The 72,089-nt window shown below is 27.7% G+C and overlaps 2 protein-coding genes and 1 long non-coding RNA gene across 9 annotated transcripts in view; 2 read left to right on the plus strand and 1 right to left on the minus strand.

The window, feature by feature from the left end:
* Positions 1–2,735, plus strand: part of LOC111310422 (ubiquitin C-terminal hydrolase 13-like) — a 26,153-nt gene extending 23,418 nt beyond the window's left edge. For 3 of the 5 annotated variants that reach the window (XR_016330402.1, XM_089748584.1, XM_089748586.1), the window contains 5 exons: positions 736–822; positions 991–1,104; positions 1,338–1,412; positions 1,486–1,572; positions 2,293–2,735. Coding sequence is in view for 4 of the 5 variants with exons in the window: in XM_089748584.1 (XP_089604710.1) it covers positions 736–822; positions 991–1,104; positions 1,338–1,412; positions 1,486–1,572; positions 2,293–2,334 (405 nt within the window). In the remaining variant the exon portion in view is untranslated. Of the gene's footprint in view, positions 1–735; positions 823–987; positions 1,105–1,337; positions 1,413–1,485; positions 1,573–2,292 lie in introns of all 5 variants that reach the window. The other 2 variants (XM_022909868.2, XM_089748585.1) reach the window with 1 other exon arrangement.
* Positions 2,736–29,735: 27,000 nt separating this feature from the next.
* LOC149513459 (uncharacterized) lies at positions 29,736–31,401 on the minus strand. Its single transcript, XR_016330400.1, has 2 exons — positions 30,783–31,401; positions 29,736–30,026 (listed from the first exon to the last, which is right to left on the minus strand). It is a non-coding gene; the product is annotated as an uncharacterized LOC149513459 (long non-coding RNA).
* Positions 31,402–33,209: 1,808 nt separating this feature from the next.
* Positions 33,210–57,527, plus strand: LOC111309589 (putative disease resistance RPP13-like protein 1). 3 transcript variants are annotated; one of them, XM_089748587.1, is made up of 5 exons: positions 33,210–33,412; positions 33,762–33,816; positions 37,765–37,809; positions 37,902–37,944; positions 53,005–57,527. In XM_089748587.1, exon 5 carries the CDS (start codon positions 53,022–53,024, stop codon positions 57,396–57,398), a length of 4,377 nt encoding a protein of 1,458 aa, XP_089604713.1. In that variant the 5' UTR covers positions 33,210–33,412; positions 33,762–33,816; positions 37,765–37,809; positions 37,902–37,944; positions 53,005–53,021; the 3' UTR covers positions 57,399–57,527. The 3 variants fall into 3 exon arrangements, with proteins under 3 accessions (XP_089604713.1, XP_022764340.2, XP_089604714.1); XM_022908605.2 differs by lacking the exon at positions 37,765–37,809; XM_089748588.1 differs by lacking the exon at positions 33,210–33,412 and having other exon boundaries at positions 33,428–33,816.
* The last annotated feature ends 14,562 nt before the right edge of the window (positions 57,528–72,089 follow it).

Consider the following 72,089-nt stretch of genomic DNA (forward strand, 5'->3'; position numbering starts at 1 on the left):
GTCTTAAATTTTGTAAACCATACCTTTTGAAATCCTGACCTGATAGATTGTTCCATTAATTTCTACTTGACGTTAACTTGATATTAAAGTAGAACTATCTTAAACCTTGTTAACTTCACATGTTTTGCATGCATGGTAGCCTTGATAATGCTTTGAATTTATTTTCATGTATAATTGTGCTGAAGGTAATGCCCACCTAATATGCCATTTAAAAATTTTGTGGCCATTTACGGCTTACTCTGTCACAAGCAGCAAAATGGTAGATTGTCTATTTTGGCTGATTTTTGTCCAACAAATTATTTGAAAAATATTTAGTTTTTTTTTAGGAGCCGCTGATTAAGTATAATGGATACAGAAACAGAAAGAATGTGATCCACTTGAGTCCAAATTTGATTTTGAGCACTTCCAAGTTTTAATAGGAGAATGGTGCAAAATTCTCTCTTTGCTTCACTTTGTGAAATATTTTTATTTGTCTTCCTATGTTTTGTGAATTTTTTTTATTTGTCTTCTGTTGTTTCTGATTTTATTTTCATTTTTCATTTTTTATAGTGACCAAAATAATCCAACAGTTTTTACTAATCCTGATCATACAATGAAATAACTGGTGGGATGTACCACAAGTTCCTTTCCATTTTGTCAAACTATAGTGCTTCTTGTTTTCCCTTTTCTTACACTTTGTTTTTCCTTTTCCCATCTTCCTTCTTGTGGTCTGATCTTGATTTCTTATTGCCTTAGATACCAGAAGAGGAGAAAAACATTGGTCCTCATGATCGCTTGATTCATGTTTATCATTTTATGAAAGACTCAGCACAAAACCAAGTGGTAAGTGCATGAATGCCATACTGCCCTCCCTTGGGTGAACCAATATTTTTTCAAAATATTATTCATTTTATACTGATGAATTGTTTAAAAAAATTTAGTGGCATAAAGGTCACTTGTTGCTTTGCTTATCTGTTCATTTCTTGGTTAACCGTTAACCTTTAACAGCAGGTGCAGAATTTTGGGGAGCCATTTTTCCTTGTTATTCATGAGGGTGAGACATTAGCTGAAGTTAAAGTGCGAATTCAGAAAAGATTGCAGGTTCCAGAAGTGGAATTTGTAAATGTACGGTCTTTATCTGAGACCAAAGCCAATCTTATTATTTTATGCTTATCACGATTGCATTGCTGATCTTTTCAGTTTTCTATATTGTTTTCCCTTCTTTCATTTCCCTTTTGTTTATTTGTTTGTGTTTTATTTATTTATTTGTTTATTTTATGGATATAAGCAAACTGAACAGTTGTACAATTTCTTCCCATTTTTTCAAATATTTATTTTTTTTGGTTATTCCTGCCCAGTGGAAGTTTGCATTTTTGTCACTGGGTCGTCCTGAGTATCTTGAGGACTCAGATGTTGTGTCTACTCGTTTTCAGGTTCTCTCTAATCTACAAGTTTTTCTTGAGATATTGTTGCTATTTATCAGACTGATCTTTTACATTGTTGTAGAGAAGGGATGTATATGGTGCTTGGGAACAGTATCTAGGACTGGAACACTCTGACAATGCCCCTAAGAGGTCATATGCAGCAAATCAGGTATGAATATTTCTGAATAGCTTTTATTCTAGTTAGGGGATTTTGGATGATGCCATCATGTTCTGCCACTACTGTTATTTTTTGAAATGATGGTGGTGATCCAGAGGCAGATATACCTTTAAAACTAGCCCGAAAATTAAAAAAAAAAAAATTTGAAGGACAATTTTTTTCAGGACACCCCTAAAGTTTTGCCATAAATACCCTTTACGTGGACAATTAGTAAATTCATTGGCAATTTTTTATATATTAGAAGTAGGCAATTCCGAAAAGAAAATTCTAGATCCACCATTGTGGTGATTGCTGAATTGTAGTGGTCGGAACAATAGTTTTGTGGAAAAATGTTTCCAGTTAAAAGATTCTGAATTTAGGTATTTGAAAGTACATTTGGACTAAGTTTTACTTCCCATGTTAAAAAGATCTTGGAACTTTAGTATGACATGAAACATTTTTGGCCCCAAGAACAATCTCCCCTCCCCCCCCCCCCCCCCCCCCCCACACACACACACACACACACGCACCTTGGAACAAAAGGAGAAGGAAAAATACCTTCTCATTCAAGTCAGTTACTGCACATAATAGCTGATTGAACTTGTTAGTAGAGGGAACTTGGGTTTATCGACTCCAGATACCCTGTTCGCACCAAATAAGTCGGCTGATAAGAAAGGAAATATTCTGTTTGTGGTTAAGATACTTTATTATCATCTTGATTGAATTTTGCAGAATCGTCATACATTTGAGAAGCCAGTAAAAATCTACAATTAGATAAAAATCAGAAGAGTGGAAACTATTGTATCTGGTGAAATCTGTTCTCGATGGTATGTGCAGCTGTGTAATAAGCAAGAAGCCGGAAGGGGTCTCTTTTTTGAGTACTGCAAGAGCTGTTTCCATGTATATCAGGTGTGTGTGATTCTTTCAAGATAATGAGAGAATGTCAACCTACTACTCTGCATATTTTCTCCATAATTTGAAACTGTCTAGCGTGTCACTGGGGTGATTTAGGTAGCATTTCATGTTAAATTCCGTTGTAATTTACTACACAAGATTTTGGTTTTGCTTTTGTTGTCAAATGTTCTTTTTGGAGGGCTGGTGGGGTGGTTGGGGATTGTATAGAAAGTATAGCCTGCCAAGAGAATTATATCTTTTAATCTTCTTTTTTTTGGGTCTCCTTGTCTCAAAATTCTTAATTACCGGTTCACTGGTTTTCATAGATGCCCAAGAGCATTGAGACGTCCGTATATGTTGTCACTGCTTCTGGGGCTTCCAGCTCTTTAGTAATACAATCATCAAATCATCTGCTCAACATTTAGTCTTGGCTGCAACTTAAATAAATAAATAAAATGAAATTAAAGAAACGAACGTGAGGTACACATCAAAGGTCAAACCACTCAAAAAGGTCCGTTATTCTTATGAAATTCGTATCTCAGTCATTGTATTGTTATAGCTTTAAACTAAGCCGTTGCACTTTTGAAAATTAGGCAACATGAGCCCTTATTATTAACCAACGAGGTTTTGATTTAATGATAAGGAGGTAGTTTTGAAATTTAAAGTGTTAGATTTAAATTTTATTATGTAAATTCAGTTTAATTTTATGCTGAATTTATTTAATTATATTTGATTGTTGATTTGTTCATTGTAATTTTTCTTCTTGTATCGGTAAGTTAAAAAGAGAAACTGCCGGCATTACATTGGTAGATTATAAATCTAATGTTAAACAAGATATAAGATTTAGTAAGCTTTATATTTTCATCTCAACCTTTCTTGAAAAAAAAGTTAAAACTTCAACAATATTTTTTTTTTTTTTTTAGAGATAATATAGAAAGAGAAAAGCACAGAGAAAATAGTAGCAACAGATTGAATCTCTTATTTTTTTTTAAGCTCCTTTATTGGCGTTACAAAAAGAATCACTTTGTTGTTTTACCCGCTATTTTAATGGTGTTTCAAAACACACTGTTGTTTTAGCTTTAATCATTATTGGTGCTCTGGAAAGTTTGGGAGCTGTGAAAGAAAGTAAAGCAGCTGAATTCATGGGAGAATCTTTAAGGAGAGGTGATTAGAGAATGGGTTTGAGGTAAAACTTTATTCTTTTTCTTTATGAAATTACAAAATATTAGAAAAATTACAATCATGATCAATTATTATATATATATATATATTTTTATATATAATATTATTCAATAATCAATTAATAAATTAAAATATAATTAAATAATTAAATTCACATATAATGAAATTTATACATAAAGCCTAAAGATTTTAGAGACTTCTTACTACTATTCCAAGATTTCATTATTGGCGAACACTGCATTCTTTTTCAATTGGTGGCAATTTTATGACATGGGTACGAGAAAACCCAGTTTTTGGTAATTTGACTTATAGATTTTTTTATTATTATTATCTTATGATTTGGTTAATCGAGTCTCTTATTTTTCTTTCTTTCTTTCTTTATTTTTTATTGAGTTTTTTAGCCTAATAAATTTGTGGGATTATGGTGAGTGCAATTGATTTCCCTATTTCCAAATACTCTTCACTATATTCTTTTCTTCGTTCATGATTTTTTTTAAAAAGTTTTTAATTTACCGTTAAATATCTTTACCTTATTGCATATCTAGTTGAAGAGAATATTACACGTTTAAACTCTCTCAAACCCACAACATTCAAAATATGCCAACTGATTCAAAAGATAGTTGGCATGTATGATTCTTTTCTTTTAGATTCTATTTTGTGGTTTCTAGAATAGAGTTGGTGATTATAGACACCAAATTTTGTCAAGATTTTCAGAGTTAAGCCTTGATTTTACTGAATAGCTTTAAGTTTATCGAGTTTTGTCACATTTGAGATTACGCGGGTTGAAGCCCAATTTCGGGTTAAATAGACGCTAGTATTCAAGGGCTCAAATTTTGTTGGGTCGAGGTCCAATTTCATTTTTTAGCTTTAGCCTACTATTTTTATTTTTATTTTTACTTTTATTTTATTATTTATATAGTTTATAATAAAATATTAAGTAAAAACTAATTAATCAACAATAAAAAAAAAAAAAAGAAAAAAAAATGACAAGGTTAGGCATGATGTCGTGCACGACACTAACCAAATGCCTTATAAATAAAGCTTCAAGGAAGATAAAAAAAAAAAAGTCACTGCCCAAATGCCTAGCCAAAAAATATCAAAAACAAAAAAAAAAAGGAAAATTTTGACACAAAAATCACCAGAAACCCAAAAAAAAGGGAAGGAGAAATCCAATAAAAAAAAAAGTAACCAAAAACTACCAAAAAAAAAAAGAGCTTTTGTAAAATACCCAAAACTCATAAAAAAAGATCAAAAGAAAGAAAAAAAATCGGACGCAACCTTTAGAATAGAGACTCAGTGCCAACAAAAAAAGGAATAAAAATAAAAAAGGAAAAAAATTTTGAGTTTTTTTTTTTTTTTGGTGGAGCCAAAAGGTTTAGGTTTGGATCTAGGGTTTAAGATGCAATTTTAGATGAAAATGAGGTTAGATCTAGATAGAGGAAGGTGAGAGGGTCATTATGGTGTTTTCTGTTATTTTTTGATAGCCGATAGTGGTGGAGCATGGTGATCAACGGAGAGGAGATCCACAATTGAATTTGAGGTTACGAGGGAAAGGCTGAAAGAGAATTTTTGAATTTTTTTAATAAAAAAAAGAAATGAGCTAAAAATGAGGGCTTTTATATAAGAGAATGGGTCCAAAATTGCGCCATTTAAAGCACCTAGGATCCCTATGCAACCCGTGACCCAACCCGGGGTTTACGCATCTGACCCTTCAACCTGTTTAGCCCCAAGCCTCAGATTGATCCAGTTGGATTGATATCGAATCGCCCCTGAACTAGTCCAACCCCTACCAACCAGCGCCTAAATCATTAAACCAACCAATTCTTTTTTTTTTTTTTAATTTTATCTTTATCATTTTAAGTTTTTATTGTTATTATTTCTGCATGTTTAGAATTTTAAATTTTCTAGCATAAATATTTATTACTTTTTTAAAATAATAATAATAATAATAAGTAATGAAAAATAAAGTTTAAAATTTTGATAATTTTATTTAAAAAATTAAAATAAATCTTATAAAATAATATAATAAAAAATAACTAAAGATATTAATAATAACGATAATAATAAAAAAAGACAATGGTTTCTAAACTTTTGATATTTTAAATTTGGAAAAAAATAAATAATAATAATAATAATAATAATATAAAAAAATGAAAGAAAAAAAATTGTATCCGATGAGGAGATTCTAAGGTACTTCAAGTAGTGATGCTTATGAAATCTCTAAGTAAAAAGATTTTTTAAAATATTACAAATGTATTAGAGTATTTATAAAAAGTTTTAATACAATAAAAATATTCTTTTTTAAAAAAAATAACCAAAAAATTATTAAATAAAAATAAAAATTAACTAAAATAAAAATAAAAATAATAAAAATTGATGAAAAAGAAATTTCTCTCTGACGATAAGATTTTAAGGTATTTCAAATAGTGATACTTTAAAAAATCTCTAAAAATTTTTTTTTTTAAATACTACCAGTATAATGAAATATTTATGAAAATTTTCAATATAATAAAAATTTCTCTTTTCGCCAAATAATAATAATGAAAAAATAATAATAAATTTTTTTAAAGGAAAAATGAAATGTATGCATCAACATATTATCATTCGCATTGCATGCATGATCTTATTTTTATGAAAAATAAATACAAGCCTTCGAGGATGAGATTCTAAGGTATTTCGAGAAACGATGTCTAAGAAATCTTTAGGTGAGAATTTTTTTTTAATGTTACCAACGTATTGAAATATTTTAAGAATTATTTTAATAAAAGGGTTCTAATTTATTTTTCTCGAATAAAAATGAATAACAATAAATAATAATAAAAAGAATAAAAAACTTAAATTTCAATAAATAAAAGAAATTAAGGAAATTATTATTTTAAACATCGAAACTAAGACCATTTTTTCAAGATTAAAATCATATAATTAATTGTTACTGTTTTAAATGAGCACTGTTAGAGTGCTAATTTTTTCCTACACGTAACTGACTTTCGGATTCAAACTGTTTCACAGACCCTAAATTTATCTTTTTAATAAATTTTAATTAATCTTAAGATTTTATTAAAAGGATATATTTTAATAGGTAGTTAATTGTACCTAGCCGAAAAAAATCGGTGGTGACTATTTTTTTCTTGTTGTTTTCAAATTCGTTAGGCGATTCCAAATCATTACGATAGTTTGGCAATTTCATTGGGAACATCATTTTTGTTAGAGAGTCAAGCTAGAAAATTAATTCGGTGTTATCCTTAATTTGAATTTAATGATCTTAATTGGTATTTAACTTTAATTTTTTTGATTTTGATTTTGTTTTTTAAATAACAATAGTAATAAAAATTTACATGCATTTCATTTTAATTATGTAATTTATTCATTTATTATTTTATGTTTTTATATATTATTCTCAATAAATTGTAAGGCATTTAAGATTAGGTTTTCAATGTTATATTACCTCATTAACACACGACACATTTATATCATACATATTTATATCATGCATGAGCTTCATACTCAGGCTCCATCTCTTTTAGGAGGGAATAAAATACCTATACTCTCATGAGGTGATAACTTCTGTAATAGCAAGCGAAATACTTTCACTCAAATTTAATCCTTTTCGTTCGTAGCCTATAATGAGTGAGGATTAGAGTACCTTTCTAGTCCTATATGGATGTTAGTGAGGAACAATTTAAGAATCTTTAGATGTATAAATCTTCACTCAACATGTAATAAACCTAAGAGGACCAGCCTTAGGTGAAGCAATGCTGACTTTTTTTTAGAAATAACCTAGATTAGGACACTTTAATACAGTATGCATTTAGGGATAATAATGGCAGGTAAAATTAAAATTTTGAAAAAAAAAAATAGATAATAAAAGAAAAGCATTTTCTTAAAAAAGAAAAAGGAAAAGAAAGTTTTCTTTTGACATGTAGTTCATTCATTTGGTGGTTATTCAAAATTTACTTTTTTAGTAAATATTTTAAAATAAAATGAAGAATTTTTTTTAGCATTATCCAACAAACATAAATAAAAGCAAACATAATTTTTCAAAAATAAAGGTTTTTATTGAAATTTATGTTTATTAGCCAAACAAAAATTAATGAAAAAAGAGAAAAACCTTCAAATCCTAGTTATTTTGTGTGGAAAAAAAGTGTGTTCTTGAATTTTTCCTTTTTCTAAAAACAAAAAAAAAAAAGAATTTTAAGTTTGAATGTTGTTTCATCTTTGATCTTTTACATTCATTTTTATCATGTTTAACAAAAAAAAATAATCAGATAGTATATACATTATCATCCTATGCATTATAATAGATAATACATATATCACATTTTAAACATTTTAGTAGATAATACATGTTCCCCATCTCATGCACATGATAAGTTAATGCATTTCATACAAGTAGGTAGCATTAGTCATTTGTATATATCTCATCATTCATGTAGTATGTTGTTGCACTTCATGCATATGGATTCATGAATGGTAGGATTCTATAGAACATGCATGGCATCCCTGGCATACACATTCATGGATGATAAAATTTTTATCATTTTGGGCCTGTACATGTAAAAATTCATTATCTTAGGCATATTTGCATTCCATGATGTTTGTTACATCCTCGTATTATTCATATTCCTAAACATGCTTTATAAGTCATAAAAGTTAGAAATTGTTTTTGTGCCATTCTTTCAATAAAGGTAATAATATAGAATTTTTTGTCTAAATCTTAGAAGAAAATGTTTGTCCTGGTGGGAATGGAAATGGTGAAAATATAAGACTAATTGGAAGCAAAAATTAGCGCACTGAAGATGAATTAAAAGGAATTTTGTCACGAGCTTCGAGAGATGAAACAATAGATTGCTCAATTGATAGAAATGATTAAAAGTAATGGTATGGTTGCTCCTCAAGGGTCGTCATCACTTCCAATTCCATTAAATGAAGATTAACTTGGTCTTATTGGTACAATACTTTCCCTAAGCATGTTAAGGCATTGGGTGTTCGAGTAGTGACCAAAGTTTGGGCGAGCTTAATAGAGGAATAGGTGAATTAGCCATATAAATGATTGAACTCAAAGGTCTGATTTTTAAGTTAGAGTCATCTGGCTTCAAACAACCCTTACCAACTATTTTAAGTCCAAACCTATACCTAAATCTTTTTCATGACTACTTTTGACCTTTTTTGCAAGCACCTAGGATTAGGCTCTCAAATTTCATGCAACATCCGAGAATTTCACACTTAAATTCATGTCCACCACCTCACATTTTACAATCACTTGTTTAGCATGCTAGCCTATTACCACTTTCTCAACGTAATTTCTGACCCAGAGTTTCCCAATTCACTTCAACACCAACTGTACCACAAAATTTCCAAACTAACAACTCAATTATAGAACAAAAAAACTCTTGCACCACCAACACCCAAGAGAGAACCCCTATTGACCTAATATCTATGTCCTACACAAATTTATACTCACTGCTCTTGGAAAATTACCTCATTGACCCTATCTCTATTGAACCCCTCAAAGCACCTTATCCCAAATAGTACAACCCCAATGCCTGATGTGAGTACCAATTTGGTGTTATGGGTCATTCTCTGAAAGATTGCACGTTTTTTAAATACAAAGGTATGGGGATTGATAAAAGCCAGATATGTGAATTTTGATGTTGAAATGAAGCCAATTGTTTACAGAAATCCATCATCGATTCGTGGTAAGATAGCAGGTAGTGCTATAGGCAATAGTAAAGTTGGCTAGGATAATGAATAAAAAGTTAAAGCCTTAAAGCAAAGGGTTATTCCCACCAGCAATCATAGTCAGCTTCTTTTGGATTTCTTAGACTAGGCAAGGAGGGAGTATGAACGAGTCCAGCACTTTATGGCCCTAGTCCTAGGATGGTTCATGATGTATGAACTTGAAACTTTTAGGAATGAAAGAAAAATTCTCTTAACCTGAGTTTCCTATAGATAAGCGTCTCTATTTATATTTCAGTTTTTTTAATAATGGTATGCCTAAAGGAGCCTGTTAAAAAAAATGATGGCTGTAAATATACTTTCCCCAAACTTTTGAGGCGAATGAAATATCTTTAAATAACTTGACCTGAATACAGGATGAAATTTAAGCTCTTTCTTAATTATAATAAAATTTAACTTGCATATCATGTATCATTTATTTGAATTCATTTTTTTTCATGTCAGCTAAGGACAAAAGGAACGGTGCTTATGAATATACTTTTGTCAAACCTTCGAAGCAAAAAGATATTTTTGAAAGTTTTAATAATAGAATTTATGTTATACATTTTTTACTTTTGGGTAATTAATAAAAGGTTTAGGGATAGCACACCATAGAAAACAAAATCAATTAAATTTGCACACTTACAACAGTCAAACCTATACCAGAATCATGAAAAATAAAAAAGAGAATATAATAGTTTAATAAGAGACCAAAATGTCAAAAAGGTTTAAAGAGTTGAAAGAAAAATGATTTACAAAAAGTGGATGGGTTGTTGAAAAAATGAATGAAAAAAAGATAAGATACAATACAAAATAAGATTTAAGCCTAGATTAGTTAGCACAATTGAGATTTTAAGCCTAGTTTAGTTAGCACTTTATGACAAGTTTAGTTGGCACCCAGATTATATTAAGCCTAGATTAGCTAGCACAGTTGAGATTTTAAGCCCAGTTTAGTTGGCATTTTAAGCTCAATTTAGCTAGCATTTAGATTAAATTAAGCCTAGATTAACTGGCACAGTTGAGATTTGGAGCCCATATTAGCTGGCACTTAAAGCCTAAATTAGTTGGCACCCAAGCTCAGTTTAACTAGCACCCAAATATATTTAAGCCTAGTTTTGTTGGCATAGTTAAGATTTTAAGCCCAGTTTAGTTGACACTTTAAGCTTAGTTTATTTGGTACTTTAAGCCTAGTTTAGCTAGCATCCAAATCAAACTAAGCCCAAATTAATTGGCACTTTAAGCCTAGATTAATTGACATTTTAAGCTCAAATTAGTTAACACTTTAAGCCCAAATTAACTGGTATTTTAAGCCCAGATTAATTGACACCTGAATTTTAAGCCTAATAAAAATGGCACTAGTTAAGAAAAATGTTGTGATCAAGTTTTTTACAAAATTACTTGGTGGTGATATCTGAAGTTTAAGAAATTTTAAAATTTGAATGTTTCATTTTTTTTATAAGCAAATTTTCAGAAAATGATTTGTAAGACCTCTGGGCAAAATCTTAGATTTCTTAATGATTTCCAAAGACCTTCAGGCAAAATTTTAAATTTTCTAAATGATATCCAAAATTTTTGGGCAAAACATTTTAAATTTTTAAAGTTTCAATGCCTCTAATTGAAAGAGCATTCAAAGATGTCAAGATTTGTAAGACTTTCGGATGTAATCTTTAAGTCCTTTGGATAGGATTCATAAATCTTCCAAGTTGAATCTGTTTTAGTTTCAAGATTTGTAATACTTTTGGACATGATCTCTTGTTTTATATTTTCAAGTCATTGAGCCTCTACTTAGATGAGCCATTTCAAATTTTCAGAAGTTGTTGAAACTCTGTTTAGATGAGCTGTTAAAGTTTTCAAAAGTTGTTAAGTCTTTGTTTAGATGGGCCATTTTAAATTTTTAAAAGTTGTAGAGCTTCTACTTAGATAAGCTTTTTAAATTTAAAAAATTTTTGAGCCTCTGGTAAGAAGAGCATTTTGATTTGATCTTTAAAGTTGTTTCATCTCTGATAAGAGGAACTCCTTAATGTGCAAAAAAAATAAACTTATGACTTTGGATAAAATTATTATTTTTGTCTTTACCCTATTCCTGATTCTCAGTAATGTGCAAAGAAGGATAGCTGTAGACACTCAATTTTGTCCAGATTTTTAGAGTTGGGCCTTAATTTTTCTTAGTAGCCTTGAGTTTATTAGGTTTTTTCGAGTTCAAGATTACACAGGCGAAAGCCCAATTTTTGGTTAAATTGACACTAGTAATCAAGGGCCTAAATTTTGTTGGGCTAAAGCCCAATTTCTTTTTTGGCCTAAGCCATTGTTTTTATTTTCATTTTCATTTTTATTTTTACTTTTATTTTAATATTTATATAGTTATAATTAAATATTAAATAAAAAGTAATTAATCAATAATAAAAAAAAAAGAAAAAAACAGGGTTAGGCATAGTGCCATGCACGACACTAACCTTTCCACTCACCTACTCTACTCTAACAACCACCTGCTTCTTGAGACCCATACCCTACCAACCACCAGCGACACCTGCCACCATCACTTGGCAGAGGCGATTGTATTTGAAAACTCAGGTTTATCCTCGTTCGAGCCTTATAAATGGAGCTTTAAGGAGGACCAAAAAAAAAAAGAGTCCTTACATAAACAGCTAACTGAAAAATACCAAAAAAAAAAAACAAAAAAAGAGAAAAACTTTACCAGAAAAGCACTAAAAAAAACCACTAGAAACCCAAAAAAAAGGGAAGGGGAAATCCTACCAAAAAAAGAAAGGCAGCCAAAAACTACAAAAAAAAAGAGCTTCTGTCAAAAAACCCAAACTAAAAAAAAAAAGAGAAAAATGGGTCTTTGTCAAACCCAAAAAAAAAAAATCCACTTGTCTACTATAAATCTCAAACAAAAAAAAAGAAGAAGGAATATAGCCCTTAGAATAGGACCTAGCACCAATAAAAAAAAGAAATAGAAATAAAAAAGAAAAAAAAAATTTTAGGGTTTTTTTTTTTGGTAGAGCCGAAAGGCTTAATCTTAGATCTAGGGTTTAAGGTGTAATCTTAGGTGAAAAAGAGGCTGGATCTAGAAAGAGGAAGGCGAAAAGGTTATTTTGGTGTTTTTTATTATTTTTTCAATAGTCGACAGCGGTGGAGCATGGCGACCAATTGAGAGGAGATCAGTGATCATTAAGACAGATGGTGGTAGGTTTGGGTTTGCTGGGGGCGAGTTAAGAGAGAATTTTTATAATCTTTTTCAATAGAGAGAACAAATAAGCTGAAAATATGTTTTCATATAGGAGAAACGATGCCATTTGGAGCACCCAAGATCTGCATACAACCCACAACCTGACCTGAGGTTCGTGCACCTGGCTCTTCAACACGCTCAACCCTAAGCCTTAGACCGGTCCAATTAGATTGGTAGCGAGCCACCCTTAATTTGATCCAACCCCTGCAAATTGATTTGAATCACTGAACTAGTCAGTTCAGTTGTTTTTTTTTTCTATTTTTGTCTTTATCATTATAAGTATTTATTATTACTATTATTTATGCATGTTTAGAATTTTAAATTTTCTAGAATAAATATTTTTTGCTTTTTTTTATATAATAATAATAATAATAATAATAATAATAATAATAATGAGAATAAAGAATAAATAACAATAAGTAATGAAAAATAATGTTTAAATTTTTTATAGTTTTATTTTAAAAATTAAAATAAATATCATAAAATAATATAATAAAAAATAACTAAACATAATAATAATAATGATAATAAAAAAAGAAAATCGTTTCGAAACTTTTGAGATTTTAAATTTGAAAAAAAAAAATTATAATAATAACCAAATAAAAATATTAAAAAATGAGGAAAGGAAATTTTTATCCGATGATAAGATTTTAAGATACTCCAAGAAGCGATGCCTACAAAATTTGTAGGTGAAAATTTTTTTAAAAATATTACCAATATATTGGAGTATTTATAAAAGTTTTCAATACAATAAAAATTAACTAAAAATTTATTAAATAAAAAAAATTAACTAAAATAAGAATAAAAATAATAAAAATTTGATGAAAAAGAAATTTCTACTTGATGATAGGATTTTAAAGTATTCCAAGTAGTAACGTCTAAGAAGATTATTTTAAATACTATCAGTGTATTGGAATATTTATAAAAATTTTTAATATAATAAAAATTTCTTTTTTCTCCAAATAATAATAAAAAAACTAATAAATATTTTCAAAGGAAAAATAAAATGTGTGCATCAACATATTATCATTTGTAATGCATGCTTTATTTTACTTTTATGAAAATAAATATGAGCTTTTGAAGATAGTATTTTAAGGTATTTCGAGAAGCAATACCTGAGAAATATTTAGGTGATGAGAAGTTCTTTTAATGTTATCAATATATTGGACCATTTTAAGAATTATTTCAATAAAAGTGTTCTAATTTATTTTTCTCAAATAAGAAGGAATAAGAATAAATAATAATAAAAAGAATAAAAAACTAAAATTTCTACAAATAAAAGAAATCAAAGAAAGTATTTTTTTTAAAAATCTGAACTAAGACCTTTTATTTTTTAAGATTAAAAATAACATGTAATTAATTGGTATCATTTTAAATAGATGCTGTGAGGGTGTTAATAATTCTCACGCGTAACGGACTCCCAAACCCAAACTGTTTCGCAAATTTTAAAATTATCTTTTAAATAAATTTTAATTAATTTTAATATTTTATTAAAATGATATGTTTTAATAAGTGGTCAATCACACCTAACTAAAAAAATATTGTTGGCGACTTTGTTTTTTCTTGTTCTCAAATTCATCAGGCGACTCTAAAATCGTTACGATAGTGATAATAATATTTTGTTTTGGTTTTAGTTTTTGTTTTAATCATCTTTATAGAATACAATTAATAAAATATAATTTTGAGCCCTATTTTCCTATTTTAGCTGCAAAATAATATATTCACTCTATTCAACTCACTATTGCTATGAAATTTTTTATGTTAATCTTGAAAACGTTTAATTACTAATTAAAATAAATTAAGGATAATAGTTTAATAGAAAAAATACCTCAACATTATATCATAAATTAAATATTTAGCCTAGAAAATTACTAATATTGTAAACGCTAATAACACCAAGATAATAATATTGAATTGTTGAGATATTTTTGACCGATTGATACTCAAGCAACATGTGGTTGTAGGTGTAGTTAAAATATTATTTTAAAAGAATTTATTTAAAACTTTTTAGTAAATTCAAAAAATATATATTATTTACAATATTTTCATTTGAACTAGAATTAGTTCGGTAGATAATTATTTTAATATAAAAAATTTAAAATTTAAAATTTAAAAAATAGTATTTCATATATTATGATTATATTTTTTTGGTTATTTTTTCATGTTATATTATGAGTATTGTATTTTTATTAATTATTTTATTAAAATGTATGATTTTTTAATTTTTTTGTAGATTATAAATTTTTTTTTATAAAAATATTTAAAACAAAAGAAATGAAAAAGGAAAGTACTTTTTGTTTTTTTATTTTTATATCTTTTAATATTTATAATAATAATAATTATATTTTTTATTATATTTTATTTTATTTTAGATGATAAATGATAATAATTCAAAGCCTATAAAAAAAACACATCTAATACAATGTAACATCAATCAAACTCTCATATTCCTTTTTACAAATGCAATTAAAACCCAACTCATCATGTCTCAATCTAATTAAAACTCAAGACACAATTACCTACAAAAACCCAGTAACTTACTAAATTTTTTTATCAACCAATAACTATTTGACAAATAAAAAGTAATTTGGCAGCTCAATTGTAAGCTACCTTTAATTAAGAGTTGTCTCCTCTTAAGACAATTTTTATTATATGTTATTGATTAATCTATGCATAGAGAAGGTATTAGTACCCTTATGTCATATGTCCAAAAATAATACCAGTTAATATTATATTATCCTAAAAAGATTTATTTAAATTGTTTTTATTCTTAATTAAATTTCATTATTTGAAATATTGCTAAGTTTTTAGATTTTTTCCAATATTTTGATAAAATTACTAAAAAAATTTCTCAGCTTAAGATTATTAAAAAAAAACCCTATATTCTTTAAAAGCAACTTTGTCGTTGGGTTAATTTAAAATTTTAAGAAAATATTTATTTTATTTTTATTTTGATTTTACTAACCTTTATTTTTTACTAAATATTATATTAAAAAGTAAATAAAATATTTTTTATTGGAAATCTTCCAAAGTCATTCCAAAAATTTTTGTAAGATTATTAAAAAATTCCTCACCTAAGAATTTTAAGCACCATTTGTAATAATTTTTTAAAATTTTATAATTGGAAGAATGTTCATTTATTTTTATTTTTAAAATTTATATGGCGTAAATAACTAAATAAAATTATAAAAATTTATGAATTTATTTATTTAACACATTTTAGTTTTTTATATTTGTCAAATGACCAACACATGTTCCTATGTATGTAAATAAATGAATAAACAAATTAATAAACGAAAAATAAAAGCCATGCGTTCAAAACAAAGAAAAAAATCAAAAGTTTTTTCTTCAAATCATCCTAACTAATTTATTTTATGCCTTAATTAATCTGTCGTAACGGTTTTGGAGATCACTAGATGAATTTGAAAAACAAAAGATGGAGTCGTCACTAATCTTTTGTGGCTAGATATGATTGATCATTTATTAAAACTTATCTTTCTAATAAAATTTTAAAATTAATTAAAATTTATTAAAAAATAATTTTTGGGTTTGCAAAAATAATTTGAGTTCGGGATTCGGTTATGTGTAAGGAAGAATTAGTACTCCCATGACGTCTGTTTAAAGTGCTATCAATTAATTATGTGTTATATTTAATATTAACAAAAATGGTCTTAATTTTGGTATTTAAAAATTAATTTTCTTAGTTTTCTTTAAAAACATATTTTTAATTTTTATTAAGTAATAAGAACCTTATATTGAAAAATTCCTAAAAATATTCTAATACTTTGACAATATTAAAAGGAACTATCTCACCTAAGGAATTTTTAAGAATCGCTACTCGAAATTCTAAAAAATCCTACATGTAGTAGTTCATATTTATGTCCATAAAATATGATAAAAACAAATAGTGTTTTCTAAAACTCATTTCTATGCTATTTATAAAAGCATGAGCAATCTTTATCTAAAATTAATGTAAATGCACCAATACATTGGCAATATTTTAGATAGATTTTTTTACCTAAAGATTCCTAAAGAATCATTATTCGAATTTCTTTAGGATCTTATTCTCGGAGATTTTCATTAATTTTTTATAAAAATTATTAAAAGTCATAATAATATATTATCCACAAATATATTTATTTCTTAAAAACACTCTTATTTATTAAGAAATATTGTTGAAATTATAGAAAATAATCATAAAATGAAAATTTTCATGTTGAAAAGAAGTTTTTAAGTATTCCAACACTTTGGTAATTTTTAGAAAACTTTTCTCACCTAGATAATTCTTTGGATTCACTACTTGGATTTCTCGGAATCCCATCATTGGGGATTTTTATTATAATTTTATTATTAAAATAATTCTTACTTTTATAAATATGTATATTTTTTTGTCTTTTTACAAGAATTGCTCGAATTAATTAAAAACATTTTGTATTGAAAAGGGTTTCTAAATATTCCAATACTTTGATAATTTTTAGAAATCTTTTCTCACCTAGGAAATTTTTGAGAATCACTACTCAGACTTCCTAAGGTCCCATAATCGAAAATTTCATTTGCATTTAAAACTATGTACTGCAAACAATATGCATACAAAAAGCATATATTGATTATGTTTTAATCTTCTTTAATTATTTCACAATTATCAATAAAAATGTTAGAAAGGAACAAAGTAAATAAAATCTTTTATTAAAAAATTTTTTAGATACACCAATACTTTAGTGGTATTTTAAAAACATTTTCTCACCTAAGAATTTCTTAGGAATCTTTACTTGGACTTCTTTAAAATCCTATCCTTGGAAATTTTCATTTATTACTGTTAACACTTGTGTTATGTAAATAAAATGACAAACATAAATTAAAGTAGGAAGGATTAAATTAAAACAAACATAGGAATCCAATTAAAAATGAATAAAATTAAACTTGCAACTAAATTTAAACAACATAAAAATATACATATAGGCACGATTAAGCTTAAATATACATGAAAATAGTCCATTATTAGGAACCAATTTTATGTCTTATACTAAAAATTTATTTAGAGAATTTCAACTAAATTAATCTAACCTATTAAAAGTCAACAAAAGATATCATCTTCCTTCCTCGTGTCTTGCAATCTTAACAAAATACTATTAAACCCCCACTTACTCCATCAAGCAAATGGAAAACAATGTCATGGTCCTTACACCATTCTATGGAAAGTTTTATCTTTTTTTTTACATGGATTTCATTCTTTAATACCTCTTTCATTCTTCAATATCAAAAAAGCCAAGAAAACTGTGTAGTCTCCACACATTTTAAACAAAGTTCTAGTTTTGTTCTATCCATTGCTTCTTTATTTTAATAATTTTTTTCTATTCTTCCATCCTAAAAACAATGCCACCCGTAGCATTTAAACTTTTACAAATAAATCCTATCCAACAATTCACATAAAGAAAAACAAGCCCTTAAAGAATTGAGACCCCTAATTTCCATAGACCAATTATAAAGCATGCATTACAAATACCATGCGCAAAAGTGAAGAAAAGAAAGAACAAGATGCGTGAATAATAATGAGAAGCCAACAAACATAACAAAAATGAGGTTTTAAGCTTTCTTGCATCATTTCACGCAAAGATTAAAAACAATAGCACCTATATAAGATGAACTTTTAAGCTTATATAATAACATACATATGGAAACAAGTAGAAGAAAACAAATATAGTAACCTTTAAACCCTCAACAAACAACCTAGAAATAAGGACATACTAGAATTGACAAAAGTTTAAAGCTTTAAGCTTCCTAAACTAACAAGTTTTTAACTTTCATACAAACCCTATACCGAAACAAACATTAAAAAAAAAAAGGGACCATTTCTCTTAATCTTACATGAAAGAACATGAATAGCCAAAAAGTTTAGGAAGACTACTTTTCCTTCCTTTTTTTTTTTTTTGCTAGTAGCTTTCTACTCCTTTTCTGTAGAATCTTCTCATTTTCTTTTTTTCTTTTTCCTTTCTCCTTCACCTTTTTTATTCAGCTAGCTTTTTTTTTTCAATCTTTTTTCTTTTACCATTGGGTCCTTTCTTCCCCTTCTTTTTCCAGCCTCTTCTATTATAGCCTCTTTGGTAGATCCCCTTTTCTTTTCTTTGAAGAGTTAGCCCCTCCAAAAGAGATCTTCTTCATGGTAAATATAGACCCTTCGATGAAAGCTCATCCAAAGGTCAAAGTTTCTTTTTTTTTTCCTTTTCAAGGAACCACTTTTGGCCATTGGATCAAAATTAATAAAAGATCCAATTGTTTACATTATTCACTGTAAATGTTATATTTTTATTATATCCTCCAAACCCATAAAAGACCATTTTACCCATAGCGTAAGCTTTTCGATATTTAGGCCATTTTTCTAGAAATCAATGTTTCTATGCTCAATTTTGAGATTTTAAAACACTAAAAATCATGAAATATTATGAAATTGAGATTTAAAAAGTTTCATAGAAATCTAAGCTTGGTAAAGTAAAATTACGAAATACTCTTATAGGAGTATTTTGATAATTTTACACTTTTTTGAGGTACTACTGTGATTTTAAATACACTAAAAATCATGAAATATTACAAAATTAAGATCTAAAAAGTTTCATGAAAATTCAAGATAAAAAAAATCAAATTACGAAAATATCCCTTATAGGGGTATTTTGGTAATTTTGTACTTCCTCGAATGCAATAAAATTTTTAGTGTTTTAAAAATCACCAAATTTAATTTTAAACCTCATTGATTTCAAGTAGACTATGAATTATGAGGATTGACTGCGGTTCTATTCATTTTGGCAAAGTTTTATGTAATTTTGACCAAAGTTAACTTTGAGATTTACCCATTTTATTTTTTCTTTACTTCTTATGCATTCATGTGAAAGGGTATCATCCATGTAAATCTCATGCAAAAATATTTGATACTAATTATATGGGTTTCCTTTTTCTAAGTTTATTAGGCCTAAATATCGATGCATTTTATGGGCTCTTTAAGGAGCCTTTTTAAGGGCTTTAAATGGGCTTTGTTCAATCATGTTAAAATGTTTCGGATAAAATTTAGTGTCTACAGCTACCTCTCTTTGCATATTTCTGAGAATAAAAAGTAATGCAAAGACATAGACAACAATTTTGTCTGGATGATCTTTTGAGATTTTATTTATTTATTTTATTTTATTTATTTTTTTAATCTTGTTTGAAATTGTTCCCTCTAAACAGAGGCTTTGAAACTTTGAAGATGGCTCCCCCTAAATAGAGGCTTTAAAACTTTGAAAATTTAAAATGTTTTGCCCAAAGGTTTTGGAGATTATGCGTGGAGGTCTTATAAATCTAGACATCTTTGAATGCTCCTCTCAATCAGAGACATTGAAACTTTAAAAATTTAAAATGTTTTACCTAGAAGTCTTAAAGATTATGCCCAAAGGTCTTACAAATATCAACATCTTTGAATGCTCTTCCTAAACAGAGACGTTAAAACTTTAAAAATTTAAAATGGTTTGCCTAGAGGTCTTGGAGATTATGTCTGAAGGTCTTACAAATCTCGAAATGTTTAAATGCTCATTCCAATCAGAGGTATTGAAACTTTAAAAATTTAAAATGTTTTTGCCCAAAGGTCTGGGAAATATATATGGGTGCCAACTTAATTAGACTTAAGTCTTATCTTATATCATATTTCTTTTTTTTTTCATTTTTTTTAATAATCCCTCTACTTTTTGTAGATCATTTTCTTTCAACTTTTCAAACCTTTTTTATATTTTGATATCTTATCAAACTATTTTCTTCTTTTTCTCATATTTTCATAATAGACTTTTTTTTTCTCTTTTTTTTTTACCTTTTTTTTATCTAATATTTACAAAGTTGATAATGTAATCGTGATATAAATGTTTATTCTCATCAAATGATACTAATGGAAATGTCGATATGAATGCAAATGTTAATATGAATGCTTGATGCAAATATAGATGACTTTTTCACGATGCAAATGACAATGTTCTTTTCATGTAAATACCCTTACAAATACCTTTTCTTAGGATACAAATGCCATGATGTAAATGCAAATTTCTTTTTTATGGTGTGAATGCAAATGTCTTATATAAGTGCTAATGCAAGTGATGCAAATGCAATGTCTTTCTTGTCATGTAGATGTAAGCGATACAAACGCAAATAACTTTTTTATGATGTAAATGTGAATGTAAATATCTTTCTCATTATGTGCATGCGAGTATGAATGCAAGTGACGTAAATGCTAATATCCTTTTTTTTCTGATGCAAATGCAAGTGATGCAATTGTGAATGCAAATATCTTTCTCATGATGCACATACGAGTATGAATTTGAATGTTTATCTTTTTTATGGTGCAGATGCAAGCGATGCAAATGTTTTTTTTTTATGATATAGAGTTGAATGCAAATGTCTTTCTCATGATGCAAACATAAGTATGAATGCAAGTGATGCAAATACAAATGTCTTTTTTTGTGATGTAAATGTAAATGTCTTTTTTTTGTGATGCATATATGAATGCAAATATCTTTCTCGTGATACATATGCAAGTATGAATGCAAATGATGCAAATGTGAATGTTTTTTTTTGTGATGCAAATGCATATGATGCAAATGTGAATGCAAATGTCTTTCTCATAATGCATAAGTAAGTGTGAATGCGAATGTCTATGTTTTATTTTTGTTTTTTGTAGTATGCATATCAAATAACTTTTTCATGATACAAATGTGAACACAAGTGATGCAAATGCAAAGACTCTTTTTATTTTTGCAATGTGCAGATTAAATGTCTTTTACAATTGATACAAATTCAAAAACCTTTTATTATTATTATTATTATTATTATTATTGTTATTATTATTATTTTTCTTCTTTGATGCCAAATAAACTGGACTTGCATGCCTGAGAATTAGTGATCTCTATCAAAAATGAAAAGTGAAAAATTTCTTTCCAAATGGGTTGGATGGTTCTGTATATGAAGATTTTTGTTTATTCAAAAGGTTTCAACAATTGAAGAGGATAAAAGAAGCATATAATTTCCCAGGCAAGCTCACAAGCGAAACATAAGCTTTTTTAAAGGCATGAATTCCTTAAAGACCAAACATATTCAATACTTTCTTTAGTCTCTAAATGTGATATTTGATATATGTCATGGTTATCTGTAAGGGTTTTAGATTTTAAAAGGTTATTTGGAAATGGATAAAACTTGAGATTTTCAAATCAACTCATCTCAAACTTCTATGACTTTGATATTTCAGATCTTTCAATAAGGTTTGGTTTAACATCTACCACATTTAGCATTAGAAGGGGCTTTCAAGATTTGCTTTAGGCTGTCTTTTTTAGGGTTTTCACTGTAGAGCTATTTTTATTTAAATAGTTTTTTTGATTAACACACCATGCACTTAAAAAATTCAAAACTAATCTGAAAGACGAAAAGAATTTTTTCAAAAGGGGGTTAACGATCTAAACAGAAAATTATGTAATAAATAAGGACTCAAAGATTCATGATCATTTTTCCAAGAGAAACTCTTCAATTTTAAGCCTTCATGCTTAATCCAATATGGACTTTTCAAAGGTTGTAATGTAGGTTAAGGTTTAAGGTTGTCAAAGAAAAGGATAGAAAAACCCAAAACAAGTATTTAAGAGTATTTAAAACGAAGGATCATTTTTCCATTTGAAGGATACACTCTGAAGTCTACTCATTTTTGCTTTCTACCCATTCATTTATATTCTTTTTCCTTCTTTTATTCTTTCTTTCCTTTCATATCTATTTTTTCTCTCTTTTTTTTTTTCTTTTACATCCTTTCATTGAGTGATTCAGAACTTTTATGGATTTTTATATTAGGCTTTTGCCCTAATCATCTGAGATTCCATTTGGACATCTTCATTCTTAACCTTTAAATGTGTTTATTTTTGCTCTCCAGTATGAAGGGTGATCTTTAGTTAGGGTTTATTTTGAAATAATTCGATCAGACTCAAAGGGATAACAAGAGATAAATTTTTACATTTGTGAAAGGATAACAAAAGACAACCATTTGTCATTTCAAGTATAAAAAATTAAACTAAAAAGCCTTTTAGGAAAATGATCTCGAAGAAAGGTTTTCATTTCAACAATTTTTTTTCTTTAGTTTTTTTTTTTTTTGGTTTTTAGTTTTGGCATTTTCTATTTTAGGCTTTTTTCTCGTCCATTTTTTCAAAACTTTGAATTTGTTAGGACTTTATTGGAATTTGTTCAAATTTCTTAAGTGCATGATGTCATAATCATTTTTTTCTTTTCATTTCTATCTTTTTCTCTTCTTTTATTCATTTTTTTTGTTATATATTATTTTATTATTTTTATTTTTATTTTTGACATACCCCTCATGAATCATACCTATATTCATTTTGCCAATAATGTATTTCATGGAAGATGCCCTATTTTAACAAAACATCCTTAGTGAAAGTTATTACAAAAAAATGATTATTTGAAATGAACGAGAAAAAGTCATATAAAATGAACCCATTTAAGGTACCAAATGATCTATGTCACTTTACCAAAAAAAGAATGAATGGGTTGATCATAGCTCAAATTGTCTAAAGGGCAATGAGATCTTTCATTTCTAATCAACATGCCCCCAAGGCGTATGGATCAGACCAATTTCAAGGTAAAAAATTGAAAGGATGGTAAGTTTCATTATCAACATGACCTCGATAACATATGGGTTAGGCCAATTTTTTAGGTAAAGGGGCTGAAAATTTGGTAAATAAAAGCAACATGTCTTGAAAACACATGAGCCAAGCCAAATTTTAGGTAAAAGATTGAAAGGTTGGTAAGTCTACAATCATTTTATAGGACTTAGGGTGGCTTTGATTTTTAAAAATTTTAGAATTAAAGCGTAATATTGACACATCAAAATACCACATTTGAATTCTTAAGAAAAATATCATATTTACCTGATCTTCTAGGAATCCAATTTTTTTCCTTTTTAATTAGATATTTCATTGTTCATTACCTTGGAAAAGAATATCACCTTTTGATATCATAACGTTATCAGGTGAAAGTAAGGTTTATGAATTCAACTTTATAGCTTTTGGGGGTTATAGCTATTAAATGAAATCATTTGAAAGGCTTAGAAAAGAGAGTTTAAATATTTGACAAATCCCTAATAGTGATCACTAACTCAAACGAAACTCAAAATTTTTCCTTTTTTTTTGTTTTTTTGTCTCTTTTTTTTTTCACTTTTTCTAGAGTACTTTCTTTTATTTTAAACTAGAGACCTAACTATGTAGGGCTTTATTCAAATTTAACATTTTCCCTCTTTTTAACAATTATAAGTCTAAAATTTAACAAAAATTAAAAATATCAAATGACGATGTAAATCCATGGAACATTCTTGATACACAAGATCTATCATGTAATGCAAACATTCAAACATGACCCAAAAATTCACATTCCCAATAATATTCTCGAGATAACACTCAAACTTACCAACAAAGGTTTCCCATTTGATGATTCACTTTTATCATCATTAACCCATAACTCTCCCACTATCAAGAATCACTAATCAATTCTTTAAATTTTATGGGATCTACATCAACCAAAGCTTGAACTATATTCTTGAAGGTAGCACAGTCTTCTATGGAATGTTCTTTGACCCCATCATAAAACTCACACTTAACATTTAGATTATACCACTTCGGGTATGGAGGCTTTCTGGGTCTTATAAGAGTAATAAAGATCATATAATTCTTGATCAGTAAGGTGAAGAGCTCAGCGTAAGACATTGAAAGTGAATAACACATCTTGACTTTTTTTCTCTTATGGCTTCGTGAATAACTTGGGTTGATCCTTTGTTCTATAAATGTTTGTGACAAAGAAACTAGAGCACACAGAAGAAGTGGTCAAAGAAAATCTTTGGCTTGAAATGCCAATTAGGGACAATATAGTGACTATTGAAAATGACCATTTTCAGGATCTTCTTGTATCACGTGAAGACTTTCTTGGCTTTGCCCTTCAATAATTGTTTTTATGCTTGTTCAACAAAAATATCTCCTTTTATTTCATCATTAGCATCTATACTTCTTTCCCTTTTTATCCCATTTTCAATCCTACCCATAGCAAACAACAAATCTATAAACTCTAATGAAGTATTACTAATTAAATTATCGTAATAGGGAAAATGAAGAGTATCCACAAATAAAGAATTCATTTGCTTATTGGTAAAAGGTGGTCATACTTGTGATGCCATTTCATTCCATCTACTAGTATATTCTTTGTAGCTCTCATTAGGGCTGTTTCTCATATTTGAAGGGTTAATCGATTTAGATCCAATTCTAACATATATTGGTATTGCTTCAAGAATACTTGTGATAAATCCTTTTAAGTATGAATTTGACTACTTTTCAGACTATAATACTAATCGGCTGCTGTCCTAGTCAAACTTTCTTGAAAAAACATAGATAAGTAACTTTTTGTCACTAGCATACTGAACTATTTTGTAATAGTCTTGAGCCAAATGTGTCTTAGGACATCCAGTTCCATTATACTTTTCAAATGTCATAACCTTGAACTTGGGTAGAATAACCACATTTGAAACTAGTTGGTATTCCTCTGCATCAAAAGATTCATCATTACCTTGAATAGCTTAAACTCTGTCTTCCAATAAATTATAACCTTTCTGTTCATTTAGATTCCTCAACTCTTCCCTTATGGGTCTTAAGCTAGGTCTTTCAAGTTGATTATTTCCTTGAGCACAAAGTCTCTTGATAATCTTCTCTATCTCTTTTTTCAAATCAAATATTCTCCTAACCCTTTGAAAAAATCACAGGAATTATTTTTGAAGAAATTTCTTATTTTGGAGCACACATGTGTTGCATTATATGGATGAATGGATGAATGAATGAATGCACAAATGACATAGCTCTTTAGTGAAAAGTATAAAAATTGGCAAAGGAGTGAGAATGAAAGGCAAACCATAATTTACATATCTAAGTTCCATAGACAACGTCAGATCAACATAAAAACATTTTTTAAACAGAAAAAATTCATAAACCTATCAATTGAAAACCCTCTTTAAACAAAAGTCCTATCCATGTTCATCATTTTCCTATCCCTTTTCTCATTATTCCTAGATCTTTTAATCCCTTATTGTAGTTAGATTGAACCATTTTACATCTATGAGTAACTGCACCTTGTGCTTGAAACCCTCATAATTTTCAATAGAATGCTTCGTATTCCCACCATGGTATTCACATCTTGCATTTGGGTCAAAATATTTTATGTAAGATTTAGGTGCGGGTTGAAACTAGGGATGGTTGGTGAGGGTTGTTTGAAGCCAAGTGACTCTATCTTGAAAATCAGACTTTTGAGTTCAATCATTTGTGTGGCCAACTCACCCATTCCTTTATTGAGCTTGCCCAAACTTTAGTCACTATTTGAACCACCCAATGCCTTAGTATGCTTAGGAAAAGTGCTAGAACTAATAAGAGCAAGTTAATCTTAATTTAATGGAATCGAAAGTGACAACGATCTTTAAAGAGCAACAAACTCAATCCCACTACTACCTTTAATTATTTCCATCAATTGAACCATCTATTGTTTCACCTCTCGAATTGATTTTTCATTTTCGTCATTCTGATTCCCATCAAGATAGTCATTTTATTCTGAGACTTTGACTAAAAATTTTATACTATTACCCTTATTGAATGAATGCTACAAAAATAATTTCTAACCTATGTGACGTACAGAGCATGTTTAAAAAAATGTCATGAAATGCAAATATGCTTAAGACAATGAATTTTTATATATAGGCTCCAAATGGTAAAAGTTTTCTCATCCATGAATGTGTATGCAAGGAATGTAATATTATATTATAGTGATGGTGGGATATGAAATGCAATGCATGTTTTATAAAACTCTAGTATTCATGAATCCATATGCATGCAATGCTATAACATGTTATATGAGTCATGAGATATATACCTATAATTAATGCAACATACTTGTATGGAATGTATGAACCTATCAAGTGCATAAGATATGTCTACATGGAATGTTTATGTTATATCAACCTAATAAAACTGACACTACCTTAAAATATATAATGAAATGGAGTGCATGTGTCACGGACCTAAGGAAGAGTCTTGAATCTCACATCGAACATAATAGGAGGGTCCCTGGGGTATAAAAGGGTTCACACAACCTCCACCTTGTGAGGCACCTTTTGTAAGACAAAACTGTGAGGCCAGGGGGGCCAGAGTGGACAATATCTCACAAGGATGTGAACCGTAGTGAAAGGCTGAACTGGGACGCCGAAAGAGTGAATGCCCGGGTCTCGGAGCCGCACGGATTCGGAGCTTAAGTCTTGACCCGTGACACATACACTACCTATTAAAATGCGCATGGGATGCATATATATCATTTATCAACATGTGCATAAAATGAGATACATGTACTATCCATTGATGTGGATGGGATGCAATGCATGTGTTATCTTATTATGATGTGAACAGATAGGATACATACACTATCTATTAGGATGCATAGGATGAGGCGATTAATTTTTTTTTTACATGATGAAAAATGTATGTAAAAGATCAAATGAAAATGTGAAAGATAAAACAAAATTCAAATTTAAAATTCTATTTTTTTGGAAAAGGAAAAAAATTTAAGAACACACATTTTTTAATCACACAGAATAATTGGATTTGAAGATTTCTTTTTCAATAATTTTTATTTGGCCAAAAAACTTAAGAAAAACCTTTATTTTTTTTTGAAAATTTTTGGTTTTTTTTTGGATAATGCTAAAAAATTTATTTATTTTATTTTAAAACATATCTGAAAATGCAAATTTTGGATAACCATAAAATGAATAAGCTGTATGTTAAAAGAATTTTTTTCTTTCACAAATATGTTTTTTTATTTTTCCTTTTTTAAAATTTTATTTTTACCCGTACCATTATTGTTTTACACTATTTTAGTTTTATTTACACCATTCATATACCTAAATACAAATTGTATTGGAATGTTTCTTTGTTCCCTAATTCGAATAATTTTCTACAAAAAGGATTGGCATGGCTCTACCTAAGGTTGGTCTCTTATAGTTCATGATGTGCTGAGTAAGGATTTGTATTTAAAAGGTTCTTAAATTATTCTTTATTGGCATTCATATAAGACTAGTAAGGCACCTCAATCCTCACCTATTATAGGCTATGAACGAAAATGGTTCAATCTAAGTTGGAGTATTTCGCTTACCATTGCGGAAGTTATCATCTCACAAGAGTATAGGCATTTTCTCCCTCCTAAAAAGGTTAGAGCTTGAGTATAGAGCTCATGCATGATATGAAATGTATCATTATGTGTGCGAGAGAAAACAACATCACTATCTTTATCCTACATGCCCCACAATTTATTGAGAATAATATATACATAAAATAAATAATGAACAAATGACATAATTAAAATGAAATGCATGTAAATTTTTATTGCAAAATCAAAATTAAGAAAATTAATGTTAAATACCAATTAAGACCATCAAATCAAAATTAAGGATAACACCTAATTAATTTTTGGCCTAACTCTCTAAAAAAATGACTTCCCTAGTAGAGTCACCAAGCTGTTGTAATGGTTTTGGGGATCGCTAAACGAATTTGAAAAACAAAAGATGGAGTCCCCACTAATCTTTTTTGGCTAGGTGTGATTAGCCATATATTAAAACTTATCTTCTTAATAAAAATTTAAAACTAATTAAAATTTATTAAAAAGATAATTTTTGGGTTTGCGAAAATAGTTTGAGTTCGGGAGTTAGTTACGCTTGGGGAAGGATTAGCACCCTCACGATGCCTATTTAAAATGGTACTAATTAATTATCTGTTATTTTTTAATATTGACAAAAATGGTCTTAATTTTGGTGTTTAAAAATTAATTTTCTTAGTTTTCTTTAAAAACATATTTTTAATTTTTAGTAAGGTTGGAAAATAAATAAGAACCATTTATTGAAAAATTCCTAAAAGCGTTCCAATACTCTAGCAATATTAAAAAGAACTATCTTACTTAAGAAAATTTTAAGAGTTGTTACTCAGAATTCTTAAAAATCATATCCTTAGTAGTTCATATTTATTTCCATAAAATATGATAAAAACAAATTCTGTTTTCTAAAACTTATTTTTATGCTATTTATAAAAGCACGAGAAATCTTTATCAAAAATTAATCTAAATGCTTCAATACAATTTTTTTCTAAAACTCATTTCTGTGCTATTTATAAAAGCACAAAAAATCTTTATCCAAAATTAATCTAAATGCTTCAATACATTTGCAGTATTTTAGATAGATTTTCTTACCTAAAGATCTCTAAAAAATCACTGCTTAGATTTCTTTATGATCTAATCCTCGAAAATTTTCGTCAATTTTTTATGAAAATTATTAAAAGTCATAATAATATATTATCCACAAATATATTTATTTCTTAAAAAAACTCTTATTTTTAAGAAATATTGTTCAAATTATAGAAAATACTCATAAAATGAAAATTTTTCGTGTTGAAAAGATGTTTCTAAATATTCTAATACTTTGACAATTTTTAGAAGATTTTTCTTACCTAGGGAATTTTCGAGAATCACTACTCAGATTTCTCGGAGTTCCATCATTGGAGATTTTTATTACAATTTTATTATAAAAATAATTCATGCTTTATAAATATGTATATTTTTTGTCTCTTTACGAGAATTGTTCGAATTAATTAAAAAATGAAAACAGTTTCTAAATATTTTAATACTTTGGTAATTTTTAAAAATCTTTTCTTATCTAAGAAATTCTCAAAAATTACTACTTGGACTTTCTGAGGTCCCATAATTGAAAATTTTATTTGCATTTAAAATGATGTACTGCAAACAATATGCATACGAAAAACATACATTGATTATGTTTTAATCTTCTTTAATTATTTCATAATTATCAATAAAAACTTTAGAAAAGAACATAGTAAATAAAATCTTTTATTGAAAAATTTTCTAGATACCCCAATATTTTGGCAGTATTTTAAAAATTTTTTCTCACTTAGGGATTTCTTAAGAATCTTTCCTCGAATTTTTTTAGAATCTCATTTTTGAAAATTTTCATTTGTTATTGTTAACACTTGTGTTGTGTAAATAAAATGACAAACATATATTAAAGTAAGAAGGATTAAATTAAAACAAATATAGGAATCCAATTAAAATAAGTATAAAACTAAACTTGCAACTAGACTTAAACAACATAAAAATATATGCATGATTAAGCTTAAATGTACATGAAAATAGACCTTTATTAGGGACCAATTTTATGTCTATATTAAAAATTTATTTAGAGAATTTCAACTAAAACAACCTAACCTATTGAAAGTCAACAAAAGATATGGTCTTCCTTCCCCACGCCTTGCAATCTTGACAAAATAATGCCATGTTCCCTACGCCATGGAAAACAATGCCATTGTCCCTACGCCATGGAAAACAATGCCATTTACTCTATCAAGCAAATGGAAAAAAATGCCATGGTCCCTACGCCATTCTATAGAAAAGCTTTGTCTTATTCTTTAGATGGCTTTCATTCTTTGATACCTCTTTCATTCTTCAATATCAAAAAAGTCAAGAAAACCGTGTAGTCCCCACCCATTTTAAACAAAGCTCTAGTTTTGTCCTATCCATGTCTTCTTCATTTTAATAATTTTTTTTCTATTTTTCCATCCTAAAAACCATGCCACCACCCGTAGCTTTTTAAACTTCTACAAATAAACTGCATCCAACAATTCACATACAGAAAAACAAACCCTTAAAGAATTGAGACCCTTTACTTCCATGGTCCAATTATAAAGCATGCATTATATATACCATGTGCAAAAGTGAAGAGAAGAAAGAACAAGATGCGTGAATAATAATGAGAAGCCAACAAACATAACAAAAAGGAGGTTTTAAGCTTTCTTGCATCATTTCATGCAGAGATTAAAAACAATAGCACCCATATAAGATGAACTTTTAAGCTTACATAATAACATACATACGGAAACAAGTAGAAGAAAACAAATATAGTAACCTTTAAACCCTCGACAAACAACCTACAAACAAGGACATACCAGAATCAGCAAAAGTTTGAAGCTTTAAGCTTCCTTAAACTAACAAGATTTCAAGTTTCATACAAACCCTATACCGAAACAAACATGCAAAAAAAAAAACGGACTATTTTTCTTAATCTTACATGGAAGAACATGAATATCCAAAAAGTTCAGGAAGACAACCTTTCCTCCCCTTTCTTTTTTTTTTTTTTTGCTGGCAGCTTCCTCTTCTTTCTTCCTTAGGCAGCTTTCTACTCCTTTTTGGTATAATCCTCTCCTTTTCTTTTTTCTTTTTCCCTTCTCCTTCACCTCCTTTATTCGGCTAGCTTTCTCTTTTTTTTTTTTTTTCCAGCAGTTTCTTTCTTTCATTCCTTTCTTTTTTTTTTTTTTTTTTAGCATTGGGTCCCTTCTTCCCCTTCTTCTTCCAGCCTCTTCTCCTCTAACCCCTTCGGTAGACCCCTCTTTCTTTTCTTTCAAGAGTCAGCCCCTTAAAAAAAGATCTTTTTCTTGGTGACTATAGACCGTTGGATGAAATCTCATCCAAGGGTCAAAGTTTTTGGTTTTTTCTCCTTTTCAAGGAGCCACCTTTGGTCACTAGATCAAAATCATTAAAACATCCAATGATTTACATTATTCATTGCAAAAATTGAATTTTTATGTCTTTCAAACCTATGAAAAGATCATTTTATTTATAGTGCAAAGTTTTCAGTATTTAGGTAATTTTCTTATAAATTAATATTCCTATGCTCTTTTTTGAGATTTTAAAACACCAAAATTATGAAATATTCTGAAATTGAGATTTAAAAAATTTCATGAAAATCCGAGCTCGAAAAAATAAAATTACAAAAATATCCTTATAGGGGTATTGGGTAATTTGACATTTTTTGGAATACTATTGTGATTTTCAAATGTACTAAAAATTATAAAATTAAGATTTAAAAAGTTTTATAAAAATTAGATTTCGAAAAAGTTAAATTACAAAAATATCCCTTGTAGGGGTATTTTGATAATTTTATACTTTCACAGTACAATAAAATTTTTAGTGTTTTAAAAATCTCTAAATTAAATTTTAAACCACATTAATTCTAATTAATTTATGAATTTTGAGGATTAACATTGGTTCTATTTATTTTAATCAAGTTTTATGCAATTTTGACCAAAGTTAACTTTGAAGTTTATTTATTTTATTTAATTTTTATTTATCATGCATTCACGATCCATATAAATCTCATGCAAAAGAATTTCGTAGTACTCATATGAGTTTCTTTTTTTTATTATTTATTATGTCTAAATATTAATACATTTTATGGGCTCTTTAAGGAGTCTTTTTAAAGGAATTAAATAGATTTTGTTCAAGTATGTTAAAATATTTCGGATAAAATTTGTATCTACATAATCCTCTAACAATTTTTTGTGTCCCATATTAAGTGTCACTGAAACTTGAAAAAAAAAAGGATAACTTTAATAGATTACTAAATTAAAGATGATAATAGGATAGCATTTATATTTTGATATAGATATATCCCCTCAACTGATACTAGTACCAGCAGTGGTCACATTAATTTTGCTTTCTGTCTTGTGAAATGACTTCCATAATCCAGCCAAGTTGATGCGGTCTTTTTAATTTACATTTTTTTTTTGTAAAGGTCTTAATTAATTGATTATGAATTAATTTTATTATGTTTGTTATTTATTTGGTTAATTAATGAATTATAAAATATTATTTATAATTTTTTATTAAATTTAATAAATATAAACGAATAAAATATAAATTTATTTATGAATTATTTATTAAATATTTTATTAATTTTTACAAATATATTAAATATGAATAAATTTTATTTTATTTGTGATTTATATATTTCGTTAATAAATTTTAAAATATTATTTATAATCCTTTATTAAATTTAATAGATAATATAAACAAATAAAAAAATCGAATACACTCTAAAACTACTTTTCAAAAAATATTTTGGTTGTTTACATCCAAGCGTTTGAAAGTTAGGAGCAACAATGTGGCTTCCAGTTATTCCTTTGAACCGCAAAGCAAGGAAAGCGTCGGTGGGTGCAAGTTAGCTAAACAACAGCTGGCCTATCAAATTTCCAACAACTCTTTTCTCAATGTTGGGTCTGCTACGTTCATTTTCCTTTCATTTTAATATGCATAAGAATAAAAATTAGTATTTTTTTTAATTAATTAAAATTTAAAATTTTCAATAAAATGGATGAATTATCATTTATAGGACACGATTTCTTTTAGTATAAAGAATATTATAATAAAGAAAAGAATTGTAGATAATAAAATTATTAAATGAAAAAAATTTCTAAAATAAATAAAATTTTAATTAACCTTAACGATTTCTTACGGGCCCCTTTGGTTGAAGTACCTTTCATGAATTATAACATTTTTATTTTTTTATTCAAAACAATTATAACGTTTTTAATTTTACTTATAAATATTATGCCGATATGATACCTTGCTATATTTCTTTTTTTAAATGAGAATGAGTACACCTAAAAGAGAATGTACTTACACAATACAAAGACAAGAAGGAAAAAAAAAATTAATGCATGATTGACTTCTCACTCGGTTTAGTGGAACGGTAAAAAATATAAGTCGACAAGAGGCAAAAGTGAGAAAAAAAAAATTGAGCTTTTCCATCCTGCTAATATATATCTTGCTTGCTCTTTCTTCTTGCCAAACTACTCTCTCTCTCTCTCTCATATTTTGTATTTTGCTCATCAAATTCTACATTTACATCTCCATTCTAAGGTACACTTTCTTGTTTCTTGATTTAATTTATTGTTTTATAGTATATTTAGTGCAGGTTTTGACTGAAATAATTACAGACGTTCTTCTAATCAATTAGTAAAATATTAGAGTTTTGCTTTTAATGATTAAAATTTAATTTCTAGCTGTCTCGACCTTTATTATTCATTTTGTTTGCTCAAATTCCAAACTCATATTTTATCTTGCAGTAAATCCTATAGTAGTTTTGATCTAGTTCAATTCAGGGCATGGTCCAAATTTAACAAAGTTGTAAAAGAAACAGTTTATATTTAAAAATAAATTCTCATTAGGATACTTTTCAGCTAATATATTGTTATTATTTTTTTTATAGTAAGAAATTAAACGAAAAAAATCGACATAACAACTGATCGGAAGCATATATTAAGGTATGATCGCTCTTTATTCAAAATTTGCCTTTTGTTTTTTGTTTTTTTTTTTTGCCCAAAGTTTACTCTTGAATGTTTTGAATGAGAATTAGTTATAAGTGTATCTGTAATTTTTTTTTGTTTTAACTTTTCTCTCATTTTAATGTATTTTTGTTTTTCTTATACTTACACTTGTGTTGTTATTATTAATACATTCCTCTCATATACATAATGTTATACCCCTCCAAAATTTTTATTCCCAATAGTTAATTTTCATGAAAATTAAAAAATAAATTCTAATGTATTTTATATTAAATTTTTTTTATTATTATGAAATTAATATCCCATGATTTTTTTTATTTCAAAAAATAAAAAAAGAGCTTTTGGTATTGAAAATTGAAAACAAAAGTTTGTGACATAAAAAAATACAAACAAAACAATATTGGACGAAGAGGATCGTGTAAAATTATGATTGGTAGTTTAGAATATTATGAGTGAGAATTTCATTTCGCGATTTATGTATCTATACCATGTAAAATATTAAAATTTATACATTTGTATCATGTTTTACATAAAAATTGTATGTCACAATTCGTGTTAATACAAAAATATTAATTATATATTTTTTTATTTTGTTAAAAAACTATATAATTATTATCAAAATTTTAAGCCATATCTCTTTCATATCCTTTTTTTATTGTGTTTGTATTATATCACTGTATTATATTTTAAATTATCAAGTATAAGTGAAATCCTTTATCTCACATGAAGGTTATGAATATATATTATATGAAGATAATTCACATTTTAGAAGATAACCTTTTTCTCTTCTTATCTTATAGTTTGAAGAGTTTGAGGTCTTTCTATATTCTAAAGCTATAATATAGCTTATTTAATAAAAAAAAAAAAGAGTTAGGTTAAATTATGTTAGAAGTTCATGTATTCTACCAAATTTTGGAATTTAGTCAATAGATTATAATTTATATAAATTTAATCACTATACTATTTGATTTAATAATTTTAGTTCAATCACTAATTTCAATAATTTTTTGATAAAAGTACTAATGTGACAATTAACTTGATGATGTTGTTGTTGACTTTGTGAGAAAGCAACTTAGAAAGATGAAATCAATTGCTAAATTACGCAAATGATTAGTTTGAACTTTAGTCCATTTAGTATAATTTTATAAAAATATTATCCATGTACAAGTTGAATTTAATAACGTTGGTCCAATTAATAAAAATAATATCTTTTTACAATTTTTTAAAAAATTAGATTTTAATTTTTTTAAAAAAATAAATATTTTGAATTTTCAGTTTTTAAAATATTAAATTTAATACTTTTAATTTTTTTAAAAGCATATTTTTGAATTTTATAAAATTTGATTTTTTAAAATTAAATATTTTGAATTTTTTTTCAAAATTTTCTAGATGTTTGAAAAATACTAAATTTGAAATTTGAAATTTTCAATCTTTTAATTTTTTAAATTTTAGTTTTTTGAAAGTTTTATATTTTTTTTAAATTTTAGCATTTTATTTAAAAAATATTTAATTTTAAGAATTTTAATTTTTTAAAAGATTTTATAAAATTTTCTATATTTTTTAATTATACTATTTTATAATTTGTTTATATTTTTGACATTCTTTTGTTTTTTTAAAAAGAGTTTATAAGTTCTAAAAGTTTTTTACATGTTTTTTTTTTATGTTATTTAGTTAAAAATAAATCGAAAACAGAAGTCATTTATGTTTCATTATTATTCTATTTTACACTAGATTTTTATGCTCTTACACCTTAAATATGTCAAAACATAATAAATTTTAAATTCTCCTATCTTTTTTATAATCTATTTATTGATTCATTTAAATATTTAGAATATATAAAATTTTTAAAAACATAAAAGATTAGAAAATATAAAAAACTTTATAAACAACAAACTAAGATTTATATCCTATAACTCCATGGTTGGCTGTATGAAAGGCCAACAAAAAAAGAATCATATTATATCATAGTTTTGAATATTCTTTCATCACCCATTTCTATATATATATAACCTTTTCATTTACTTTCTTAATTCTCATATCATTTTTTATTATTTGCATTCACATTTTTCATAGTCTACATCTGAAAGTTTTGATCTTTTCTAAATCCAGAAGCTCATTTTTCTTAATTAGTGCACATATAAGTTTATGTTTTACATGTCTAAATCATCTTAAATGATCTTTTTTCATAGTTTCCTCAACTCAAATTACTCTTAATTTTTCTTGAATATCTTAATTTTTTATTTTCAAATGTTAAAATTTCAAAAAATCAAAAAATGAACTTTATTTTTAAAAAATTTAAATATTGAAAAAAAGTAAATTTAATATTTTAAAAAATCTAAGAAATTTCTAAAATATTCAAAATATTAAACTTTCTTAAAATATAAAATCTAATTTTAAAAAAAAATTAAAATGAACTATTAAAAAATTAAATTTATTATTTTAAAAATATTAAAATTTCTAAAAATTTCTAAATATTAATTAAAAAATAAAATTTGATTTAAAAAAGCAAAAAAAAATTATTAGTAATGGGACAAACATTATTATATTCAATTTGTAAAAAGACGAGATATTTATAACTTAAGACTAAAGAGACTAAATTTCAAATATCATACAAGTACATAGACCTTTTGTATAGTTTAATAATTGATTTTATTCATTCAAGTCATCATAACAACAAAGTCAACATCACATCAATAAAGTCGATAATCACATTATCAAGTCAACAATCACATCAATATTTTAATGATAAAAAATTAATGAAGTTAATGATTTGATAAAAATTATCAATCACAATAATATAAAGATTAAATTTATATTAATTACAGTATATTGATTAAATTCCTAATTTTGAAAGAATACAAGGATCTCTAACTTCACGCTTCATTGCGAAAGTGTAGTAGAGATATATTTTATATATATATATATATAGATAGACGTTTAGACATTGAGCAATGAAAAAGAGAAAATGATTTCTCTGTTAATCTTTTTGTTCTATGTTATGTATAATATTTCATATATTTTGACAAGAATATTAAAATTAAAAAATATAGTATTTCTTGTTTTGCAACTACATTTTCATTTATTTTGTGGTACTTTTCTCTTTTTTTCTTTATTTTGTGTTGAATATTTTATAAAAAAGTTTATAATTTATAATAAACTAAAAATTATATACTTTAGTAAATGATTAATAAAAATACAATGCTTAACATAACATGAAAAAATAAGAAGAAAATGTAATCATAATATATGCAGTACTATTTTTTTTTAATTTAAATATTTTATAATATTTCAATTTGTATTATTTTTTAATATATTTATATTAAAATAATTATAAAATGTTCAAAACAATGAACAAATTTAATAAAAAACAGTCCATCCTAACAATGGGATTTAATTCTAATTTAAAACAATATTTTAAAGGAGTCTAGACCATTTCAAATTGAAACTGGCACATGTCATTTCATATTGAGGCATAATTTTTTGACATTTGGCATTGAATGATTTGCTTTAATAATTGCTAGAAAAAAGTAAAATCTTAAAAAAAAAAAAGAGGCTAGGATGAGAGAAACGTAAGAAAATTCTAGAAATTGGTGAGAGAAATAAAAGAAAAAGAGTGGAAAGAGTGGAATTGAAAGAAAGAAAGAAAGAAAGACAAATTAAAATGGAGAAAGTGAAAGGGGAGAAGATCTAGTTGGATGAAAGATGAAAGGAAAAAGAGAAAGAGAAAAAGGGCTAACAGCAAGCCAAATTGTAGATAAACAAATGAATTTAGAAAAAAGACCTAAAAAACAAAAAATATAAAGGAAAAATGACTCTTGATGGTTTTTTTTTTGTTTGCAACTTTCATGTTTTAATTCTTTTAATTTTTAATTTTTTTGTCAATTTGGCTTTAGATTTGATTTTTTTTTTTTTTATGTGTGTTTAAAGATTCTATTGAAAAAGAGACCCTGGTAGCCTTTTTATGATATCTTGGTAGGTTTTTTCTTATATTTTTTGATTTTCTATTATCTTTGGGTTTTTTTATCAATTATTTTTTCATTTGATTTTTTCTTTTGTTTTTACAGATTTTGATTTCATTTTGGTGATTATTTCTCTGGATTTCATCAGGTAATATATTTGATTTTTTTTATTATTCAAACTATTTTCTATTATTACTCGAGTAACAAGTGAAATTGCATGAATAATATTTGTTCTTATTTTCTAACGAGTATTTTTTTGGTCAATTCTCATAAGTATGGTTCAATCATTAACTTTGAGTACCAAACATGTAGAAACCCCATTATCAGCATATGTTAATATATTATATTTTTCGAAGGAATTTTATTTGTAATTTAATAATTTAATAATATTCTTAATGAAGTGTGGGCTTTAATTCAAGCATAGATAAAATTAAGATTTTTAAATGGTCTAATTGGTTGAAGTTTGTCAAATTACGATCGTTTAGGCTTTAACTTATTTGGAAATAAGTAAGTTTCTCATTCATCAATAAGAAAATTAGCATTTTTAAGTACAAGGTGTTTAATAATCTCTAGTCACTCTTCAATCCATTGCTTAGAAATCTAAGTGTCCAACACATATTTTGCTATTCTATGAGCTACTTCATTCCCACTTTTCCTTACATGATTAAATCTGTTCGAGGAAAAAGTTGCTACCAAGGTTTTTACTTCTTCTATTATTATGGTTATGGAAGACAAATAATGGTTTGGTTGACTCATTTTTTTGATCATGGAAAGAGCATCCCCTTTTAGAATCATGCTAGTGAACCCATTTTCCTTTGCAAAAGCTAAGCCTTGAGCCACTAACTTTGCCTCTACACATAAAGCATCAGTTTTTCATGGCACAATTTTTGTATAGACCCCTCTCACCTGACCCGCAGCATCCTTCACCATTATTCCAATTCCTCCAAGTCTCATATTTCTATCCATCGCACCATCAAAGTTTACTTTAAACTACCTTTATTCTAGTGGTTGCCATTTTTGTTAAAGTGACTCCCTTTTAGCTGATTGCTACTCTTACGTTTGTGTATATTCATTCAGATAGTTCTTCACATAGGTTGCTATTAGTCTGGCCTTTTTTCATACTTTCCCATAAACCTTTCTATTTTTGCCTGTCCATGTAGCCCATATTGCTATCATAAACAAGTGAAAATTTAAAGATTCACTCTTCCTTATCACATGGAGTAACCATTCCAAAGTGTCTCTATATTCCTCTGCATCTTCTTCCCTGTTAAACTTTAGATGTTTCCACACTTCCTTTGCATATGGATATATTCGAACAGTGCATGAAAAATAGTTTCCTTTGCCGCTCACATCTTATGCATGTAGCTCTTTCGATTATCCATTTCCTATCCAAGTTTTGATTTACTGGATTTATTTTCTTGCTAACTTTCCATAACAAGATTTTGACCTTTGATGGAACTAATGCTGTCCAAATGTTCTGCCAGAGCTTCTTGCATGAAATGTGGTTCTCATTTCTTCCCCTTCATCTTGCCAATCTTATGCCATTCTTTATAGTAGCCTGTAGCCACTTTTGACTGTATATACCTTTTTATTATCATAATGCCAAACCATTACATCCTTCGAACCTAGTTTGCTTAAAGGCAGTGTATATTACTACGGCTCCTTTAGTTGAAACATTTCTTGGATTAGGTTCCATTGCTAATAGTGTGTATCATCATCTATCAAAGTTAAGACCAAGCTATTCTACTCTCATAATCTTTTTGGTGATTTGATTAAAAATCCTTCATTAGATGGTAGTTATTTGTCTTTCCAAATCTTAACCATTTTTCTATCACCAACTCTTCACCTTAGTCCTAGTTTGAGCAAAGCTTTTGTTGCCCAAATGCTTCTCTATGTCATAGAAGGTTGGTACCCTAGCTCTAAATCCATGAAAGACACATTTGTAAAATATCTTACCTTTAAAATATGGTGGATCAATGTTCTTGTGTTGGTCGCTATCCACTAGCCTTGTTTTGCTAACATGGCTTTGTTAAAATCACTTGGATCCTGAAAGCCCATTCCTCCATTAAAACTTGGATTTACACATCTTCTTCCAACTAAAGCTAGTGGATGCCTTTCTTTTCCTTATCGTAATGCCAGCAATATTTGCTAATCAGCCTATTAATTTTATCATGTAATGATTTTGGCAGTTTAAAATAACTCATGGCATAAGATGAAATAGCTTGGAGTATAGAGTTAATGAAGACCTCTTTTCCCCCTATGACAAAGTTTGTTGTCCTCATCCACTTGTTTATGCACTGATTCTTTCTTTTAGCTCTCGAAAGGCCTCATTTTTTTTTTTATCTTTCCTTATCATCGAAGGAAGTCCCATATATTTATCCATGTTCATGGTATCTTAAATCCCGAACAAATATTTTATTTCATTATTTTGTTCCTCTCTCATGTTATTATTGAAAAAGAATGTTGATTTATCAAAATTAATCTTTTACCCTAAACTTTTCCTAAACCTTTTGTAGCATGTGCTTCACCCTTTCACTTTCACTTTTGTTGGCCTTAGCAAATAGTAAGTTATCATTCGCAAAGAAAAGATGAGTAACTCTTGGGCCTTGGCAACTTATTTTGACACCACTCATGAGAGTTTGGTTCTGCTTCTTCCTTAATAATGATGATAGACCCTCTATGTAAAACAAAAATAAATAAAGCGATAGAGGATCTCTTTATTAAAGTCTTTTTCCTGGTCTAAAAGCATTAGTAGTTTCACCTTTAACAACAAGTGAATATGAGATCACCTTTAATAACCAACCACTAGCATAATCTAATTAGGATGGAAACCTAACCTACCCATGATACTAATTAAAAAATCCCACTCCACTTTGTTATAAGCTTTACTCATATCTAGTTTCAAAGCAAATGAACCTTCTTTCCCTTTTTTTTTTCAATTTTAGATTGTGTAACAACTTATAGGGTACTAAAACATTATCAGTTATAAGGTTATCTAGAAGAAATGGACTTTGTGATTCGCTGATACATTTAGGATGAATTATTTGTAGCCTATTCACAACAACCTTAGAGATGATTTTGTAAATAATATTACAAAGGCTAATGGGTTGAAATTAGGCTATATTCCTAGGATCTTTCATCTTGAGAAAAAGAAAAATATTAGTATGATTTATATCATCCATATCTTTTTCCCCTTTCAAGCATGCTAAACAAAAAGTTATAACATTATCATCCATTATATGCCAAAAATGTTGATAAAATAATGTAGGCATACTGCCTGGTCTAGGTGATTTGTTGGGTTGCATATGTTATATTGTAGTTTGAATTTCTTTTACCTTGAAGTATGCTAGTAGGAGTGTGTTCAACTTATCGTAACACAAGGGTCTACAGCCTCTATAATGTCTTCACATGTAATGGTTGTCTTGGAGATGAAAAGCTTTTTAAAGTATTTAGTGGTAATTTACTAGATTTTATTCCCCTTTTCACACCAAACACCCTCTCAATCCTTTCACCCTTGCATTGTATTTTTCTTTTTCCTAGCTAAGGCCTGATTATAAAAAAAAGATATGTTCTTGTCCCCCTCCTTTAACTAGTTTGCTTTAGCCCCTTTGCGACCCAAAAACCTCTTCTTTCTCTAACCATTTATTCAATTTATTTTTAAGTGATTGTTCTCTCTGTAGGACTTCATCTATTGGTGTCAGTTATGGATGTGATGTAGCTTTTTTCTAAGTCATCCTATATCCATCTATAGGCTTCCAAAAGTTTCCTTATACCAGTTCCCTACCAGCAACCAATACATTTCAACCTGTCCAGAAATGGCCTTTGACAACTCTCGTTGTATGTGTCATTCACTATTTGCTTACTATCTTTTTCTTTGACCCATATTGTTTTGAAACTAGCCCTTCTATTTGCTATTCGATCCTTCTGTGAAGGGATCTTTTTTTCGATAGTCACCCTGATTGGCAATGATCCGAGATTTAAGCCTTTAGATGTTAGACTTTATAGCATGGGAATCTATCACTCCACTGTTTGTTGCCAAGCTCTCAGTCAAGTCCTCATGTTATTAGCCTACTATGTTCCCCTCTCCCATGTAAACCACCTTCCATAAAACCCCATGTCCTTAAGTTTGCTATCTTCTAAGGCTTTCTTGAAATCCACCATCTGTCTTTCCAATCTCATTGTTTCTCTCAATTTTTCATAACTCTATAAGATTTCATTTAGGTCTCCTATAATAGCCATGGGTCATTTGATTGCCTTGCTAAATTACTCCTCAATGCCTAGGACTTATTCCTTTTCTTCATGTTTGGTTCACCATAAAACCTTGTCAATCTTTATTTGCCTTGCCTCGTTCCATCATCCATATCCATATCTATATGAGCTTTAGATAAGTTGCTTAAGTTAAACTCAATTTTTTTCCATAAAGCTGCTAAACCACCGCTACTTCTTTCAACACTTACACCAATACATCAATGCATACCATATTCCTTTTTACTCGTTTCATTTTTTTTCATGTAGTTTTATGTTGCTTAAGAAAACTACACGAGGTTTTTGCCTATTCAATAAGTATCGAAGGGCTCGAGTTGCATGTGGGTTCTGAAGCCTATTACAATTTTGTGTTAGGTACCTCATTTTCCTTAACAGTATTGGTTCTTAGTCTTCACTGATAAAAATTATAGACTTGCTTCCTCATCTTTATCTTGTTTTACTTTTCTTGATTTGGACATCGACCCCTATAAAATCATATTCTTATCTATGTTTTTCCTTTTCCCAACGACACATTTTGTAACCTTTTCTCTTTTGCCTATTGGATGTGACCTAGCTTTTTTCTTCCACATGTTTTTGCCATTCATTTTGCTATTTGAGCCTTCTATTCCTTTTCTTTCAATACTACTTCAAATTTTGGTGAACTGTGCACTTTAACCACTATATTTCATGCAGTTCAGCCATGTCATTAGTATTAGCACTTTGCATGTTCTATCAACCCCTATCATATGCAATGTTACCTTATCTTTCCCTTTTAAGGTTTCTCCTTTAATTATGCTCCAACTATACCATGGAATTTGCCACCATTTAATCCCCTAATAACTCTATCCCCATGATTTCTTTTTTTTTTTCCTAATTCTTGCCCTTTTTCTGATCCATAATTATCTCAGTTTGATTTTCGCCTAAACATCCTATCTTTCCTAATGTGCCCATTTTGGCTTTCACCTCATCCCTTTTGGATCATCTCTGCCTCACCCTTTTTCTTTTCATTGTGGATTTTGATGTCCAAGAGGTTTTTCATGTCTTTTATGGTTCATCACGTTCAACAGATCCTCACTTATTCCCTTGTTCATTTTTTTTTTAATTCTAAAGAAAAATGTTTTGCCCTTCTTGACTGAGAAGGCTTTCAACCAATCACCATATTGTTTCACTATTTTCTCCTTATCAACTTCTATGACTTCATCATGTTTCAAATCAGTGTGATCTATTCTCCTACATGCATAGAAAAAGTTTGGTAGCCTCTTATATTCTAACCTTCTTTAAAATACTTCTCTTTTCTTCATACTAGCCAGTGATACAAATCTCCTCAAAGGCTTTGTGATGTCTATTTCAACTCTATCCCTCATGTAACTTTCATCATCTAAATATAGCAACTTGTTGTCCATTGCCTTAAACACTCCTACTTTCGATCCAATTCTTTTAGCCACTCTATTGTTCATCATTTTTAATGGCATACCATAAATTCTAATATAGAATGTTGCTCTATCAAAAACATAATATGCACCATGGCAAACCATTTAGGATTCCCTTTTTATCAGCTAGCCTTTGATCCAAACTTAAACATGAAGAAGTTTGTATCAAAACTGAAATCTCTATCTTTTTGCTAGTTTTCATATCACCCCTAAAGTACCCATCATGGCGTTTTTATTGAAAGGTCGAGACGTGAGAAGTTTTCTTACCATCCAATTTTGTTCCTTTAATGATTTTGCATTTTCTAGTAATTTTTCCATTTCCATGCCTTCCTTTTCTTCATCAATTAGCTTCATTTCCTCCACAAACTCTCTGTATCTTTTGCCATCACTAAACTAACCTAGACTAATGAACCTAGAAATTGCCAATGAGAATTGTAAAAGCCACTAACATCCTTAGAAACCTTAAGGAAATAGACTTTTGTACCAAGCAAGACTAGACTCTCCTCTTACAAACCAAGCTCATAAGAGACTCTTAAATACATGATTAGGCCTAACCTTACTTTAATCCATTAAATAAGAGAAAAAAATGAAGTAAAATAATAAAACAACAAATATGATTTTATTAAATAAAATATAAGAAAAACTCTCAAATATAATGACAATGGCGTTTTTAACTTCACAAGTGAGATTAACAAGGTGATTTATACCTCTTTGTGTATGATAAAAAAATTAATTTGAAAAAGAAATAGAGCATGTGTCACTTTGTTAAACCCATTCATGGAGTTAAAAAACTCTACTAATAATGTATTAAATAATTTATGATAAAATGTAAAATAAAAGTGTGGCATAAAAATAATAATATATAAAATTCTTAATTACTATATAATTGATAATTTATGAATTTTTAAATAAAAATGTATTGATTAACTATTAATTGCGCAATAACAAAAATAAAAATATTTGATTAATGCTAATTAATTATAATGTAAATAGTAAATTGATTTTAATTTTTTTATTTTCTTCTAAAGAAAATTAATTATTTTATTTGCATATGGTAATACAATATGATTATATGTTTATTTATATGTTATAAATGTAATATGCTTATAAGTAAAGAAATGAAAGGCGAAAAATGTGCAACATAAAATTAATATACTTGATCAAATAATACATTTGAAATAGTTACTTATTTTATAAAAAAATAATATAATTCATTAAAATCATATTCACAATTAACTTTAATTTTGGTTAAAGTATAATATTCTAGACTAGAAATTAGAAATCAAGTCTTTGATAAGGAGATGTACATGCACTTATCATATGACAGGGGCATGTAAATGTAAACTTTAAGATTTATATGTGAATATTAGAATACCAATCAATCAATTTGCATACTTGTTTGAGTAGTTATAGATAATAAGCAGAAGCAATAGTAAATTTTTGGATAGATTAAGTCTTCATCTTCGTTCTTCTATTACTAGTGACTCTTAATGTGTAGATACTATTAATTAGAAGTGAAGAAGGGATTTTAGTCATATTAAAGACTTATTAGGTCAAAGACCTATACAATTGCCAAACCATATTAATCTAATAAGATGTGCATAACTTTCACATAAGTTATCACTTTAGATTATTTAGGCTCTCATGCTTGTCTCATATTATGAGTAAACTTATTAGCCATTTTTATTAAATTTTAAAATACCAATTAATAGTAGTCTACTTACTGAAAAATTCTAATATTCTCTTACTTAGGCAATATTAATTGGGTTATTTGATTGTAAGAAAACATAATTTAGAAAATAAGACTCCAAACTTATTAACTTGACTTTAACGTGGCCATAGTTTTGAAAAAATAATTTAATCCTTGAGATAACATCTTAATAATCCTATCTAATAAAACAATCTAATGCTGAAACATGGTAAACATTATTGACATAAGACTAATCAATGGTTACAACTACCAAGGATTTTATCGATAATGGATCTCAATGTGGCTATGTAGCAAAAGAATAACACCTAAATGTTATCTCAATGTGTTCTTTTTCATTATTAGTCCCTTTGCAAATTTCTCTGAACTTGTTGAGAAATTTTGATGGTATCTAGATTTGCCAGTATAATTTTTCTTTATCCTCGAAGTTACTTGATGGTATCATTTATAAAACATATCAAAGTGACAACATAGTCATACAAGATAGATACCAAATCTTAAGATTTTATAATATAACATGTCATTATGAGATGTGCACATGCAATTAAATATGTACATAAAAAATAATTATGATGTAAGTACAAAACAATTAATGTCCATTTAACTTTATGGTGTCATATGGACTTATTCATCTCAAGCCATATCTTATAAGCTAAAGAAAATATGTCATCATGTAATCCAATCATAATGATTCCCACTGATCCAGTGAATCATAAACTTGTTCTAATTATGTATTGCCTGTCATCATGCTATATATAATAACTAGTATTGTTTTTGGACTTCCATGACGTTACTTTAATAAACCACTTTCAAAAATTGCAAACATATTATGAATAAAATTTTCATATCCATATGTTTATACAATTTAAAATTTTTAATGTTTTTATATGAGAACATTTTTAACAAATTTGAAGTTCTTGAATTATCAAACTTTTATGTCTAAAATATGTCCATACTAATAGTCTATGAAATCTCATTAACCTTAAAACATATGATATCCTTAAAACAATAACTTTAAGACACTTATCAGTTCTTACTACTTTAAAAAACATATGCAAAAGAAACTTCCCATTGATTTTCACTTCATTTAAAAGATATTTTTGATTTAAAATACAACAAAGTAAAATTTATTTATATTACATTCTTTGCAATATCTATTAAAATTAATTCATATATAGTTCAAAACAAAGGAAATGAAATGAAAAGTAATTATAAAATTTTTATTCTCTCTCGAAAGTAAGCTAATTAAATCCAAGAAAAATTATTAAGAAAAGAATTTAACTAATAAAAAAAAAACAAATACTTTATTTATTTGTGCAAAATTTCTTCTTTAAAACTCTAAGATGTGTGATAAGTGTAAAACAATATTCTTATTCTCACATGAGTTTTTTAAAAGAAAATATTTAATTTCCTTTAAGACAAATTGTTAACAAATGACAACAATATTTCCCTTAAAAAAATCAATAACTACTAGGTTTAGTAATATTAATTAAGATAATTAAATCAATATTTTAATTGAGAGTTACACAACCAAAGTAAATATTTGTAAAAGTGAAATGAAATTTTGATAACTCTCAATTTTACTTAAAACAAATCAAGATACCATAGCAAGTTTAAAACTTTCTAGTGTGGAAACTATTCCTTTTTGTTATCATAAGACACTATATAAGAAATGTATATCCACATATGTGATAAGTTAAAATCACTAACAATTTATACATTTACTATATTATACAAAACATCCAAGAACTCATCACTCACGGTAGACATAAACTTATGGTGACAATAATGCTAACATATTGAAATTTAGTGCAAAAATCAATTAATGATCCAAACAGATAAAACTTTAATCTAGGTAATATTTTACTAGTCTTATCAAAGCAATCATGGTGCCATATAAAAAATTTATTCTTTGGACATCTTTTAAAAGAAAACATTATAACTTTGTATAATCACATCTTAAAACAAAAAAAAAAATTTTGAAAATATATCCCCTTAGGCAAATAAATTTCTTAAGTCTATGTATCTTTTTCATTTCACAAAAGTGGTTTACAATTATCAATAAAATAAAATATAACAACCACTTTGGTGAGGTAATCATATGTAATAACTTAGAGACAATCCTATAACAATAAAAGAAATTTTATAATCATTATGATTCTACTGATTTTCTTATGTTTATTTATATGTCACTCCAAGCGAGACAATAATCTACATGTACTTTTATGGATCATTAAAAGTTAAAATTAACAATGCCTATTATCATTGTAAGCACCTTTAAAAAATTTAACTAACTCTAATCATGCTATCAATTAAAAGAAACACTTTGCATGCCATATAGCCAAGTAAAATATCTCAACAATTAATAATACTTCTATTATGGCATCGCAATCTATCAAGCATGACTATAAGAAATTGATAACTAATTGGCCACAAAACATCTACTAATATAGATACTTTATACTTTTCATACTATCAATCTCGATATAATAGAATGTGATGAACGTCAATAATACATTTTTTGTAAACAATCATATACTAGCAATAATTATGGTATAAATCAATCTCATATTCAAGTGAGAAATATAATATTTTCAATACTACCAAATATGAGCTGTGACATAAACATCAAGGCATGTAATCTAGTAAGCCTTAACAATAATAAATTTTAGTCAAAACCTTCAATTTGCAAAACTAATTCTTTGGCTTACTTCTATACACTTAAACTTTTACTCTTATCCATTTTACTTCCACAACTCATTTTTATTATCTAGAATCTTGATTGTAATATTTATCGAGTTTCACAATAACAATGACATGTTCTAAATACTTACTAAGTAATAAAATTTTACTTACTACTTTCTCATAATATTAGATACTATAATTACTAAACAATTAATATTTTATCAGAGTACACTTGATTCAGTAAGTATTTTATAAAAATAAAAGATATTAAAAACTAATCTAACAATTTATGTGAAGCAAATTTCCCATGCAATTATTTAATATTACGACATAATTGCACCATTTTAACTGGAAAACTCTTTCATTGTTTTAACAAACTAGTATAAAAATTTAAATACTTTTCATAAATCAATGTAGCCAGTACATATGTCCATGAAAAAACATAAGTTTATGAAAAATATATCACATTATGCACTTTATCAAGCTTTAAACTTAATGTCTAAAATTTGATATAATAATTAAGTGATATATTAAAGTAATAACATTGTAAGCATGCAAAAACATATTTAAGTCACATAAAACATGTTTTCAAAATAACCTAACTTAGCTCCACATGTCACACTTTGTATAAGTATGATTATTCATAAAATTAGTTTATCAAACAATTACATATTGGAACAAAGGAATATAATTAACAAACTTATTGATCATGCATGTAACAATTATTTTCATGGATTCATATAATTAGGCAGTATTTAAAGTATTCACAAAATTGTCTTAAATAAAAAGATTTTATCATCATAAAATACAACATTTTAACAATTGGATAATAATCAATTAATATATTCAAAATTAACAATTATATCCAAGAAAACACCTATTACTAAATTAAGCTCTAAATCATCTTTATTCTTTTCATTAGAGCTTTTTAAGCTTTTGAATATTTAGTTATCATTGAAAATCAACTATAATATTCAAGACAAAAGAATGCAACGTTCAACATATAAGCAATAATCCTTACAAATAGCACAAATCCATGATTTGTTATTTGTAATTAAATTGAAAAATACAAGAACATCATCACAAACTTCCCTTTGGACAGAGAATTTGACATGTTAATAGGTACTTTTCACATGAAGCCAATATTAGAATATCCTAGTTTTTTTAAAGCCTATCCACTTTGGATAGATAGACCTTTTAGACTAGCATACCCTTAACCTTAATGCTTTATGTTCACTCCAAATTACCAAACATAATAACTCTCATTAGGCAGGCGATTGTATAAGGTAATTTGAAAATATTTATGTTCTTGAGTACGAGAAAATCTTATAAGTTTTAATGAGTGAGTTACTTTGACAGGCAAGCACCCATTAACTAACTGTATTTCTTATATTGAAAAATTTAGGTTGTCCATAATTTTAGTTTGCATACCTAAGTGTATGCATTTTGACTACTCTTCACGAGATACTTGATTATGATGTATCTTCTTGGATAATTAAAGAGTTGACCATTTCTGTGTGAGATACCAATAATTAAAATATATCTCAATAGACCATTATAGATATGGTATCTTCTTATGAGATACTTAAATAGAATATGTTTTACTAGATTAATAAGTAATTTATTGCATTCAAAACTCAAGTGTCTTGAAATTCATATGTAATTTAATATTTCATTCAGTATTTTTTCTTATGTATCAAATACCAAAAATAAAAACTTTACAATTTAATGATGATACATAACCTAAATGTAGTCATGAGAAAAATCTAACTAGATAACAATTTTAAACTCTAATTATTCAGATAAGTAATCATTCAATATTATCTAATTATCAAATAAAAGAACTAGTAAGTTATTAGTGGTACCAAATCCTTGTAGAGTTTAAATCCAACATACTTTTCAAAAGAATGCATGTTGTATTTAAAATAGGATAGCCAAAAATTAGAAAAATAAATTTTACTAAAATTTTTCAATTATACACATAAAATTTAGGTTGAGAGTATATAAATTTTAAATATCATATAAGAAGAATACATACCTCCGATAGACTTCTAGCACATTAAAATATTTTATTATAAATACAATAATAAAATTTATGTGCATAAAATATAATAATTATTTAATCATGTATAAATATTATATAATAAATATTTGATGCATTTTAAAATTTCATAAAACTAATAAATAAATGCAATAGAAAATTTCGAAACTAATTGAACAAACGATATAAAAAAAAGACGTCGAATGAGTTCAATTCTATCAATATTATGATTTTGGCAGTATTCATTAACTCAATATTGTGCCAACTCAGTACTATTCATTAAGTCTAGTACTATTTACACTCGACACTGTTCATCTTCTTACTCTAGCTTGGTTGAGCTAGCTTGAATGGGTCAAATTCAACCCAATTTTCGTATATGTCATTTTTAAGCGAATTTTGATGCTTTCTTTTGCAATTTTGATAAAATTGAAATTTCTAAACCTCAATTAAGCCATTGTTTTATCAAACCCATGTGAAAAATCACATCAAAACAACAAAAAATAAGATCAATTGACCAAAAGAAACTTGATTGTTAAATTCATATTTAACATATTTCAGGCTCTCTTCCATTTTACACGGTTTTTATTTTTATTTTTGATTAAATTAAATAATCTAATTTTAATTGACATATTAATTCACAAAGTCCATATTTCAAATTGCATCAAAACAACATGAATCAAGATTAGTTAAGCTATATATTTTCGGGTTAGAAACCCATAAAAATGCATTTATAGTTTCTTTATAATTGATCAACTAAAACCCAAATTACATGTAATTATAATATATATTTCAATTTTAAAACACATGAGTAACAATATTGAAGAACCAATTTTGATTAAAACATATAAAATATCAAAGTTTTAATAAAATCTTGACCTTAAAATTTAAACCTAAATTTCTTCCTCTAAAAAATGAGTTATTAGAAATTGTTGGAATGGTTTTAATTTTAATCCTTGTTTCAATAGGAGCAAAAGGCCTAATCTAAATTCCAAAAAAGATCTCCGAAACATGAGAATTCAACAGACAAAAAATTTCGCCCAAAACAAACGTTCATGCAAAACTAAAATTCAATAGTCAGAATTTTGGGTCTTAATTTCACATAGTTAGATTTTGACACCAAATATAAGTAAAATTTTAAAATAAATATGTGATTATTAGAACACCAATCAATCAATTTTGCATACCTGTTTGAACAATTATATATAACAAGCGAAAGCAATTGTAGTTTCTAGATAAATTGGGTCTTCATTTTCATTCTTCTATTGTTGGTAGTTTCTAATGGATAGATACAGTTAATCAGAAGTGAAGAGAGAACCTTAGTTATATATTTTATTGAAACCTTAAAAGCCTCTCATCAAAGGCTTATCAGATAAAAAACATCACAACCATTAAACTACGTTAACCCAATAAGATATACAAAATCCATATACAAGTGATCGCTTTAAATTATTTACACTTTCATGCTTGTCTCATATTAAGACTAAACTTGTCAACCAATTTATTAAATTATAAAATCATAAATTAATAACAAACCTTTTACTAAAAAATTCTAACAATAAATTCTAATTTCATTTTTTACCTTAAATTTCATCCAATAATTATATATAAAAGTAAATTCTTGAAGTTATTTAATTGGCTATATTAATAATAACGTGATAAATATCCATAGATAGGTTGCGAAGAGTTTAACATAGATAATCTCTTAACAATCTTATCAAATAAGTGACAGATTCATTAAACTAACACACTACCCCATCATAATGTGATTGAAACAAATTTTAATTAATGTTGATTATTAATATATAACACGGTAAATGATGTTATCATATACTAATATTAGGATATGTAGTAAGATATGTAATAATATGTTATTTAAAAATTAAAAAATATTCAAATAGAATTTTCTACTATAGCGACTCGAGGGCAAATTTATACTTTATGATAATAAGAATTGGATTGTATTTTTTTTTTACCATTTCAGAAACTAAAAAAAAAAAAAAAGAAAAAAAAAACCCCCGCGCAACTGAAGCAAAATAATGCTAATACTATTAATCAGATATTCTTAATTTCAGTCCATAAATATAATCCAACATGGTTCTATCATTACATAGTGAAATGCCCCTCCACAACCAATAAGCTATTAGTTTAGTATTACTTGAATTAGCTATTGAAGGTTTCCAGTTAGAACTTCATCAATCGTAGTTTAGGGAAAAAACCTTCCATGTTTTAATTCAAATTTGATAATTTAAAATATGATATGAAAAAAATAAAAAAGTGACATGAGTTAAATTTAAAAAAAAAAAAAAAATTATTTAAGATTAATGAAATTTAAAAAATACATTTCATATTTTTTTATCGACATAAATTATAATATATAATTTTTAGATAAAACTCAACGAAATATATGAATTGTTTGATCTGATTTTAAATCTCAATTTTCATACCTTCAACGAGAGATGAGCTATGGAAATGCAGACTAATCATATCATATTATATCATACCTACTGGCATCACATCGCATGTAACAACTCCAGCCTATTTGTTAAGCGATATCTTCCACATCATATGACTTTTGAAGAACAACAATGTCGGAAAAAATTTATTATTCGTAATCATCTCAAACCCAATGACTATTGAACTTTGGAGTTAGTTGAGCACAACAAATTCAAAGTCCATATAACCCAAATATGTATGCTTTCTCTCATCTTAGAATTAGCAACTTTCTTTGCTTTATTTCTATGGAACTTCTATTACAATATCACTATATATTTAATATGTAATTTTAATCTTGTATTAAACACTTCATGTATTCAATATTTCATCTATTGATCTTTTAAAATTCAACATGAATCACTAATCATCAAACATATTATTTTCATCTGAACGATTTTACTATTAACTAATATGACTACAAAATTACACATTCATTCATTTAAAAAAAAACTCAACACTATTTGTTTTCTTTTTTTTTTTTTGAATATTTGACATGCTAAGAGTTTGATTCTTGGTCACTAATTATTGCGAGTAAATTTCTAGATTTTCTTAAGAGAAATCTTTTGTCTTGCGTCACCTCTGAATATTCTTAGATTGTTCTTGCAGAGTACTTACTAAATCAAATGGAAGCCTTATCTGTCGTTGGAGGTGCTCTTCTATCAACAACTTTTCAGTGGTTGTTCACGAAGTTGGATTCTAGTCAATTGTTCAATTTTGCAAAACGGGAGCAAGTTGATGTGGAGCTCAAGAACTGGAGGAGTTTGATGTTGAAAATCCGTGCGGTACTAGAAGAAGCCGAAACCAAGCAAATAACTGACCCCTTTGTGAAAATCTGGCTTGCCGAGGTTAGAGACTTGGCTTTTGATATGGACGATATCTTGGATGAATTTCCTTTTCAAGTATCCTGTGGCAACTCCATTGCTAATCCTGAAGCTTCAACAAACAAGGCATCAAACATCAACCGAACATCTTGTAGTGGTACAAGACCAAGTAGTTTTATACCAGATCTTGGGGTAAGTAGCAAGATACAGGACATCACCGACAGATTACGATGTATTTCAGCAGAGATTAATGCTCTAGGCTTGAATTTGACTAAGATTGCTGGAGACATGTCCAACAAATTAGTAGAAAAAAGGCCAACTACTTCTTTGGTTGAACCTAACGTTGTTGGTAGGGAAAATGAAAAGGAGGAAATTGTTCAATGCTTGCTCAGGGGTGATGAAAATGGTCCTGATGGTGTATGTGTGATTCCCATAGTTGGAATGGGAGGAATAGGTAAGACTACTTTGGCTCAACTTGTTTATAATGATGAAAGAGTCACAGATCAATTTGCCATCAAAGCCTGGGTGTGTGTCTCTCAACAGTTTGATCTTCTCGCTGTGACAAGAATAATTCTGGAGAAAGTTACGTCCAATTCTCATGAAACTAGTGACCTGGATTTACTTCAAATAAGGCTGAAAGAGGAATTGTTGGGAAAGAAGTTTTTATTTATTCTAGACGATGTTTGGAGCGAGAATTACCATCAATGGGATCTCCTAAGAAGACCATTCACAGTAGGAGCACATGGAAGCAAAATAATCGTTACTACTCGCCATTGCAATGTCTCATCAATGATGGGAAATGTTCCACCTTATCATCTACAAGCTCTTCCATATGATGAGTGCCTATCATTATTTGCTCAACATGCATTAGGAGAAAGAATTTTCAATGCACACTCGGATGTCAAAAAAATTGGAGAGGAAATTGTCAGAAGATGCAAAGGATTGCCATTGGCTGCAAAAACCATGGGAGGACTTCTGCGTGGAAAGCGAAGTTGTAATGAATGGGAAGATGTATTAAAAAGCAAGCTATGGGATTTACCAGAAGAGGGGAATGATATTCTTCCAGTTCTGAGATTGAGCTATCACCATCTTCCATCTCATTTGAAACAATGCTTTGCTTATTGCGCTATATTTCCTAAAGGCTATGAATTCGACAAGGATGAGCTAGTTTTGTTGTGGATGGCGGAGGGGCTCGTACAGCAGCCAAAAGCAATGAAACAAATGGAAGACTTGGGCAATGAGTATTTCCTTGATTTGTTATCAAGAGCATTCTTTCAGCAGGCAGGTGGCAAGGAATCACGATTTGTGATGCATGACCTGATGAATGATCTAGCTCAATTCGTTGCAGGAGAAACATGCTATAACTTTACAGATAAACTCAAGTGCCACAAGTGGCTTGCAAGTTTTGAAAAGGTGCGCTACTTGTCTTTTACGAAGCACAATTACGACACCTCTCAAAGATTTGGAATGGCTTACAAGATGAAGAGCTTGAGAACGTTCCTATCATTTTCTCCATTTTCGCATTCCTTTCAGAGCTTTTTATCTAATTGTGTGCTACATGATTTTCTGCCAAAATTGAGATACTTGAGGGCATTATCCCTCTGTGATTATAACATCAAGAAGCTACCACAATCAATAGAGGAATTGAAGCATTTGCGATATCTCAATTTGTCAGGCTCCTTGATACAATGTCTACCAGAATCTGTGACTTCTCTTTTCTACTTGCAAACACTGATATTACGCAGGTGCAATAAGCTCACTGAGTTACCTGCAACTATTGGGAATCTAATCGATCTTCGTCATCTTGATATCTCACACACAATGGCTTTAAAAGAGATGCCGCCAGGGATCGGTGTGCTGAGAAGCCTTTTGACCTTGCCAAAATTTGTTGTGGGGAAATCTGATGGATTGAGAATAAGAGAATTAAATGGCCTATCACATCTTCGAGGTCAGTTATCTGTTCTCCAGCTGCATAATGTGTTGGATACACAAGATGTAAGACATGCCAATTTAAATGAGAAGGAGGGTCTTGATGAATTAAAGCTAGAATGGACTTGTGATTTTCATAACTCACGTAATGAAACCAATGAGATGCAAGTTCTAAGCTGGTTAAAACCTCATCACAACTTGAAAAAATTTACAACTAAAGGCTACGGGGCTAAAGCATTCCCTTCATGGATGGGTGATCCATTGTTTTCTAATCTAACACACTTGGAGTTTTATCATTGTCAAAGAATCACTTCCCTACCATCGCTTGGACAGCTGCTCTCATTGAAAATATTGATCATGAAAGGCATGGTTGCAGTAAAAACAGTGGGTCTTGAGTTTTATGGATATGGTTCTTCTTCAATTGGCACTTTTCCGTCATTGAAGATGCTAAGATTTGAAGATATGTTAGCTTGGGAGGAATGGTCTTCTTCGATTGGCATTAGACTCCAAAGGACAAGGCAATTCCCACGGCTTCATGAGCTTCATATTTATAACTGTCCGAAGTTGGTAGGGAAATTGCCAGCCTATCTTCCTTCTCTTGTAAAACTTGAGATTTGCAGATGCCAGCAGTTAACATATTCATTGGTGAGTCTTCCATCTCTTAGAAAACTGAATTTGGAAGCATGCAATGAGATGATTTTTCGAGGCATGGTTCATCTCACACGTCTTAGGACATTGAAAATTAGCAACATTTCTTATCTTGCTAGTTTACCGAATGGGTTCAAAGAAGACATGGTAGCACTTGAAGATGTGGAGATAGAAGAATGTACTGAATTTAAATCCTTATGGGAGGACGGAAGCGGTCAAGAGAATCTGGTGTGCCTCAAACGTATTTCGATCAAGAAGTGCCCCCTATTTGAGCCCTTGGGAGGGGAAGATCAAGTTGTCCTATCACACAATCTTGAAATTTTGGAGTTACATGATTGTAACAACCTTAAAAGGCTGCCAAATGAATCGTTTAACAACTCATGTCTAAGAATATTAAGTATAAAAGGGTGCAAAACGCTAAATTCATTGCATGGGATAATGAAGATTGATGGTGGAAACACTAGCAACAACATGCGTCCTGAAAAGTTGACGATAAGAAATTGTCCTTCTCTCAGATCTTTTCCAAGAGGCAAATTACCACCTACACTCAGGAAGTTGGTTATTGCTGATTGCGAGCTCCTTCACTCTCTACCGGAAGGACTAGTGTCAGACGGTGGAGATGAAACCCTGCATCGTCTCCAAGAGGTAATTATTAGAAATTGCCCTTCTCTCAAATCCTTTCCACGGGGCAAATTTCCTACCTCCCTCAAGACATTGCTTATCGAAGATTGTGAGTGCCTTCAATCTCTACCAGAGGGAATGATGCATGACAATGGCAACATGTTGCATTTGGAGGATTTGAGAATGCAAGGGCTTTCATCTTTCATGTTCTTTCCAAATGGCCAATTACCCAAAACTCTTAAGAGTCTTATCATATTTAATTGCAGGAGATTAGAGACTGTTCCAGACAGAATGTTGCAACATAGTCAGGCACTTGAAACCATTGAAATTTCCCACTGTACCAATCTGAAAACCTTACCTCTTCTTTGCTTCAACAACCTAACTCATTTGAGTACGTTGGTAATAATCGGATGCGATAGTTTAGAATCCTTTTCGGAAGCCCAGCTGTTCACTCCAAATCTCAAAGTTCTAAGAATAAACAGATGTAAGAATCTCAAGTCCCTGCCTGCCATGCACAATCTCAAGTCACTTGAAGGGCTAAAAGTGAAGAGTTGTCCAAGCATCTTGTCCATGCCAGAAGGAGGTTTGCCTCCGAATCTATTGTTTCTGTTCATTGATTGCGAGAACTTGAAGCAGGCAATGTCCGAATGGTGCTTGGACAAAATGAACTCTCTTCGTCAGTTATGGATCCATCGGATATGTCCTCCTGAAAATGTGTTTCCAGCTTCTCTGATTGAGCTTTACATTAGAAATGTAGCTGATCTAAAATCCTTGCCTGGAGGGCTCCTACGAAACCTATCATCTCTCCAAGTTTTAGATATTTCTCGTTGCCATCAGCTTCAAACTTTGCCAGAGGAAGGCCTGCCTCCCTCCCTCGGATCACTCAGGATTGACGACTGTCCTCGTTTGCAACATTGGTGCTTGGAGAATAGAGATTCCAGGCGTGTCATAGCCCACATTCCTTGCCTATGGATAGGTTAGATCAACTAGGCCCTATATTCATTTCATTAATAATCCTAGCTATTTCTTTCTTCTTTTATAGTTTAATAATTAACTTATTCTCTTATTATGTTATTTATTTAATCACTTTTCTCTCTGACTTCATCATTATCATTAGCATTAGATATATGTCATCTTATTTTATCATTACCATTTTATTATTAACTAGTTACTCTACTCCGCTCCGTCACGGGAGGTTAACTACTTATAGAAAAAATGAACGTTTAATTGTAAAATGCAATAAATATAATAAAATTTAAGTTCAAACCAGAAACATAGTCAATTAAATATTGTTACAAAAGATTATGGCTCAAACTTTTGTCATTTTATTTTTACCTATTTTGCAAATTGAAAATTAAAACATGATACAAATACCAAAAATGTAACAGGCAACTAATCAGAATTTGTAAGAAAAGATTTTTGATGCATAAAATAAAGTAGATAGATGCACTTTATCAGTTCTAGGTAACTGCAGAACAATTTTCATCCAAGAAAGGAGATAGCCTTTAAATTTAAATTATTGTATCAAATCTATTATGCTAATGAATAAGTGGATTTATTGCAAAGCTTTTCTTCAGCAAAATTGAAAAAATAAAATAGGATAGAATTTAAAGTAAGATAAAGATTTCTAACCTTAAAATAACTATTTGGACACCAATATGATCCAGCATTGGTTTCATGCATTATAAACTTATTTTGTGGATGGATCTATTTCGATGGTCTGGCATTGCAAAAGAATTTGGTATCGTAACTCATTGTTGGTTTGATTCAAGAGAGTAAGAATTTGTAAAGGAATTAATTAAAACTCTTTAAGAATATATTTGAATGTATATCACATTTCACATTTTAATCCAATACACTAATTGTTAGCTTATAAACATATTATAGCAAAAAGAAAACATACAGCCATATTCATAATATAAATATAAAGGCGTTAAGATTAAAAAAAAAAAAAAAACTACATATTACTCATTATCATTATAAAAAATAGATAAAAATTTACTTATTTGATTAGCCATATTTAAGTTTTTATTTAATTTCAATGAAGTCGATATAAGGAAATTATAAAAAAATTACTATACCACACATTCTAGAATTGAGAATTGACCACACTCAAGTAAATGTGACTACGCTACTAATTGTAGAGGTATACTTGTTTCTTAAAACAAATTTTACCATGTGTTCACCTATTACAATTTTGTGAAATTATAATCAGAATAACATAAAAAAAATTAAGCATATAATAGGCAAAAATTAATGTCTAATATAGAGATAAATATATCCACTTCAATTTTCCAACAATCATAACGAAATTGCTACAATAAACATGTATTTACACAACAAAATTGAAGGGGTGCATACCTTAACCTGCCTATCTTTTCTTTGTAGGATGCCATGGCTGTTAAGGCAAACCTCTGCTTCTTATTACCATGTGTAGTTAACCTCTGAGAAATAGAGAATAAAAAGAGATATACAGAGTATAGATACATAATTTCTCAAATATTTCATTAAACCCACAATTGACTGTGATTATTATGAAAAAAGTTAAATTTTTTTATCATCACTTAAAGAATCTAGGGCCTTAGCAGCTTCAATTGAAATAGGCATCGTACCTTCAACATCTTACAATAGATCAAGATATTAATAACACTACGATAACATAAGAAACAATATTCAATACATTGAAAAGCATTAAAGCTGCATAACCACAGGTTTGCACTTGACAAAAGTAAGTTTCCCTATAAAACTTGATAGTACATCTCATAAATATCTAACAGCTTCCATCCAAAAATATTATCATCTTACTTTCCAAGAGTAAGTCCAAGTCTTGCAAAGCATTTGAGTTGTAATCAACATTTAGAAAGGCTGCAATCCTTAAATGGTAAACAAAAAATTTAAGCATGCTACAGAAAGGCTTTATACACTACCACACGTGTGTTCAAAGAGTAATTATCATTTATTACTATTTGTATTTGTTTAAGACCATCAAGATAAACAACATTGATCATGGTTTTTATATTAATAAAAAAAAAAACAAAAAAGTCACCTTTAGTGTTGTATGTAAATTATTCCTTGCATTGTTAAGAAGCTTTATTTGATAATGGTTTTCAATTAAGTGAAAACCTTAGGCTCGTACACATTCACATATCATTAAAAAAAAAAAACATATTCTAATAAAGTTACTATATTATTAGCTTGAAACCAACATAATATGAATTAGAAAAAATGAGTTTACCTTAACATTAGTGACAACAAAATTAAGGTTGATTAATTTGCTTGATCTTGGATTCACGAAATCTTATATACGTGCAATGTTGATTTTGATGACTTGATTTTGCCTAATTGGTGATAACTCAGATAGAGACTAAAAACTCATCGTTGCTAATCTGCATTGTTAGGAAAAAAAAGCTTATTAAAAAGGACAAATAAGAAAAGTAATCCTAGGGAAAATGATCACAACAATGGAACATGAATTACACATCAAGAAGCAAACAAATAAAGGAAGAATAAAATAAAAGGAAATAGTGCAAGATGAAAATCTTTAAAGCAACAATGTAAACCCAAATTCAAGCTTTGAAAGATTCCCTATAAACAATGTTTTTTGTTTCATTTTTTTTTCAGATTATTTTTTTCATTATTAGATAAAACAATAACATGAAAAAAAATACTTATAAATAATAACAGTGTAAGTAATCTAGATGACCAATATTTAAACCATATATATAATACCCAATATACCAAAAGAATTCTTTAACATATTTTATTTCTTTTTCTTTTTGGTTGGTTAAGGGGAATAGGGGCTTATTCCAACTCCTAACTCTTAAAGTGGCTTCATTACTTGTGATGCCAACATCTAATATACATAGCTTTAGTCTATTCAAGAATGCATCAAAACCATTCCTAAAGATGTATTTGAATATGTGCATATTTATAGCAATCTTGAAATAATTTTCTCCCTACAAATATTAATTTGTATAACTAGTGAGCCTAAGAAAGAAGTCATATTGAGACAAAGTATCTTTACCATTCCAATGTTGCCTAAACTTGCTATTAATAAAGAACGTCATTCAATATTAGTAGGTAAAACTTCAGTTTACAATGCAGTGTTTTATAACTATTTAGGCTAACCAACAGATAGTTGTAGTGTATAATTCTAATTATATAATTAAGTTAACTAAAATTATTAAATATATACATATCTTAAAAAAATTATCTTTAAAGGGTTGACGTGTGGTAGCACCATTATTATTCAAACTAATTTCCAACCTCTACAGATAATATTTGAGTTGCAAGAAGATAAAAAATGACAATTGTTATTTAATTTGAAAGAGCCTTTTAAACACCATGTCTAAAACAAATAAAATTGTAACAACCACCATAAAAAACCTTTCAAACAGCATGCTTAAAACATATTTACAACCTACATTGCAAAAACTTAGTCACCAAGCCAAAAAAAAAAAAGGTAATTCAAAGCTAATAAAAACCTTCCAAACACCATAAAAGATCTATGCATGGATAAAAAACATAATACAAATGGAGATAAAAGTGATACCTAGCAAAATCTTGATCAACACATGCAAAAAAAAAAAAAAAACTCTATAAACATGATTGCACTAAAATTTTAGCATTTTCTTATTCATTTTTAGTGTAATTTCTTTTGATTTTTAGCTTGATTGTTGATAATTTTGGTAAAAGTACTCCTAAATGCATAATTGTCTCATGTGTGGTTTAAAATATGGAAAATGAGAAATTTTAGATTATTTGGACTCATTTTGAAGGATTTATGGTGGTAAAAGTTAGAAAAGGTCATAACTAGTATGATTGTTTTATCTTGCCATTTAGAAGAGTTCTTCTTAACCTTTTCTTTTATGAATTCTCAAACTCACATGAATTTTATGGAACCTTATTTCAAGTCTCAATTCTCATAATTCTCATTTGGAATTGTCTTCATTAGATTAATAATGCATTATCACTTTTCAAGTATTTTTATACATGCTTGAAATGTAATAGTTGCATTAGGAAGTAGCAAGCTATTTTTGAATTGATAATTTTTTAAAATTTTTCTAAAGATTATATTACACAATTTGTTCATTTAATGACTTGAATGTTGGCAGCAAAATGAAAGAATAAAATGTGGTATTGGGCAGCAAAAATGAAGGAACAAAAGGCTAGTGTGCCGTTGATACAAGCATAAAATGATCAATGCATCTTAGTGCCCTTTTTGGAGATTTTAAAAAGACCATTTAGATTTGTTGAGTTGGTTGCTTGATGGCTTCCCATTGATCATAATTTTGACTTCTTGGAGTGCAAAGAATCATGACAAGAAGGCTTGAAACCAAAGGAAGATAAAAAAGCCAAACAAGTAAGCAAAGGCAACAAAGGAATAGAGGAAGAAGGATTTAGAAGTTGGCAATTACTTAGATATTTTTGCTAAAATTTTAGGTCTTGGAACCATTTCCCATTTGCCTATAAATAGAAGGGAGTGGCGAGCTAAAAGAGGAGAATTAGATAGACTTTTAGATTTTAGTTTTAAGTTTTGTGCATTTACTTTCCTTTGCATTTTTATTTTTTTAGCTTTCCAAATAATTCTGTTTGGCAATCAATTTGCTTAAATTTTCCATGAAAATTTAACTTTTTTGCATTAATTTTCAATGTACTTTTAGATTTGTTCAATGAAATTTCAAGATTCTTACATTTTTACCTTCAATTTTCATTGATTTCACTTGTTCTTCAAATTTGTTTGGTGAATCACATTCTTGACCTCTTTACAATATTTTGATAAAATCTTGATCAAATCTAGCTTGTTTTGAGCCAAAATTTTGTTCTTAGATTCCTAACTCATAGATCTTAATCTAGAAAAAATATTAGCTTCAAATTTGATCTACATAGCTCTAGAAAAATGTCCAAAATTTTGGCTAAACATTAATGGCAAAGTTGAACTTTGCATGAGTGACAACATAGCAAGTATCTTCTCTCCATCTCGGCATTTAGTTTGAATCTTTTGCACTTTATACTTTTAGATTCACATGTTTACTTGTTATTTCTCCTTTGATTGCATTTAATTCATGTTTTTCCATGTTGATTGGATGATTTTCTTGTTAACTGCTCTGTTTTACTGTTCTGTATAGATTTTATATCTACTTCATTAAGCTTGATTTTTTGTTGTTTCTTGTTTTTTTTTGTTGATTTAGGTAGTAAATTTGTATATCTAGATTTCTTTAACTTAATTTAAGTTCATTTAATTTGTAGAATTTTAGATCTAATTTTCTTGTTGTAAATTTTGTTTTTCCAAATTTGAATTCCTATTTTCGGTTTCAAGTGTTCTTGCTAGATCTTGTGTTTTTTCTTCTAAAATTATCTTCAATCTTGTTTTGATCTTAGTTTAGCCTTTTTTTTTTTGTGCAATTTCCAGTTCATGTTCATGTCAATTTACTCAATTTAGATCCAGATTTTTAGCTATTGTTTTGGTTTCCAAAGTTTGAAGTTTACATTTGATTTGACTTGTTTTAGTAGATTTTGTGTTTTTGATATTTCAATTGCATTTTAATTCTATTTTAATCTTCATTTACATTTTTTTTTTGTAATTTTTCAATTTGTTTGGATAATTTCTTAAGATGTTCTAGATGTTTTCTCTTGTTAGAAGTTAAAAGTTAGTTTGGGCAGTTAGTTGTCGGTTATAGTTAGTTATTTTGGTTTATGCATTTTAGCTACTATTTTTCTTATTAGTTAATCTTACCACTTTTAATTTCTTAGATTAGATTTCCATTTTAATTCATGTTCAGTTCATTGCATTCCATTTTAGTTATTGTTTTTGCACATTATTTTATTTAGTTTACATATTGCATGCTTACATTTTACTATAATCATGTTTAATACCTTATTTGATTTTATTTTTTTAGTTAGCTTAATTTCATGTTTACCTTTGTTTGATTGAACCAACTTTAGATAGAGTATGGGGATAATAGGTACTTAGTGTAAGAATCTTTTTAACTAATTCTCGTGAGATCGACATTTAAGTTTTTTAGCCTCTATTACTATTTGTACAGCCTATGCGCTTACAGAAATTATCCAAATCACAACACATGTAAATAGGCTAATGCATAAAAACCTAAAAATAAAATACAAAAAACCATGTCTTGCATATGCAAAAGAGCCAAACAACCTAACCCAAAAAAATAAAATTATTGAAAAAGAAAAAAAAACAAAAAACTTAATCTAATAAAAGAAAAAATATATATCTAACCTTCATTAAAAAAACCTAACTTTAAGAAAGGAAGGAAAAAAAGAAAAAACAAAGAATTGAACCCTAGCTAAAGACCACAATCGCTAAAAAGATTTATTAGGATTTTTGATATTTTCCTCTAGGTTTTTCAAATGGGTTTTTTGAGCAAAAAATGATAAAGAAGAGTTAAGGGAAGGTCAATATTGACAAATGATGGAAGAGGCAGTGGTAACATTGCTAACAAAGGAAGGAAAAAGATGATAGAATAGACAAAAATGCCATATGGGAGAGGAAAGAAAAAAAAGATAAAACTGAAACCCTTAAGACAAATAACTAGAGACAATAAATATTTGAAAATTTTTTGACTCCAAATTTGACCTTTAATTTTTTTTAAGACATTAAAGATGTGTTTAACAAATAAAAGAGAGGACTACTTTTATAGTATATAATAGATTTAAAGAAAAAAATGGACCATACATGGTGGTTCCAAATTACATTTAGAATGATCGTTTGTTTTTCTAAAATTGAGTGATTTTATTATGTGTAACTTAAATTAGGTTAACAATAAGCCTGGGCTAACATTTATATAAAAAATGTACATAACATGTTTATAATTGTCAAACACTACAAGAGAAAGAAGTGATATTGATGAAAATTTTGATTGAAAATGATTGATTGTTTTTGAAAGATAGTATTTTCAATGGAAATTTTTGATGAAATTTTTTTGTCAAGATAATAAATTCTACCCTATATAAAAGGAATCCCTTAGAGGATCTAACCTTGACAGCTAATCTTTTTTTGTTTTCATTACCCACTTACTTTGTTTAACACCTGGATCATAGTTATATTTTAACTAAACACGTGTTGACCATCTCTTGACTTTTTCCTCTAAGAACAACTTTCTTTTTACTTCTCTTAAATGTACTTTCTCTTTGACTCTTTCCTTTCTCTCGTTGATTATTTTATCTTTCCTTATATTGCCTTCTTGACTCCTTCCCTTCCAACGTCGATCGGTCTTTTCTTATTGATCATGCTTATGAGCTCAATTCCCTCATCCTCTATACTGCAAATCACTCTACTAAAAAATGTGTTTCGCATCATAACTACATTGTTTGGGTCTTTTTGCCTAATCTCACCATTAAGGTAAAACCTCAATTTTTTAATCGACGATTATATTTTTGTTATTTCTTTCTTTTTTTTCAATTTTTTGGTGGTTATGTGGGGTTTTTTATTACAGCGTTTTCAATGCTAGATTCGTAAAGTCTTTGCTATGCTGCCAATAATGTGTTTGATGTTTAACAAGTGTGGCATGGATCTTTTATGCTATGTGAATATTGACCTTACCACTGTCGTGCCTAAGGTTAATAATTTCATTGTCTCCACTATGATGCATGTTTGTGTTTTTTAGTAGATTGAATTGTGTTTTTTTTTAATAATTGTTGCATGGTTTTTGTATGAGAAACGAACGATGTAAAGTAAAAGAGTAGAGTAAAAGAGTGGGGAAAATGATGGCTCCAAGAACTATTTATGATCAGATGGTGTATGTTTGCTCAAAGCAAACAAGGATGACACTTAATTAACCCTTAATTATCTACGACTCCAAGAAGAAAACACTCTTTACTCTTTTAATTTTTGCTTTGTATCTTATAAACTTTAAAACAATTGAATTTTTATTATCGTATTTTTTCAATGTGTATGCATGTAAAATATATAGTCATTTCTATTCATACAAACTCCACTCAAACTATTATGATGATGATACTTCTAAGTTTTTTTTTGGAATGGACCCTAAACCTAAGCATTTGACATTTGTACTTAACCCTTCAAACTATTTCTCAGGTCTTTTGTTTTATTTAACCCTTAAACTTTGGCAATACAGTGAATGTCCCATTTTGTTTAAGCATCCATAATTTGGTTCTTACATCTTACATGCTTATAGATTAAATAATACTACTATCATTTCTTTCAACAAAAAGGTTAAACATGTATGTCTGTTCAAAGCAAACAAAGATTTATTTGATGATGAAGAGAATGATATGTTGGATTATCTTTTTACATCTCAGTATTAGATACCTCGAATTGTTATAGTATATGCTGCTGTGACTGAAAACACAACAACAGATGGATCTAAAGTTGCTGGTTATAATTCTTCTTTAAATGATAATGTTGTCAATGAAGCAAGGAATGCCACAATAGTTAAGACTAGTAATGTTTTCGATAATATGGGTTGAGCTTCTGCTACACCACAATTTATGGATGGTTCCAGTATGGTTTTTTTTTGGCATATTTGTAACATTCATCTATTTGTAATTTGCATATGGCATTGAGTTAAGAGATATATGTGAAAATATCCTTTGTTACTATGTATTTGATTAAGATTTTTAAAAAAAATTTTGATTAGAGTTTGGATTTAGGTATTGTAATTTGGCCCTTTTGATGCTAAATGCATTTATCTTATGTTATCTATAATCTAATAATGAAGGAATGCAAGCCACATGCTTTTGTATTGTTCTTTTTGAGCTGTTTTAATAATGATGGAATAAATTGCAATAATGAATAAAATCCAACTTTTCTATGATTCATGTCTGCTTCCACTTACATAGTTGCATTCACAGGTACAAAATATGTATATTCACATTCAACATGAATGGGGCTAAAACACTCATAGTTTTACTTGCAGGTAAATTGGTTGCAAAGTAAAGGTTGTTATTGACGCATACAACTGCTTATGACAATTTGTAAAGTTTTTTATAAACATTGTAAAGATAACAACATAAATATGCAAAAGGGGAACTTTACCCTATTGTATGATACTAATATCCCTCGCTGTGTAGAGCTCTAAATAGAAATACAAGAAATTATATACTTTTTAGATCAAACTCATTATGTCTTTCTTTAACACATATATATAATTTTTTATTAGTCAACTATTTTCTTTCATATTTCTAATGATCAAGGTTTTATTATTTCCATTTTTTTGCAAAAGCACTGAAACAATAAACTATAATGTCAACATGTATAACAAAGCATTGTAAAGTTTATTGTAGTTATCGTAGCACAACTACTTATGCAATTTTAATTGTTCAATTTACCTTGCTATAGTTCTGTTCTAAGGATACCTAATGAACATGATTTTTTTTTTATTTCTCTTTCTATTGGTGTAATGTTTTAGTGTTATTTTTACACCAGGGTTTACACTTTTGATTTCTTAAACAGGACTTTTACCATCAAATGCTATTTCCCTGTTGCTTTAATTTGGTACTGGATGTTTGGCAATGCTATTTAAGGCAACATTCAGTTTAGCAATTAACAAGGTCAGCAATATCTTTTAACCAAGCTATATTAGGTTTTAGGTATAAATCAAACAACTAGCAAAAGAATCTTAATCTGTAGCTTTTTTTTGGTCAAGTTCAAGCCTTCTTTATTGTTCATGTTATTGGAAGCTACCAGGTTTGTATCAACCAATATCTTTTTAAGTAAAAAAGTAGTAATAATAGTTAAAAAATGAAGCCATATTTTTATACAATTTTCAGCCAATATTATCATTATTTCATTTTATTTAATTTATGATATGTTATCTATCATTGAAAAATCTGTCACATATTACATATATGACTTATTTACCTTTTATTGAAACTAAGATTTTTTTTTTTTAATTTTTAGTTTGTAATAATTGATGATTCTACTAGGCAAACTTATTCAACATTTTATATTTTTGTATATGTTGATATGTTGATATCTTAATCCTTCATCAATGCCTATACTAAAGTGAAAATTTACTATATTTAAATATGTTATCTGATATTTTTATTAGTTTTTTATTCATTTTATCATTTATGGATTTTAGTGTACCTTACATTTTAGAAACTAAAGATAAAAATGTGTCTTAAAGGTGGAAAAGATGAGTTCATTATGCTTAGTCAAATTTTCTGCTTAGTTTTATAGCTCATCTAATTTAGTAATAGTTGCTTAAAGAAGTCTTTGTCTTTACTTCTTCAATTTTTGTTTGCAATTATTCTAGAATTAGCAATTAATAGTGTTAAATTATTATTAAATGATTACTTTATGTTAACTACACATACCTTTTTAAGTTTAAACTCAATCAAATACCAATTCTATAACAAAATTGGGCAAAGCCAGGTAGTCCCCACTACTTATAATATTATTTCATCATAAGTGTTATTTCTTGTTGAATATGATAAAATATTTGTAGATAAAATATTTGTAGATGAAAAATTCATCGATAATACTAAAAGTTTAATTGTTGATTATTTTTAGTATTTTTTAAATTTAATTAGTTTTTCAATAATTTCTATCGAAAAAATATATTGCTTATAGATAATTCTATCGAAAAAAACTAATATTTAGTTGATGACATGTTTTCCAATAAAATTCCACATTTAATCAAATGTCATTGATATTTTCATCGTGATACTTTGGAACTTCATTAATTTGCATTTTAGTTTTCTCTAATTATTTTTATATTTGTTTTAAACTAAGAACATCTATAAAATATATTAAAGCTAATCCTAATTGAATTGAAACTAGTTTAGAAAACTAATACTTGTAAAAAAAAAAGATTTAAAGGATAATAGGGTATAGCGTTACATGACTAGGGAGGAATATAACTTTATAATTCAATTTTTAATATTAATTGTGACATTTTGTTATAAATTTAGGGTTGATGTAGACATTTATTAGGGTATTTAAATTTTTGACTAATATTTGTTAAGATCAATTTTATCTTTTAAATTAATTTTAAGAAAATTTTGGGATGGTAAAATAATCCATATTCAACAAATTTCGATCCATTTTGATCCTATAGGGACTTTCTTTTTAAATTAGAGGTTGGACCATAGTTGGGACATGTATGTTTTAAAAAATTAGATTAAATTGAAAGTGAATTTTAAGGTATTCTATACCGATATGCCTCAAGATATAGATATATATATATATAGATATATGAAAAGATATATTGTTTATTTAATTTTATATTAATTTATATGTATATATCAATAAAAAACTATTTAATACCTTATTTTAAGATGTTAATTTAATAAAAACACTATTTATATATAATTATGATGTACTTTATATTAAAAATAATATTTTTATGAATATTACACTAAATTAAAATCATTAAATTAATTTGTGGTTGGATGTAGGTCGAGATAGGTTATATATACATGTTTATATGCGTATGTGAGGTCTCAAAGTTGAGTATAAAAAAATAATTAGATATTTGGTTGGATTGAGTCAAATGGAATATTTTAAAGGTGGGGTTGGAATCAAGGCAAGCAAAAAATTGCATCAACCCAACTTTGTAGACATTACTAAGAGATTTTGAAGTTAGTTTAGATATAGAAAAATATTTTAAGGGTGTTTTCATATTTGAAGGTTAAAAGAAATAATATTTAACATCTATGACACTCTTTACAACAAATGGTGTTTTAGACTAATAATTATTTTAGACTAATATTTTAAATTAGTAGCTTTTTGGTTTTTGTAATTTAATCATGATGACAAGCAAAATATTATTTAAGGAATCAGTTTTATATCTCCACATCATTAAGATTAACTAATGTAAATATTCAAAAATTTTAAATGGTATAAATACGTATATTATTTTTTTATTTTTTTTCATTATTCAAATTTTAAATCCTCCTATTTATGAATTACATATTTATTATACCCCGCAATGAAACCCAAAGTATTACCTAATGCTTTTAAAAACTAAGTTTATAAGTTATTTAGTAGACAAATAAATTACTATGTTAGTTATTAATAGACCTATTTAAGGGTCAGGCTACTCGCTCAAATTTGAAGGCCTGCTCAAGTTTTAAAAAGGTTTTGACAAAAAATTAAAGTTTGTTAAATCAGCTTGGGCACAACTTTTAGGTTCATTTAAATTTTGAGTTAGGCCTTGAACAAAAGATTTAAAGTCCAAGTGCAACCTGATCTAGCTTGAATTCACATATATATATATATATATATAAGATTTTTTATTTTCATATATATGTGAATTATATATAAATTAATTCACTTATATATATAACTTAAAAATAAAATTATATATTTTATTAAACTTAATTTTTATTTTTATATAATTTTTATTTTTAATTTTTATATATAGCCATATTTTTTATTTTTTAATTATATAAATTAAGTTAATGCAAGGGTTTAAGATTTTTTCTTTTAATTTACGTCGAGCTTGTAAAAATTTTGAGACTTAAAATTTTAGATCGAGCCAAGCTTGGGCAAACATATAAGTCATTAATATCAAGTATGAATCCAACTTGAATCCAGTTTTACCCCACCCATAAACACCTTTAATTATTAATTATAGACCATTATTAGTTGACAGTTTAAAATAGCTATGCTAATATCTAAGATAAAGTGATGAGTTATAGCTTTTATGTTTCTTGTTTATTACAAAAAAATTGTTCCAATCTACCTTATAAAAATATTAAATTTAAAATTATATTTTTATATTTTTTGTTGTAATATAACTTATTAGTTAGATTTTAAATAGAAAAAAAGATATTCAAAACTTAAAATTAAGTTAAAATTTTCAAATTCCTTTTTTTTTTAAAAAAATTTCAACAAAATTTAAGATCAAAAAATTATTTTCTATTATAAATATTATTTTACACAAAAATCATAATAAAAATATTTTTTTATCCAAAAAAATTTATTTTTTAAAATATTAAACAACTTTTATTTTTCCTTGTTAGATATACTGTATAAAATATGTTTTATAAAAGAGAAAAAATAAAATATTTTAAATTATATTTTTTATTTTATATGAATATAAAGTTTATATATATATTTATATTCAATTAGATTTTTGGATAGAAAATAAATTTTTCATTGGATTAATAAATCTATTTTTTAAAATTATATGAAAACTTTTACATAATATTTTAAAATGATATAGGGTTTTTATTTAATTTTTTAAACTAAAATAAAAATTTTTACTTAATTTTTAAAATAATATGTAATTTATATTTTCTTGAAAAATTTAACTTAATTTTAAGTTTTTAAAAATCTATTTTCTACTTAAAATATTATTTTATTGGTAAATCATATCATAATAAAAATTTAAAAAATATTTTAAATTATAATAGTTTGTAAAATATAAAAAATATAAAAAATAATTTTTCTTTAATTATTTTTGTTTTTTTATAAAAAATACTCGAAAAGGAAAATAGAAGATATTTAATATTTTAAAACTATATATATTTGAGATAGAAATAATATTTTTGGATAGAAAATAGATTTTTTTTTTTGTTTTCAAAACAATATTGAATTTCTTAAAAAAGAATTTAGGTTTTTAACTTAATTTTAATTTTTTAAAAAATATTTGCTATTAAAAACAAAATATAACTAATAAATTATATTATAACAAAAAATAATTTTAAATTTAATATTTTATAAAATATATATAAAATATAAAATTATGATAAAATTTCATCCTGAGTCCTAAATTTTAAAAGAATTTTTTCCTTCTTTTGTCATGTGAGATGTTACCTGACATTATCACATGGCGCTAGATAGCATTTAACATCAATTTAGATTGTTCTATTGAGGGAAAGACGAAAATAGGACAACTTTGTGTAATTGAAGATCTGATTAAAAGTTTTAAAAATTAAAGACCAACATAAAATTTAAGTCAAAGTTTAGGGTTTACGAGTGTTGAGTTAAAGAGTTGTACATGAGCTAGTATAAATTAAAATATATCCAAATAGGCAAAATAAACAATAATTCATAAAAGTCACACTACCAAAAATCTCTTTAATACCAATGGATTTTGACTAATGAATTTTCATCGATAATTACCGATGGATTTTTGATGGTTTATCAACGAAAATTTTTAAAAAAATTAGTAAATTTTTACTAATGGATTACTGAGGGAATATCAACAAAAAAAAATCTGTTAGCATTCCATAAGTAAGGTTGCTACGGGAAAAATGATGATTTGACATGTTTTTTACCAACAGAAAAAACCCTTCGATAATCCTCACTAAAAGTTTTACCAATGTATTTTTTCCATCTGTAAAAACTTTTTGATTTAAAAATATAATTTTTTTAAATTAAATTGGAAGAAAATTTTTTTAATTAGTGATAGATTTCTTTAGTAATCTTGTTGCTAAAAGTCAAAAATACTGTTGGATTTCGTCAATGATCCATTGTTAAAAGTTAAAAAAATTTTAAATTATTTATGAAAAATTTGTCAATAATCCATTGGTAAAAGTCAATTAAACCTAAAAATCCCTTTCCTATTTCCTTTCTTTCTCGATTGGAAACCCTAACTTTTTGTCTCTTTCCTCTATCCACTTCTCTCTTCATTTCTCGCTGTTAACCCTTGAGCCTTTCTCCTTTCCTCTTTTTTTTCTTCTCATTTTTTTGGTACTTTCTATTGACCCATGTTCATGCCATGCTCTCTTCAC

Source organism: Durio zibethinus, chromosome 19 (assembly GCF_047325235.1).
Source record: "Durio zibethinus cultivar Kanyao isolate XHJ-2024 chromosome 19, ASM4732523v1, whole genome shotgun sequence".
NCBI classification, from domain to species: domain Eukaryota; kingdom Viridiplantae; phylum Streptophyta; class Magnoliopsida; order Malvales; family Malvaceae; genus Durio; species Durio zibethinus.

What these genes read in the sequence shown, in the direction of transcription:
- LOC111309589 (XM_089748587.1), top strand. Translation starts at nt 53,022, where the DNA reads ATGGAAGCCTTATCTGTCGTTGGAGGTGCTCTTCTATCAACAACTTTT.